General features: G+C 43.6%; 2 protein-coding genes across 2 annotated transcripts; both read right to left on the reverse strand.

Moving 5' to 3' along the window:
- Positions 1–9,519: 9,519 nt before the first annotated feature.
- LOC138120168 (myosin-1B-like) lies at positions 9,520–24,653 on the reverse strand. The gene is made up of 38 exons (XM_069032637.1): positions 24,450–24,653; positions 24,218–24,361; positions 23,970–24,126; positions 23,359–23,386; positions 23,146–23,260; positions 22,968–23,060; positions 21,804–21,867; positions 21,613–21,711; positions 21,416–21,519; positions 21,197–21,335; positions 20,830–20,948; positions 20,581–20,730; positions 19,460–19,630; positions 18,214–18,520; positions 18,047–18,129; positions 17,493–17,580; positions 17,282–17,399; positions 16,947–17,070; positions 16,731–16,867; positions 16,373–16,628; positions 15,647–15,889; positions 15,365–15,541; positions 15,134–15,279; positions 14,956–15,046; positions 14,478–14,867; positions 14,235–14,361; positions 13,880–13,998; positions 13,412–13,608; positions 12,810–12,993; positions 12,558–12,723; positions 12,260–12,384; positions 11,765–12,073; positions 11,409–11,612; positions 11,034–11,159; positions 10,769–10,939; positions 10,577–10,681; positions 10,339–10,434; positions 9,520–9,932 (listed from the first exon to the last, which is right to left on the reverse strand). Exons 1-38 carry the CDS (start codon positions 24,651–24,653, stop codon positions 9,777–9,779), a joined length of 5,832 nt encoding a protein of 1,943 aa, XP_068888738.1. The 3' UTR covers positions 9,520–9,776.
- Positions 24,654–37,449: 12,796 nt separating this feature from the next.
- LOC138120166 (myosin-1B-like) lies at positions 37,450–54,994 on the reverse strand. Its single transcript, XM_069032635.1, has 39 exons — positions 54,945–54,994; positions 53,177–53,417; positions 52,949–53,092; positions 52,701–52,857; positions 52,357–52,384; positions 52,144–52,258; positions 51,956–52,048; positions 50,931–50,994; positions 50,665–50,763; positions 50,459–50,562; positions 50,245–50,383; positions 49,487–49,605; positions 49,238–49,387; positions 48,357–48,527; positions 47,343–47,652; positions 47,164–47,243; positions 46,578–46,665; positions 46,367–46,484; positions 46,086–46,209; positions 45,870–46,006; positions 45,512–45,767; positions 44,316–44,558; positions 43,953–44,129; positions 43,722–43,867; positions 43,544–43,634; positions 43,066–43,455; positions 42,697–42,823; positions 42,480–42,598; positions 42,015–42,211; positions 41,472–41,655; positions 41,220–41,385; positions 40,922–41,046; positions 40,427–40,735; positions 39,487–39,690; positions 39,010–39,135; positions 38,745–38,915; positions 38,553–38,657; positions 38,315–38,410; positions 37,450–37,730 (listed from the first exon to the last, which is right to left on the reverse strand). Exons 2-39 carry the CDS (start codon positions 53,378–53,380, stop codon positions 37,575–37,577), a joined length of 5,832 nt encoding a protein of 1,943 aa, XP_068888736.1. The 5' UTR covers positions 53,381–53,417; positions 54,945–54,994; the 3' UTR covers positions 37,450–37,574.
- Positions 54,995–70,650: the final 15,656 nt, after the last annotated feature.

Raw genomic sequence — 70,650 nt, forward strand, 5'->3', positions numbered from 1 at the left:
CTCTGTGTGAATGTGTAAGTGGACTAGTTTTTCCTCAGAGAACTATAGACACTGTTAACTGTGGCCAGATTCACTCCCTTTTTTTCTGTTTCGTCTTCACAATTCTCACATAAGTATTTGAAACAGCATTCATAGCTCTCTCTGAGAAGAAAAGTGATTCCTGTGTGTCACAGAGTAAATGTTTTCCTCTTCTTTGGTGATAAAATTGCTCCAGAGAGAGTGATTTCTTCATTTCTGCTTTTGCATTGGGAGGTGAAATTATTTCCTCCTTTGGTAGTAGAAATGTGGCTGTGGAACTGCAGAAGAAGGGTCCTTGTATCCTGTTGGACTAACCCCTACCTGTGTAACACAACAGGAGGGAGGTATCCTCTGTGGCATCACATTTCCACAGGGAACCAGGATCATCATGTGTTTGGCTCGTGAGAAGTGTTTGCAGCATCATCTCTGTTCTCTGAGTCTTCAATATCAGGAGTCTCCACAGGAGCTAACTCAGAAAAAAATTGGAGGAAAGTTGTAGACTGCATATCTGAATGTCACGGAAGATTTCACTTAGCAACCTATTTCATGCTCAAATGAGTTCTATCCTCCTTCTGTTCAGCCAGGAATGATACATCAGTGCCAGAGAAAACAGCATGTGCTCCCTGGTCACAGAAGTATTGCAGAAAAGGGAGTTGTGTTATTGGGAACTTGACAATGTCCCACAGAGACTGGACAACACTGGGCAGTGGTTGTCAGTGACTTGCATTTAGCTCCAGGGAGGGTTCTGGGCTTCACAGAGTTGGCTCTGGACAAAGCAGCAGTTCCTTCCTGTCCTCACCTGAGATGTCCATGCAGCAATCCTGCCAGTGGCAAAGGGCAGTTAACATGCCCAGGAAGCAATCCTCTTATGCAATGGCTGCTTGGATTGTTTGGGAGCAGGTTGTGGCATGGCATCTATTAATCTGCATAACAAGGACGTTTGGCTTCCACATCATGCAAAGCATTCAGGATGCTTCCAGCACAGGCAGTGTGTTAGGAGGGAGGTATGCAAGGAGTTCAGAGCAAGGACACGGCACGGGCTGGGTGCTGACACTAGCACAGCTTTGTCCTCTCAGAAAGGAAAAGGGAAATTAATGGTTTGGCCATTAAGACTGAAAGAAGAAAATGATGGAAATGTGTTTCTTGAACTGTGATGGTCAAATTGCAGATGATGAGAGAAGCATTTTTAGGCTATGTAACTGTGCAGGAGAGCGTGTGTTTGTGTGAGAGTTTGTGTCTCTGTGGAAATGAACAGGGGTTCTCACACAGACCTGCATTTTCTATTGCCTTGAACCAAATGCTCTGCCATTTCTTCTGGCAGAAAATGTCCCAAATAGACAAGCCTGATTTGCCTGTGGCAAAAGGCTTTTACTGATAGTTCTCTGAGCGCATATTGGGCTGGACACTTTGATCACAAAGCCACCATTCTGGTGGTTTCTCTCCCTTTTATTTTGATCTATTTGCTTTCCATCAAGCTTCCTTCCTGTCAGCACTGAGCAAATAACACGTGTGGCTAATACAGAAAAGAAATAGGGAGGCTGATGCCTTCCCAGCCAGGTCAGCCAGAGGAGCTTGCTAAGTATGTTTGTCATTCACTTGTTGTCTCAGACACTGCCAGAATATTTTGAGCAGCAAAGGCCCCTGCAGCCCTGCTAGCTGAAGGGCATCAGCTGGCAGATTGGCTGTCTGGTGGGAAGCCCTCCTTTCCCCATCTCCCAGTGCTCAGTGCCTGACTGTTTTCCACCTTAACACCGGTTTCCACGCAGGATTTGTTCCTGAGGTTTTCTTGTCAGATAACAAGGCTGAGTCTGGCACTGTGACAGAGACAAGACTGCCACAGACCCAAGTCCAGGTCCAACCAAGCAGTGAGGCTGAGCAAGAATTCCTAGAAGGCAGAGGCACATGGAGAACACATATGCAACACATATGTACATATATACACAGCTGGCCACATACCAGCACAGGTGAACACACTGAGCACTCCCACAAATACCAAGGGCACAAGAGACCTCACCTCGTTCCCCGTGGGCAGTTCAGGATGAGGTTCCAGTAGAGTCAGTGTAGATGCTCCTAGCTACCAAGGGAACCTTCTGGTACCTGGGCACACTCTGTGTGCCCAAGACCTGTCCCTGGATCGCAGTCTCCTCAGGCCACATGGTGTGTTCCTCATGACTTGTACAAAGGCAGCTCTGAGAGGTGTTAGATATCTGAAGGAAGCAGAGGACTTTCCCACTTCTTCAGATAACCTGTGTTTGATTACCTACTGCCATTGTACAAAGCAAGGTTTGCCTGCATTTTTTATGGATATAACTTTTATAAATTTTAGGGTGTGGTTCAACGTTTTCTTTCTGTTAACAAAAAATGCCTTTTTTTTTCTTTTTTCTTTTTTGTGCTGCAAAATCCTATCTTCCCAAGCTCCTGAATTATGTCTTGTTGAAACATGCAGAAACCTGCAGCCCGTGATTTTTCCAGAACTGTTTGTATGTCTGGGCTCCAACAGCTCCACTTCTCTGATGACAGTAAGTCTTTTGCAGTTGTCACCAGATTTGCCATTGTTCTGGTCTTGCCTTTCTAGAGCAGAAGACAAGTGTGCTGCTGCTTAACTGTACTGCATGATGGATCAGTTGCTGTCACTCATATGGATAAAACTCTTCCACTGGCATTGTTCAGCAAGGGCTAAATGGCTGGATAATGAAAAGGAGAGGATGAACTGGGGTTACATATTCCTTCCCTTGCGTTGGACTTGACTTCAGTGCACAGATTCCTGATGGAGGACCCCTTCCTGCCTTTTGGAGACAGGGTTCATTTTTGGTGTGTATGGACATCTGACTTGTGCCTGATCCCAAAAATACTATGACATTGCTCATTTCCTCGGTTCAGAAAAGCAATTGGGCCACTTTGACCCTGTTCCATTCCCACATCTGTGAGATAGAAATTAGAGCCATGTCTGTATGGGAATCACAATGGATTTTCTCTCCCAAATCTTTTGTGATGTTGTCTGGTTGCAGAAATTGTATAGCAAATCTGTGCTGTGGCTGCACTGTGCCCAGTCTTGGTGTTGGAAAGTCAGAAAGGAGCTGCATGCCTATGCTGCTCTGCAGCCCAGAGACTGTTCTACTACCATTAATTTCTGTTACATTTCATTTCATAAAGAGTCTTACTCACTATTCTTGTTTTATTTACATGTTTTCTTTCTGAAATTCTTTCTTACTGTACTCCACGGTTTGGGTCTCTGTCTTTTTGTTTTTCAGTTTCTTTCTCTCTGGGCTACTTACACCTACATCCCTTGTGAGGTTGTTCTGCTGGGAACCCATTCCTGCCAATCATTCCCATGGGCTAATCAGGATGGAATCCCTGATAATGTTAGCACCATTGATTTGAAGGTATTTGAAGCTGGTCCACACCCAACATTTTGATTATTTCTGATAATGTTTGCAAGGGGGTTTAGTAACAATATTGGTTAAGCAAATTCTTACCTCAAACTTCTTCCCTCCTGTGTAGAGAAAGACAGATATTTCTGATACTGTACCTGAACTGAATAAAGGAACAGACAAAGTTAAAAGTAACTATGCCAAAAAGAGGGCGTCTCATAGTCTCTCATGTCTCTTCCTCTTTGAATTTTCTTCACAAATGATCTGCCTACATTGAATCCTACTGTCCTAGGAAAGATCTCAGGCCTGGGATGAAAGTAAGTGTTGTGGACAGACCTTTCTCATCTAAATAGAGAAATGAGCTACCATCGACAGAAAATCCTGTTTTCCTTGATAACATTTTATCTATCTTCTCAGATTTAATTGAGCACAGCTCTGCACTGGAGTGGTTCTGGCCTCAACCAGAGAGCTGGCAGTAAGCTAATGTTGCTGCTACTGAATTTCTCTGCTCCAGCCTGAGCTCTGAAGTACCCAGCATTGATAATGATGCCTTTTTGTGCACACTTTGGTTTTAGTCTACAAAAGCTGTGTTAGTATTTGCAGCATGTTTTCTTCCTTATTTAGCAGTGTTTATTGATACGTAAATCACAAGTGCTGCGATATATTCTCAAATTCATTCCTGAGTTCCTCTTAAAGCCTGATATTTTATTTGCAATTTCCATTTCCCTGGCATTGATTTGAGCACTGTTTATACGCACAAGAAAGTAATTCAGTTTCTTCAGATTTTAATTCCTTTAGCAGTATTGGATGAGTACCCTCTATTCTTGGTGCATTACTATTCTTCTATTTATTCCAAAACCTATTGTTAAAAAAAGTGGGAATATTCCTAATTGCTCTCTAGTGAAAAATCAGCTTTTCTGCACAGGTCTGTGCTCTTTTTATAGCCTGATCATCTGTTGGATTTTTGGATGCTCTTGAAATCTTCATTGCAACCAAAAAACTCACAAGTAACTCCCATGGGATTTTTGGTAATCTAGAGCTAGCTCCTCAAACAGCTTTAATTTAAAAATCGTTTTTCTCTTAATCACATTGATAAAAATTACCCTTGGTGCAGCACTGTTGCTGTTACAGCATGTCTCTGAATGATCAACAATAGAACCAATATGCCTTCAGACTGCCATTGCTAATCTTATCACGGAAGCAATTTTATTCCCCTGCTATGAACAGTATTTTTTCTTCTTTATAGTCAGGTGTACCAGATGTGAATCTTGTCAGATAAAAGACTAAACTGTGATTCAGAAGTAATGAAAAGTACCAAGATCTCCAGGAAAAAAAAAAAAAGGGGGAAAAAAATGAAGAAAAGGGGGTCATAGCTCACAAATCTATGGATTATTCAGTCCAACACTTTATTCAAGAAACATTCTCCATGAGATTTGCAGCTTGCCTGTGCTGTTGTCAGCCATGCTCTCAGTATGACAGGGCATGCTGGAGGCATCAATGCACTCTATGGACCCCTGATGAGCTCTCTGATAGGGAATGCTCAGCTCCTGCTGCAGCAGCATTTCTGCTGCCCTCTGTGTAAAACGAGAGCTGCCAGGAATGTTAGCACCAAAGAAACAGAATTGCTGAAACACTGATCATTCAGAGCAAGGCTTCTCATCCCAACACTTCCCAGTGTTAAGATGCAGCTGGGCACTGGACTCTGGAGATGGTAGGACACACTTTCCTTAACCTAACATCCCTTTCTCCTGTTGACTAATGAAGTGCATGGATTTGGTGAAATGCATGCTTCCCTGATGGAAGTGTCTAGTCCAAAGTGGTGTCGTAGTGCTATGTAGTTCAAAAATTCCATATGAGGCAAGTGTGGAAGGGTTAACTGGTTTTTGAGTAAAACAGGTTGATGAACAGAACTACCAGAATCTTAAAAATATTCAGGGGGAGAGATCCAGAATAGGTACAGGGAAATTTTGGCCATGGCAAAGGTAAGCTAGCATTTCTGGGGCTAGAACCAACTTGTGAAGACTGCCCTGTCCCATGCACCAAAGCATGGAGGGGCTTTGAAGATCCTTCTGCCTCCTAATTGTACTCTCTTGAGACTGCTTCAAGGTTAATTTTTTCAATGCATTTATGGTATAGCTAAATGGTATAGCATAATATGCCACGTAAGTATGTACAATGCTTCACACTTCTGTATTTCAGAAGAGAAAGAAGGAAGAGAGAAACTGCAACTCCAAAGATTTCTTAGCATCACTTGACTGTGAAGTGGAGCAGAAGGTAAAAATATAATACCTGGGCAGGTGCTGAGTGAATATCAAAGTTGCACAGTTACTTAGGCTCCTCCTGTGTTTCCAGGAAGCATCCATGGAAGAGATCTGGAGAGCGGGTCCTGGATGAGGACATGACCTTCAGGATGCCCTTTCCATCACTCACCAAAGCAGCTGAGGAGCTCCTGTTACAGAACAGGTGTGTGGGGTGAGAGGGCTGGGTGGTGTCTGGGTGGAACAGTCAAGAAGAAAGACAACAGGTGGTAGAAGGAATTGAAGGTGGAGAAGGATTTGGATCAAAAGGAAATCAGGGTTACTAAAACAGTGCAATTTTGAAAAAATGACTGCTCCTCCTAGAAAACATGTCTGAGAACTTGTTGAGCAGTTGAAATCACTGACAGATAACAGGTATCATAAGGGCACTTGTTTTTGATAACCTTGCTTTTGAATGCCATGATTTGAAGAAACACGCATATCATCCTTGTCTGAGATGTGGCTGTACTCTTCTGAAGAATTGTCACGTGTTACTTATGATCTAAAAACCAGTTTTAACACCTCCTGCCACAGAGTAAGATTCAGGCATTTACATACAGAGCTATAGTGTGTTATGTTGTATTACATTTTTCATGCCTGTTTCCCCCTCAATTCCACAAGGGCTCATTCACAATCTCAAATCACTCCTAGGAAAACCAGATTTTTCTCTGTGTTAATTCTAAGCATCTCCATGTTTGATTTGAATAGTCTGTATTGCAATGTGGAGGCATAGGCATAGTCCATTCTTCATTAAAGCCACATTTTTTGGTTACCCCAGGCAGGTGTCCTTCAGGATGGGACAAACATTAAAAAGTGTTTTGGAATACCAAAAGAGGAAGAAATTATGAAAATTTCCAAGAGCATTTAGGGATGGGAAAACTTCCTGCCTAGCTTAAATTCTAATACCCTGTGCACTGACTTGTGTGTCTGCCATGAAGACCATCACATTTAGATTCTGTGTCTAGAAGTATTACCAGCTTGCAAAGTAGTCACATGTCATGCAAAGCCCGAAGTGTGAACCCATCCTCTCCGCTCTCCAACAAGTGTCCCACATTCTACTCATCCTTCCCAGTTCCCACAAGCACTTCTGCTTTCCCAAGCTGCCCCCCTTCAGTGTTTTCAGCCTTTTCTTTTAACATCACTGCTCACAAGGCCTTGGGATGTGAGGAGGCACCAGACACAACCTGCCTGCCCCTCTCACAGGGCCAGGACAAAGCAGAGATTCAGAGAACAGATCTGTTTCTCAAGGCACTCTCTTACTCTTCTTAGCAAGGCACCCATTGTAGGGTATTTGGCTTGATATGGGTGGGTGGACAGTGCACAAGAGCAGTTATCAAAAGCAGCAGAATTAAATCTAGGGTCAGGTACCAACAGCCAAATGATGTTACACTGTTTGCTCTCTTCCTTTATCGTCCTTCCCTCCACCTCTAGCTTCTGCCTCTTTCTCCCCTCCTCTTCATGAATTTTCTTGCTCCCCATCTCAGTATTTTTTTCTCCATTTTTCTTTCTTTCTAATCTTTCTCAGTCTCTTCTTTTCCCTTCCTCTCTTTTCTCTGGTGTTTTCTGTGTTTCACTGTCTTTCTCCATTTCTTTATTTCAGTATCTACCCAACCCACATGTCCTCTGCTGTTCCTCTCTCTCTCCCTCTCCCTCTGCCTCTCCTGCTCCACCTGCCTCTACCTCCTTTGCCTCTCTCTTCCTTTCTCTCTTTCACTCCCTGGCCCCCTTCTGCTCTGCCATTGGGGAAGGAAGTGCCTTCTGGTCGAGGCAACGTAGCTGTGGGCTGAGAGCAGAGACAATGAGTACTTGGAGAACTGGAAAGCTGAATTGTTGGCAAGAAGCCTCTGTGAGGAACCTGTGCCTCCAGGTCAGAAGTACTTTCTCCATGTCTTAGTGCCTCTCAAAGTGCTGATGCTTTTGTGCCTGGGAGACACAGTCTTCCACGCCCAAGCTGTTGAAGGTCAGAGAACTCCATAGTCCACATGGGGCAGCAGCTCTAGTGGAGCTCATCAGCTGCATCTATTTTAAACCTTCTCTTAGAGATGTTCCCTTCGGCCAGTTATGGGCATTTGTATCAGCACATTTCAGATCACAAGCAGTCTGACTCCAGAAATAGTGTGCCAATGCAAAATGACTCCTGTCCTCCAGCTAAGGCAGCAAATCAAAAGTCAGGAGAAACTGGTTTTCCTTACTTGTCCCTTTAATATTCTGCTCTGATTCCAAAAAGCCTCCAGCCATGCTCTTTCCAGGATGGCTGGTGGCAAGGCCAGGTCAGCACAGTGCAGTGGCTGTGATTTCTCTCCCTTTCCCACCTGTGCAGTTTGAATTCTGGCCCAAGGTGTTGTCTCTTAAGGAACCTGCAATGTTACCTTTCATCAGTTGAGCATGGATTTAGGAACAAATGCCAGACCATAATTTCTGACGGGTGGGAGAGGAGCCCCAACAGTTCCACGTGCTTCAAGTGCATCACGATTCTTCCCCAGTCAGACCAGCTTGTTCATTTTGGAGAGTGATTGCAATATTGTCCAAAGGGAAGAAGGATTTTTGGCATTGAAATATGGTCCTCAAAGTTGTTGTGATAATTACTAGTCTGTCAGCAGGTTTAAAAAGGTACCCAAGGTTTCTTTTCCTTGTTGCCCTGATATCGCTGGCACTGATGAAATTTTCACAGCTTCACACATAGAGATGATGTCTCTGAGGAGCATCACTTACAATGAAACAGGAGTCAACACGGGGCGTCATCTTTTCCTTAAATATATTTAGCTGCTGCCTAGCAAACTACTTCCATATTTAGTTATAACATGGGAGGATTCCATGGATGTAAACCTCAGTGTGTTTGGGAAGAGGAGGACCTCCCAATCCTGAATGCTGTTCCTGCAAACACACTGCCTGCTGTGGTCAGTGCAAAAGGCTGTGCAATATCTCCAGCTCGCTTTCCCAGATGTTTCACAGCTTTTTGAAGTACTTGCTGTAAATGCAGAGGTGTAGACCTAGCCAGGAACCTTGAGGGACCTGTAAGAGTTCCTGTAGTCAAAGCCAAGTCTCATTTACCATTCCCCACACCTGCCTGTAGAATCTTCCCTCAGCAGCTACCTGAGGTGCCAGGGTCTAGTGAATGGCTGCTCTGTATGTTAAGCTGCACTGCTGCTTCCTGTGGAGGTTGCCTCCAGACACCCATTCCAGACAAAGGAAGCTCTAATGTGAGTGTCATTGTGATCTCCCAGTGGGCACGATCTCTTTGCTTCAGGGTGGAGGTACCTGCGTTCTCCAGACTCGCCACCTGCTCAGGCTGCACGGTCCCCACTGGGACAGGGTCAAGAATGGCTGGGGTTGGGAAACATCCTTGCTGCCTTGCCTTTCCTCATGGTCAGCTTTTCCTCATTTTTGTCCTGCTCATGCATTATGTTCATCAGTGTTACCCCACGTGGGATGAAAAAAAAGCCAGGGCTTGTCAGCTCCTTTTTTCCACCCAGTGATCAGTTCCCTTATACAAAAGAGCTCATTTGCATTGCTGCAAAAGGAAGACAGGAAGCACTGTTTGGCAGAGTGGAAATACCATGTTTGGTGCTTCTCTGTATTCTCACGGTGTCAGACTAGGAGATTTCTTTATGGCACCATGTTAACAGAGTTGCTCTCAATTCCAGTGTTAGAAAATAAAGATGGTTCCTTTTGATATGTATGCTTGTAAGCTTGTAAAACATAGGTTTACAATTTCTCTTCTCATAGAACATTATTTATTTAATATTTATTTATTCTAACTTTAAAACACAACTCCATTGCTGGGAAACACTGTAATGCAGCGTAAAAAATATTGTTTGCCCTCATGCCTATTACTGTAGTTGGAGTACTGGAGTTTCTGAATCTTACTCCAGAAAATTCAGAAGTTTACTCCTGAATATTAATTGTTTGAACACAATCAACACTTCAATAACTGCAGAACTAAAATGTGACTACTGCTTTGTATACAAAGGCATCTACGGTCTTTAGTGTTTAGACATTGACAAATTTATAAAGACTCATTGCAGAAGGAAGTGACAGAGGGTTCACATTTTGTGCTGCCCTCAGGCCACTTTGCTGCCTAATGACATCCTCACTCTTCCTCTCCTATCTTCTTGCTGTGAAACTCCCGGCTCTTCACTCGGAGCTTGTTGACCTGGGACTCTGCAATGTCAGCCCGCTCCTCGGCTTCCTCCAGCTCGTGCTGGATCTTGCGGAACTTGGACAGGTTGACATTGGACAGCTCCTCCTGTGTGGGGAGAGGGAGTCAGGGGCCAGGAGCCCAGGGCAGGGGTTTTGTTCCTGCTGCACCTCAGCCTTATGGGGCTGCAAATCTCCATCCCCCTCCCACCACTGCTCACACATCAGCCTCACACAGAGCTCCTCATCCTCCCTTTTCAGGACCCTACTGGGACAAGCTTCACCAGGACTGTGTCACACATGAGGAGAAATTTCTCACCCCTTGGATTTGTCATTTCTGTACTTATTCTCCCACTTGTTAGCTGCTCAAGTACCGAGGGAGTATATCTGGATAACAAAGTCCCCCTCCTCAACTGGTGATTTTTGAAATTTTCCAAATTTCTGATACTCCTCTCCTGGACACCTGTGTGACACCCACAGAAAGAGATGTTTTTATTTCCCAGAGCAATACTTACAGCCTCCTCAGCTTGTCTTTTGTAGGATTTCACTTTCATTTGCAGCTTGTCCACCAGATCCTGGAGCCTGAGGACATTCTTCCTGTCTTCCTCAGACTAAAGTGGTTGGCAAAGGGGAAAGAGAGTCAATTCTTGGTCCTACATCACACAGGATTAACAACTGCCCTTGGGGATGGTGTGTGCAAAATGTGGCTTGCTGTGAGCAAACCCTGCCAGAGCAGGAGAGCTCCTGCCTTACCTGGTAGGTCAGTTCCTTCACCCTCCGCTCGTACTTGCGCACGCCCTTCACGGCTTCAGCGCTGCGCTTCTGCTCAGCATCAACCTCCCCTTCCAGCTCCCGCACCTGCAAGGACAAGCCCATCCCTGCAGCTTCCCTGGCAATGTCTCTCCAAGGACAGCCTCACTCACCCCCAGCCCCAGCCCTACACACCCTGGCCTCCAGCTTCTGGATCTGCTTCTTCCCTCCCTTCAGTGCCAGCTGCTCGGCCTCTTCCAGACGGTGCTGCAGGTCCTTCACCGTCTGGTCCAGGTTCTTCTTCATCCTCTCCAGGTGGGCACTGGTGTCCTGCTCCTTCTTCAGCTCTTCTGCCATCATGGCCGCCTGATCAGAGCAAAGCGGCAAAGCCATTTTGGGGCTGCAGATATTTGGGGGACAGGACATTCACCATCAGCAATGCCAGGAATGCCCAACTCACATCTGTGATGGCCTTCTTGGCCTTCTCCTCAGCATTGCGGGCTTCCTGGATGGTATCCTCCATTTCACCCTGGATTTGGGCAATGTCTGTTTCCAGCTTCTTCTTGGTGTTGATCAAGCTGGTGTTCTGTTGAAGGAAAAAAGTGTATTTTTTTCTCCAGTTGCTTCATATCATATTTAGAAAAATCAAATTACCTATTTTTATTTATGGTTTTGTTACAGTTTTATATGAAGAATACAAATAACTGATAAATGGCAATGGTAGACTGCTGAAGACTAATTGTTATGCTACAATTAAAAAAGGAAAAGAGACCTACTGGTAATTTCAATTCTCTAAATACTGTAGGTGTTATATGTCTTCAGTTCTAGAACCTACCTGAGTGTGGAGGAGCTGCACACGTTCAGTGGCATCCAGAAGCTCCTGCTCAGCCAATTTCCTCGACCGCTCCGTCTGCTCCAGGGCTGCCCGCAGCTCCTCAACTTCAGCCTGCAGCAGGTTTGCCCTGCGCTCCACCATGGCCACCTGCTCCTTCAGGTCATCCTGAGTCCTGAGAGCATCATCCAGATGGATCTGAGTGTCCTGGAAGGAGAGACAAGACAGATTGGGAGGCATATTTTTCCTATTTTCTTATTTTCCATTTTTCATATTAATATAGAAAAGATAGAACTGTCGAAGAGGAATATTTGTAGCTGTGTCAGAAACCAGTGAACACCTGGTATGTAATGCCATACCTTGAGCACTGCCTGGGTGTTTCTCAGGTTCTTCTGTGCCTCTGCAGCCATGCGGTTGGCATGGCTCAGCTGGATCTCCATTTCATTCAGGTCTCCCTCCATCTTCTTCTTCAGCCTCAGGGCTTCATTCCTGCTCCTGATCTCAGCATCCAGCGTGCTCTGCATGGACTCCACAATTCTGAGGTGGTTTCTCTTCATCTGGTCAATCTCCTCATCTTTCTCTGCTATCTTCCTGTCGATCTCAGACTTCACTTGGTTGAGCTCAAGCTGCAGGCGCAGGATCTTCCCCTCCTCATGTTCCAGGGAGGCCTGGCCAAGTGGACACAAACATTGATAACATTGATAAACCCTCTCCTTGCATTCTAGAGAATGACAGAATATTTCCAGAGATCTCAGCTCTCTGCACTCCCCAGCAGGAACACAGGGGAACCCAGGCCTTTTGAGCCCTATTTCCTCATTTATTTACTGCAGACACCACTGATTATGGTCACATACCTCAGCCTCTTCCAGAGCAGCCTGGATTTCAGATTTCTCCTGCTCAATCTGCTTCTTGACTTTCTCCAGCTCATGAATTGCCTTTCCTCCCTCAGCAATCTGCTCCGTGAGGTCGGAAATCTCCTCTGCAAGGAAGGGTGAAAAGCGGCATGGTCAGACACAGAGCTGAATGGCGAAAGGCTCTGGCGCATGAAGGTGCCAGGCACGTTCTTATCCCTGCAGGCCCAAACCTGTTAAATGTGGCAGATAGACAAGCTAGTGAGAAAGCCCAGTGAGGAGCAGAGGGCCAGGGACTTACGCTGCAGGTTCTTGTTCTCCCGCTTCATTGTTTCCAGGTGGTCCAAGGACTCCTCATAGGCATTCTTCATCTTGAACAGCTCCGTGCTGAGAGAGCGCGACTCCTTCTGCGAGGCCTCCAGCTCAGCCTGCGTTTCCTCATACTTCTGCTTCCATTCTGCCAGGATCTGAAGAGAAACCAAGTGTGAGTAGGGATGTGGCAGTGATGGGGGAATGCTCTGGCCAGGAGTCCTGGTGCTGGAGGCCAAAAGACCTTGTCAAAGTTCCTCTGCTTCTTATCCAGAGCAGCGCAGGCAGCATTGGATCTCTCCACGTCAATCATCAGGTCCTCCACTTCATTCTGCAGCCTCTGCTTTGTCTTTTCCAGGGAGGCACATTTGGCATTGACAGCCTCAACATGTTCCTCTGCATCTTGCAGGCGCTGTGCCAGCTTCTTCCTGTGTTAAACATCTCTCATGGTTTAAAAGAAAAGGGGAAGTTTTGGCAGGTGGTTGATGGGCTTTTCACAACAGGATTTTTTACAAGTTCAGTTGTAAGTGCAGCTCACAGTCAGCAAGCAATGCAATTCTGTGATGTTTTTCTCAAGAGCATGGCAAGCCATTTCACAGTCTGTGATCCTCTTCCATTCCTCTTCCATTTTTCTACATACTATATTTTTTCTCTCTGCCATTCCCTGTCTTCTACATGCTTGCCTGTGATTTTTTTCCCACGGCACATGCATTACAGAATTTATTTGCTATTCTCATTTCACCCCACCCCCAACCAGAACACTGACTTCCTCCTGACAATGTTACAGTGGTCTCCAAGAATTTCTGGTCATAATGTCTGCTAGCCTTCTCCACTTCCCCCACGTACTTGGCCTCCTCGAGCTCCTCCGTGCGCTGAATCGCGTCCGTCTCGTATTTGGTTCTCCACTGGGCCACTTCGCTGTTGGCCTTGGACAGGGCGCGCTGCAGCTCCCCCTTGGCCTCCTGCTCCTCCTCATATTGTTCCCGGAGCAAGTCACAGTCGTGGCGAGCGGACTGCAGGGCGTGGGCCAGGGCGTTCTTGGCCTGCAGCATCAAGAGTATTGGGTCATGGAAAAGAAATATTGCAGGAAATCTGACTGAATATTAATTGGACACTGGATTATGCTTCTATGCAAATAGACAACCATACATTCAATGAGGAAAGAAGCTGGGACTGACAAAAGGAATAGTGGATAAACAAAGTTAGCATGATAAGACTTGCACCAAATTTCATGAGTGATTTTTTTTCCCTGTCTCATCATGGTGGTTCAGTAGTCACATAAGTGTCTGAAGCACCTCTGATAGGAGGAATCACCTTTATCTCTTCCTCTAAATGCCTCTTGAGTTCCTCAATCTGTTGGGTGAAAGCCTGTTTGCCCCTTGACAGCTGAGAAATCAAAGCATCCTTCTCCTCCACCTGGCGTGAATATTCACCTGAGAAAATTTGCAGATACACAACAGTTTTAATGCCATTGATGGTGATACTGCAAACATTTGGAGATGTAAAACCAGATAGTTCACAGTCCATGCTGAAATTTATGAACCCATTTCAAGGACTTGACAGTAGATGTGACACAAAGTGTGTTGGACAGACCATGTACCCAGAAGAATGATTTTTGCATTAACTCTGAGACATTTTTGATCTGCACATGTAGATGTGTGTGTCTCACCTGACTCTGTCTGCAGGCGAGCTCTTTGAGCATTGAGGTCGTTGATCATGCGCTGATGCTCTTCTTCCTTGGTCTTAATCTCACTCAGCTGATCTTCCAGTGTGCGGCACATCTTCTCCAGATTTGCCTGTGTTTCAGCATATGGAAAGTGATGAATGAACCGTTCACTCTCTAGAGAAGGCCAGATGCAAGAAGTTGTGTTGTATTCCTCTGGGTCAACGAGCCTATAAAAATTTTGTGTACCTTAGATTTGGAGACAGACTCCATGTTGCTGGCCAAGTCATCAATCTCCATCTTCAGCTCACTCTTCTCCTTCTCCAGCTTCTGCTTCACACGTTGCAGGTTGTCGATCTGCTCCCCCAGCTCCGCGGTGCTGTCCGCGTGCTTCTTGCGCAGGGCGGCAGCCGTGGCTTCGTGCTGCAGCGTGGCCTCTTCCAGGTCACGGCGCATCTTCTGGAATTCTGCCTCACGCTTCTTGTTCATATCGATCTGAGCTGCTGTCGCCCCTCCTGCTTCTTCCAGGCGCTCGCTGATCTCCTCCAGCTCCCTCGACAGGTCAGCCCGATGCTTCTCTGCTTTAGCGCGAGAGGTTCGCTCTGCCTCAATCTCCTCCTCCAGCTCCTCAATACGGGCCTGGAGAACAGCAGGGACCCTTCACACCCGTGCCCTCCTCCTGCCTGAGCGGAGCCTGAGCAAGGGAGGGGAAGGAACAGAGACTTGCCTGCAGCTCCTTGATCTTCTTCTGAAGTTGCATGCCCAGGGCTTGTTCATCCTCAGTTTTGCTCTGGATCTGGCTGATTTCAAAGTCTTTCCTTTGGGCAAAGTGAACCGTGTTAGAGCTCAAAGAAAAAACACAAGTGCTCCAGCCCAGCACTCAGGTGTCCCACAGCCACACTTACTTCTTCAGTTTCTCCTCCAGCTGCTGCTTATCATTCTCCAAATCCATGATGCTGTCCTGGGCCAGCTTCAGGTCTCCTTCCAGTTTCCTCTTAGCTCTCTCCAGGTCCATGCGCAGCTTCTTCTCTTGCTCCAGGGACCCTTCCAGCTAAACACAACAAGACCATCAGTGCTCTCCCAGCCAGGTCGGACTCCATACCTGTGCTGTTCCTGCTCTATGTCTGTGTGCTTACATCGTCCACTTGCTGCTCCAGCTTGATCTTGGCTTTGGTCAGTGTATTGACTTTGTCTTCTTCTGCCTGCAGGTCATCCAGGGTTTGCTGATGGGCCTCTTGGAGGGCTTTCTTCTCTTTTGTCAGCTTGGCGATGGTCTCGTCCAGGGCTGCCATCTCCTCAGTCAGGTTTTTCACCTTTGAGAAGAAGGGAGGAAGTGTAAATAAAGGAAGTAGATATAGGAGTCCTGTAATAGCACAGGGCTCTTTTCTGGAGTGCGAGTGACAGGTTCTACCTCATACCTTGTTTTCGGTGGCGTGTTTTTCCTTCTCCACCTTGGCCAGTGTTAGCTCAAGGTCATCAATATCTTTCTTCAGCTCTGAACATTCATCTTCCAGTTTCCTCTTCTTGGCTGTCAGCTCAGCATTAATTTCCTCTTCATCCTCAGCCCTTTCAGTCACCTCCTTAATTTTGGCTTCCAGCTGAATTTTGGTTTTGATGAGCTGGTCACACCTTTCCTCAGCATCAGCCAAGGCATCTGCTTCCTGGTGGGGAGACAAAGATTCTGTTTCTTAATACTGTTTGAAAGTTTGTCTTCTTTATCTATTGGTCTATCCATTCAAATAACTTTACAATGCTGTCAGGTTTTCTGCCTGGGAAATAAATCTGCAAGTTCTCAGTTTTGAATAGGTCTCAAATTTTTTGTTTGTTTTCTTTTGTTTTTTACTCTTTCAAAAATATCTGTCAGAATTTGTAGTTGTGAGAATATTAAATGAAGTAGGCTGCTCAGGTACAATCCTGTCCTGGCTATCTGTAGATGCTGTCTTAGAACGCAGGAGCCCTGACACCCACTTGAAGTTCCTTGCTTCTTGTATTAGCTGTCAGAGAGCTCGTCATGCTACTGTAGGACACTACTTTCTCAGGCTCATGTCCAATATAATGGACATCTGTTCACAGAAGGTCTGTCTGACCTTCTGCCTGTATGTATATGTGCTTTTTCTGAGTGGGAAATAAACGGTGATACTTACAGCCTGCACTTGGAGCTGCAGGTCATTTTTCTCCTTCATTAGAGATGCCATTTTCTCCTCCAGCTCCTTCCGCTTTGCCTCAGACTTTGCAAGCTCTTCCTTGGTTTTCTCAAACTCCTCCTTCATGTTGGCCATCTCCTTCTCAGACTCTGCACTCTTCAGCAAGGGCTTGATCTTGAAGAACAGCTTCATCCATGGCCAGTGTTTGACATTCATGAATGCACGGATGTTGTACTGGATGCAGAAGATGGATTCCCTGAGGCATAATTAAAACATACAATGAATATTCACAATCTGACAAGTTGTCAGCACTTTCCCATGAGCAGAGTGACTTTAACTGAAGAAGAGGAATTTGTACCTCCTCTCCACCATTCTCCGGTACTCCACCCTCATCAGGAAGCCCCTGCACATGGCCTGGGTGCGGGTGATGAGCTGTGCCAGCTTCTCATCCCTCATCTCCTCCAGGAGCCCTATTAGCCCAGCTTTGAAGAACACCTTGAGAGAGGGAATGTTGCAGCACATCACTGTCAGGTAGAGCAAAGCCCAGGGACTCAGTGAATGGAGAAGTGTGTACCTTGGTGTGTCCAAATTTGTACTGGGTGTGGTCCACATCGATTGACCCAAGGAGCTTCTCAGAAGCCTTCTTGCTATCGATGAACTGTCCCTCGGGGATGGCACTGGCATTAAGCACCTTGTACCTGTGGAATTAGAGGAAATAGGAATGAAGACAATGTCAAGTCATGAGATTATTCTGTTTACTGAAACCAAGAGCAGCATTTGCAGCAGAATTAGGCAGAGGAAGTTGGAATTTCATTCCTCTGTACTCAGAGACCCTGGTAAAGCTCAGTTGTGTGATGGACAGCAGTTGGTAAGGACACCTGACTTACCTCTTCATTTCCCAGCTCTCACCTCTGTTTGAAGTCAGCGTAGAGGACTCTGCTGGGGAACCCTTTCCTGCAAATCCTGATCCCTTCCAGCACGCCGTTACAGCGCAGCTGGTGAAGCACCAGCTCGTGCTCCATGGCACCTGGCAGTGCAGAGCACAAATGAATGGCACAGGTTGCAGTGCAGAGGGGAATGGATGCATCAGAGCAAGGCTCTTTCTGCTGGAGCATCTTACCAGGTGTTTTAGTCTCATTGGGGATGATACAGCGCACAAAATGGGGGTGAGTGCTCCGCAGATTGGTCATCAGCTTATTGAGATTCTCCTGTGGGATCGTGACATAGTGCATGTTTATAAGAATCTTGGAAAAAATAACCCTTTGCATTCTTTCAATTTAACATGAAAGACCCATCAATGGAGATGCACTGAGCTGAAAATTGTCATCTGAGAATACCTCTATCAATTGCTCAATCCCCTAGGATTCTAAACATTAAACATCACCTTGTAGGATAAGAAAAAACTTACCATCAACCCAATGAAGGATAGAAAGTGGGCACTTTTAATGAGAAAAGTTATGTTCATATTAATTGTAAGTTTAGGTTCTTGCAGTGCTATTTTTCATTCCATAAGATTTTTGTTTTCAATGGTGGTCTAAGTAGAAGTTATTTGTATTTACAATATTTTTTTGATTGGTTGGTTGGTTGGGGTTTTTTGCTTTTTTTCTGTGTCTGAGCCAGCTAAAAATGCAGAATAATTCTCTGCATATATGAAAAGATTAGGCGTTTACATACCCGGAAAAGAGCTGAGACAGTCTGGAAAGAAGAACCCTTCTTCTTGCCTCCCTTCTTGCCGCCACCACCACCACCACTAGCCTCTGATAAAATAAAGATAATGAAACATCTGTTGCTTTGGGGACCAATCACTGTGCATCAAAGTGATGACATTTCAGACAACCGACCTGCCTCTCCTCCAGCAGAGGCAAAGAGTAAAGCCAGGGTCTTCACAGATGATTTCTGGTACAGCCCAATGACAGTTTCATTCAGAGGGTCCTTGTTCTTCTCCAGCCAGCCAGAGATGTTGTAGTCCACTGTGCCAGCATAGTGCACCAGGGAGAAGTGGGCCTCAGTCTTGCCTTTGCCAGGCTTGGGCTTCTGGAAGTTGTTGGACTTGCCCAGGTGCTGGTCATAGAGCTTGTTCTTGAAAGAGGTGTCAGTTGCCTTGGGGAACATGCACTCCTCTTCCAGGATGGAGAAGATGCCCATGGGCTGGGAGAAGCAGCAAAAAATAGCACTAATAAAATACAGATCTGCTGCCAGAAGGGGACTGCAGTAAGGTACAGGAAACTGAAAAATTGGTTGAATTTTTGGATCAAAAATGGATTAAATCACTGTTAACTTTTGCATTTCCCCTTCTAGACAAAATACAAATTTGTCTCTGACACTAATGTGTTTAATGACTGATACTGTCACATTAATCACACAAAATTATCTAAATAATTTTGAAACTGAGGAGTTGAAAGGTGATCTGTTTTTTTCATTATACGAAGTAATTTGTACAGTTGAAGATGTCTTACTAAAATTGACCTTAGTGCAACTGATCAACAGGTCTTTCAGCTACTTCCTGAAATCTTATTTTTTGAAGATATATCTCTGTCTTTCCATTCCTATACAAGAGGAGGTCACACAAAACAATGTCTTCCCATAGTGTTCTTGTTGATTGCAGTTCACCCAGTACTTTTTTTCTTTATGCACCTATTATTTTATTAGAAATTATATTTCAGAAATCCCAGCGTTAAAATTGAAATGCTAATACTGAAATTGTGTCTGGATTTCTGAAAAGATATTTTTCATCTTGGTGGACTAAAAAACTCACCTCCAGAGAATCCTTTTCATGTAATTATGTGTGATTACATCAGTGCTTTTATTGCCAAAAGAAAAATTGCAGTTTATTTTTAAAAAATGCATACCAGTGTAGTTAATGGATAACCTAAAGCACTTCATTTGTAGCCTAATCACAAAGGTTCTCAGAACTTTCTTTCATAATACATACAATACTGAGATGGTAATTTTTGAATAGCCAGGAACATAAACAGATAATAACAGGTAGGTTTGTGAAACATTAGTGCAAGAAAAAGTAAGCCTAAAGAAAAATTCTGAAATTCTGTCATGAAACTGATAACAAAATCCTAAATGTAATCAACATACCTTCTCAATGAGCTCAATGCAGGCAGCCAGGTCCATCCCAAAGTCAATGAATGTCCATTCAATTCCCTCCTTCTTGTACTCCTCCTGCTCCAGCACGAACATGTGGTGGTTGAAGAACTGTTGCAGTTTCTCATTGGTGAAGTTGATGCACAGCTGCTCCAGGCTGTTGAACTGCTCAGTGCAAAGACAAGATTTACTCATTTTCACGATGAAGAACTGCCTGTATAGCTTTCTCCTTCACACTCAGAATCCCATCTCAGAATCCTACGCAGGGATGCCCAATTAGGACAAATATGTTTTTAATGTTAAAACATTCAATTAACTGTTTTTAGAGGTTTTTTATTTGATTATGGGGGATTTTTTTTGGCTTTTTTTTACCCTTTGCTACTTTAATGATGTTTAAATATGTGATTTATTTTTAAGTCAAATTTCCTATTTCTTTGTTAGTCTTATCAAGGTTCATTAGATCACTCCTTTCTCTTAATTTATGTAAATTTTTCTATTGCTCTTATAAAAACATTAAACATTCTCAGTGTTTGCCAGCCCTGGATTGGACACAGATACCCTCTTTAAATATCTATAGAACTTCCCAGTCTTAATTAGATCAGCCAATGTACTCTTCCTGTTGGAATCACCCTTTGGCTCTTAAGAAGAAAAGTATATATATATATATATATAGGTCTCATTTTCCAAAGCCTTGGTTAACTTTTGTGTAGACTTAAGTCTACCTTTCTCTTCCTACACTGTGTAATATTGTACCTTGGGTATTTATGTGCTATTTGTCTGTGGATTTTTTTAAATATAAAGTTCAAATTATTGAAAAAACATTTGTTCTAATTATGTAAAAGGCAGATGCTTCTTCCTTGTGTATCATATAAAGATATTATATAAAGATCCATTGAAGCTCATGGATTGGCCTGAGGAAAAAGCCCTGACATATACAAGGAAGGAAAATATTTCCAGAAAATAACAAATAAATATTTTTCAAAAAATACATTACTAATTTGAAATTACAAGCACGTGTCATGTTAAAAAAAAAAAACAAACCACCATAAATCTCCATTTTCTCTTGACACCTCATTGCCTTGACAAGATTTGACTATGATTTCTGTGCTCCTTACATCAAAGATCTCAAAGCCAGCAATGTCCAGGACACCAATGAAGTACTGCCTGGGCTGCTTCGTATCCAGCTGTTCATTGATACGAACAACCATCCACAGGAACATCTTCTCATAGACAGCCTTTGCCAGGGCACCCACTGCATTGTATACCTAAAGCAAAGAAGAGTGGAGCAGAAGAAATACAATATCCAGAGCAAACAGGAAGTTATTCAAGTCAGAGGCTCCCAGTCACCAGCTGGTTGTTGTTACCTGCTGCACAGTCTGGCCCTTGGTCACATATTCATTCCCCACCTTGACTCGGGGGTAGCAGAGGGCCTTGAGCAGGTCTGCTGAGTTCAGACCCATCAGGTAGGCAGCCTTGTCAGCAACTGAACACAAAGAGAGGGGGAGAAAGTGACAGAGGAGAAGTGATAATTGAAAGTGGATATCCTCTAAAATGTGGCTGTTGGTCTCAGCACTGACATTTTTTGACATCTTGAAGGGAAATTCAGAAGCATGAACGGTCTGGAAGCTGAGATTTATGTTTTTGTGAAAGTAAATGGAAGCAAAATACATGATTGCCAACTGCCAGCTATATACCTGTTTCTGTTATTGGGTGTTCTATACAGTTTAATACCTTCTGTGCCATCAGGCTCTGCCTGCTCCTCACGCTGCTTCTGCTTGAACTTCAGGTTCCCATAGTGCATGACAGCCCCTGTCAGCTTGTAGATGGCTGTTTTCTCATCTGGAGTGAAGCCCAGGATGTCAATGGCACTCTGGCAACAGAATCAGCCAAATAAACCTCTGGACCATTACCAGGAAGTTTCACCACACCAATATGCTCTGTCACACTTACATCTGTAGCCAACAGCTCCTCCTGGTCGTTAATGCTGGGAACAGTGATCTCGCCTTGGCTCACGAATTGGTAGTCATATGGGTTGGTGGTGATGAGAAGCATGTCTGTAAAGAGGAATAGGACGTATCTGGGTGTGAGAATGAAGATAAATGTTAAATACTTTCAGATTTTATCAAACAATTCATAATACTTCCTACCAATTAGCTCTGGCTTCTTGTTGGACGTGATCTGATAAAAGATGTGGTAGCTTCTTTCCGCCTTGAGCTGGAAAGTGACTCTGGACTTCTCCAGCAGATCTGGCAAGGATGGTAGGACAGAGTCAAGCCTAAGAAAGAACACTGAGGTGGAAAGGGAGGAAGGAATGGGATCAGGTCAGGTGGTCTCTTACATGTTTCAATGTCAGCAGAAGCCAGTTTGCCTGTGGCCCCAAAGTGGATTCTGATGAATTTGCCCTTTTAGAGAGGAAAGAAAAAAAGGCATTTTGAAATTTCACCATGACTGTAAGCATGTGACCTTACATGCTCCACAGAGGATAGGCTTCAAACTTAGAAGTTGTTTCACTTTTATTTTTTCTTTAACAAAGCACAAAAGGTCAAAAAACAAATTCTGGAAGTTCTCTATACTGCCAATAATAGTGGATAAATCTGAGCTGTATTATCCACTACTATTTAATGGATAACCATGAATGCACATGAATGAGAAGACCACTAATAAAGCACTTTATTGGGTCACTTATGTTGCAATTCAAACACATGGATATAGTGAAAGCCGTTTTCTAATCAGAAAGCATGCTGTGAAGGCAGATTTTGGTGGTGTAAAAGTGAAATGAGGATTTTTGGTCTTGCGTTAAATAGAAGTCAGCTGTTACTGTCTGAGTTGTAGAGATAGAGGCAACGCACCCAAAACAAGGAGCTTTAGGCTGAGACTGTGGATTGGTATTGTGATTTTTCAAAGCCAGGCACAGTTAATCTAACAGATCTTATGAATGGCTTTTTGCATTAAAATGATCAAAAGAACATGCCATAGAGTAGTTTGTTTTCTGGTAGGATGTATTGAAGGCACCCATGTCCCTACCCCTTTCTAAACAGCTTGTATCAATGTCTGAACAGTCAGATTAATAGACCTGCACAGTTTTGTGTCTAGAACCCAGAGATCCATATTTTTGCTGGTCTGATGAATGCCAGCCAAATTTCCATCCCGCAATTTCTATCCTCTATGCCCCATCTTTCCTTTCTTCTATATCACATCAATTTCTACAAAATTGTGTCTTCAGTCTGTATGACAGACACTAAGAATATGTGTATATATACTTATAGATATGTAATTATATAGATATTAAAACATATTTAAATTATCCCCCTTTGTATGCTGTATTGTACTTCTAAAGATGTACTTTTAATTAGATAGTCTAGTTAAATTTTAATTGGCAAAAATATGGGGAAAATATTAGTTTAATGAATACAGTCATCTGACTTTGACACTTCAGAAGTGACAGCATGTTCTGACATCCTTGTTCCCATATAAATGACAACTTCTCTAATCAAAAACTTACAAAGCGTGAGGAGTTGTCGTTCCTCACAGTCTTGGCGTTTCCAAAGGCCTCCAGCAGTGGGTTGGCGCTGATGATTTGATCCTCAAGCGTTCCCTGCAGGGAGAGAATTATTCAGTGACTGTGTTTAGTTGACAGGGCAATGACAGGCCACGAGTTCAGTCTGTTCTTCCCAACTCACCTGCATTTTGCCTGATGACTTCTCTTCCTTCTTCTTGTCCCCACTGGCTGCAATTGTTGCAAAGTACTGGATGACACGCTTTGTGTTCACAGTCTTCCCGGCACCGGATTCTCCGCTGTCAGAGCCAAGAGAGAAGCAGAGGGTGCGTGGTCAGGCAGGAGGTCCCCTGGCACCGGGCAGCCCCGCAGGGACCCGCGCAGGGGCTGTACGTACGTGATCAGGATGGACTGGTTCTCCCGATCTGTGAACGAGGCAGAAACAAACAGACATTGTAAATAAAAATGCAAGAAGACTGAAAATAAATTCAGTGAATGTAGGTTATAACATTACAGATATAATTATATACCTTGTTACAGCCAGTCCATTTGGCTTATCACTCTTCCTGACACACTAACTCTCTGTGGTAACTATACTTCCCTTTTAGAACTATTAACGTGAAAAAATCCTGTTTAAGTTAGCAGTAATTAATGCTATGGCTGAAATAAAACCCTAATGATGTGCTAAGAAAATATCACCGTATTTATCAGGATAACTCTGTGAACACTTTTAAAATGTCTTTCTGAAGGGATCACCCTGACAACACTCACTTAAGTAGCATGCATTTAAAAGAAAGAAACAAACAAAATGTCAAAATACATCACTGAGTGCAGAGGAGTCTTTAATTTAAAACAGTAGAAACAATGCTATGAAGATAGCAAAACCACAATAGATGTGTGTGTCAGAACCGAGAAAGCTTTGAAAAAGTCTCATCACATTGCTGAGACAGAGCATCCCTTCAGAGAATGCAATGGTCCAATGCCTCTGAGACAGACTGAGCCACTCACCAGTCAGCATGAACTGATAGGCGTTGTCAGAGATGGAGAAGATGTGTGGAGGGGCCTCCTGGCGCTTCTTGCCTCGGTAGGCCAACACCACCTCCGGGTTGTACACCGGCAGCCACTTGTAGGGGTTGACGGTGACGCAGAAGAGACCCGAGTAGGTCTGCAAGGAAGGGACACAGCACGTTGGCTTCCCCTGAGCCTGGCCCAGCACTTCCTGCCGCTGCCCAAAGGAAGCTGCTGCTGCCACTTACGTAGATCATCCAGGCTGCGTAACGCTCTTTGAGGTTGTACAGCACAGCGGGTTCGTGGAGGTGGGTCATCATGGCCATGTCCTCGATTTTATCGTACTTGGGAGGGTTCATGGAGAAGATTTGATCTTCCTTCACGGTCAGAGTCTGCCAAGAAAACAAAAGATCCACATATGTTAGTGAAAAACTCAGAGTGGAGATCAAATGTTGTCCTTCAGCCTTGTTTTTGACTCACCTCTCCCCCTTCAGTCTTGACAGTGACTTTGCCCGATTCTCTGCTTGTGACTGTCCCTTTCACAAAGGATTCCTTTGCATGTACCACAAAGACAGATGACTTGGCATCAAAAGGTTTGTTCTGGGCTTCAATTCTCTCCTTCTCTGACTTTCGGAGGTAAGGAGCCGCCTCCCCAAAGACGGCCATCTCGGCATCTGACGACATGGCTACGCTCTATGGTGATGCTTGCCAGAGCAGAGAGCACTGTTGAAGAGCAGATATGTTACCCAAATGAGTCAATATTTTCTGTTGTCACACAGTTTATTGATAGACCTTAACCGTGTAATAGAATGCGTGATCTGGGAAGAATCTTGAGTAGTTCTTTGCTTCACCTTCCTGTGCAACCAGGGCAAATGTTGGATGCAGGTTCCCACGGCTTCTTCCAGGGAAGTTTTTATTATGTTAAAGAATGGATGTTTCTCAGTCCCTTTGCATCCCAGTTTAATGTCTGAGGACCCTGATGGTGTTTTTCCCCTGTTTATTACCTAACCAAAATTCCTGTGGCTGAAACCTGTGGTTTTTATCCCTCAGCCTTTCACTCTGCCCATCTGAGAAGAGTTTGACTCTTTCTATGATATACTCACCTCCTTTTTGTTGAAGATAACAATAAGATAACCACTTTTTAATTTCATCCCCAGTGCAGATAAACCTCACCATTGCAGCCTCTTCTCATACATAATTTTCTCCTACTTATCTTGAAAGATCTCCACTAGATTCATTCCCAAATGCCACTGTCTTGTCACCAGAAAGCACCAAACTGAACATAGTGCTCCAGATATGGCAGCTGACTGCAGGGAAAGAATCACTTGTCTTTACCTGCTGGCTATGCTGTTACGAGTTTCTGACAACGTGCTGTTGACCTTTCTTCTCCCAAAGGCACACTGTGACACTTGCACATGAATGCAGGACCCTTTTCTGAAAAGTTGTTTCCAGACAAAATGAAATACAACATATCCTGTTGCATGGGGCTGTTCTTTCTTACATGCAGGATTTTAAATTGCCTTTACTAAAATTTAAGAGTTTCTTGTCAGTTTCAGGATGAAGGCTTTTGAGGATCTTCTCCAGGGTAACTTTGCTCTGTAGCATAATTGTAAGTCTGTTTATTGTCATCTACAGCTCCTGAGGATGCATTCCATGCATCATTTGGGTTGCTAATGGTCCAGAAGGTGTTCTGAAGCCTATCTAGAGCATGATATCTTTTGCTGATGCTCTGAATCATTCACTAGAGTTGTTTGCTTCTCATCCCAAATGATTTAAGTAGTATGTAAGCAACTGGCATGAAGGACACATAATTCATCAGGTTAAAATACTGCACAACCAGCTATTTCTTCTTATGTTAATTGTTTGTGGAAATAACTATAGGCAAAGCTAGAAACCTTAGTTCAAGAATTTATAAATCAAAGCCAGAGATCTAAATGCAGTACTGGATTTCCAAAGAAATACCACATAATAGAAAGTATCTGAATTCCTAGGAAGTCTGACCAACAGGCAGCTTGATAAGATGCCATGTCATAACTTTTAGTTAGCTAAATAACAAAAATGTTAACAAACATTTGTGGCTACTCCTAGTAGCGTGCAGATCCTCCATTTTACTCAGTTCTCTTTCATAGGAATAGAAGCAGTACCTCCCCCTTTTTGTTGTTTGGTTAGTTGGATTGCTATTTTTGCATTTTTACTGAGTTTACTAGTAGGAGGCCTACGTGCAAATTATAACCTTGGGGTACCGTTTGGAAAGTATTTTCATATACATTTATTGGCCAGTTTCATATGCAACAATACTTATAATTTATTACAAGTCTGTAAGATTTTGCAACAGTGTGTTCTGTTGGCTAGCTCTGTCTGTCTGGACTTTGTGCCAGAACAGATCATTTACCTCACTGTTCCATAATTAAACATAAGGAATCCCCAAGAAACATTTCCTGGCATTACATAGTGGCTAGTGTCTTCAAGCACAGCCACGTAGGAGATCTAGTTAGCTGTGAGCAGCCTGCCCAACCATCAGCATGCTTTATTTGTCATAGCAGAGCAGCAGCCAGGAACATATGGGCATACAGCAATTGCCTACAGAATTTTACAGTAATTTGTCACCATGAAGAAATCTGTTCTACAGAAATCTCCCACCTTTTTCTGTCCCTTAAATGCGAGTAAACGAGGCTCTTACCTCTTATGCTATGAGAAGATGCCTTGCAGGCTGGAAGGTGATTGGTGCTGTAAAGCAGAAACGGCAGATCTCTTGTTATTGCTGCACAGAATTCCACAGGCAGGTTGCAAAGTGAAAATACCATCATGCTTTATCGTACAGATTTCAAATCCTTGCAGGTACATGTACGTACATCAGGACAGCAGGGCTGAAGTGGGACTGCAGGGACACTGTCCCTTTCTGCCAAACACAGACATGCACTTACCATGAAGTTTCCTCTGCAGACAGAACAGCCCAGATTCAAGGTCTCTTTTATAGGGTCTGGTCAGTGCATGCTGCAGATGCCTCCTCTGTCTTTGGGCAAAGCATTTTTGGCAAACCTTGTTTTTGGCAAAGCATTGTCTGGCAAACTGAATGTACTGAAAGCTGGAAAGTGATGTTACTAGATATAATTAGAAAATTTTGGTCTCTTCCTAGCTATGTGAATAAATCGCCTATAAATAATATGAGAAGATTCCTAAGGAGGGAAATACAGCTAATGATGACCAGAGGAATGAGGGTAACCACCAACAACTGTAAGGCCATGGATGCTCCATGAATCTGAGCTAAAGGGAGGAAGGGACAACCATTCACTGGGCAAGCACAGTGACATTTGGATGCATAGTTCAACTTTTTCTGAGGACATCATACATCTGATGACAGTCATCCTTTCACAGAGCTCTCTACTTACAGATCTTGGATGTGATACGTGGATTTCACTGTTGTCTGCATTGCTTACCTTACTCAGATGATTATATATTACTCTGTTTCACTTTTTATGGTTGTAACAAAATATAGCACAATATCTCAGGGAGAACAGCCACCTCGAACCTTTCTAAGTGCTCTTTCAGTTGTATTCTGTCTCTGGATATAAATATAAAATAACATACATTTGTATATCTTCCAATATTCTGGAAGTCCTGAGTTTAGAGATTTATAGAAGGATCCATGAGTGGGTTCAAGAGTCTAGATTGTTGTTCTTTGATGTAATCAATTAAAGACCAGTTTTAGTTTTAGGCATCCAAAGACTTCTCTGACAATTATAATTATATCTTAAATGAATTAATTGAAAAATTCTCTGCTTTGGTGATATTTAGTTCCTTGTCAATCCTTATTTCTTCCCAAAATAGAAAAAAAATAACAGTACATTTCCAAATAACATGGCAGATAGCAGTAACCCATCTTAATTCATGTATGGAAATCACTATTTAGTTCTAATCAGCTTTGACATCATCCTCCATAATTTCTAGTGCAATCTTCCTTCTCCCAAGATCTGATGCCATGAAGTGTTAATACTGCACCAACAGAGTGCAGTACAGAGTGCAGAACAGTGCCCATCACTGTATTTGATAGGCAGGGTTGCTTTTCCTTCATATATTACTTTGTACTCATCAATATTATTTTTCCAGTGTAACTATCACAAATTTCTCTCACAGCTATTCTCAGTTTACTTTTCCTCACCAAGAATAATTTTTTTGTCATCAAGGACATTCTTGAGATACCTAGACATGCTTTTTTCAAGGCCAGAAGTATTTAGTCCTCAGATGACAGAGCTCTAACATGTAAGACTCAGACATGTGAAACTCTATACGAAATGGCAGGTACTTTTACTGTTTGCCTTTATTAAGGCACATGGTCAGGATGAAGTAATAATTCAGGTAAATATTTTAGGAGGACTGAAGGGATGAAAAAGGAGGTCCTAGCAAAACTCAAGACACAAAAAGGCAGCATACAGAGAGTAGAAGCACGGACAAGTAATTGGGGAGGAACCTAGGAGACACTGTCTTAGCAACCAGGGATGAGGTTAGGGAAGTAAAAGCCTAAATGGGATTGAATCTTACAGTCATAGAATGGTTTGGGTTGGAAGGAACCTTAAAGGTCGTCTTGTTCCAACCCCCCTGCCATGGGAAGGGATTCCACCCCATTAGATGAGATTGCTCAGGGCCCTGTCCAACCTGGGCTTGAACACTTTCATGTATGGAGCATTCAGTTTCTGTGGGCAACTTGTGTCAGAGCCTCACCACACTCTGAGTAAAGAATTTCTTCCTAATATCTAATCTAAAACTGTCTTTTAGTTAAAAACTGTTCTCCCTTGTCCAATCATTATCTGGCTGTGTAAAAAAGTCACTCTCCCTCTTTTCTATAAGCTCCCTTTAAGCACTAGAAGTCTGCAATGAAGTCTCCCCCAGGCTTTCTCCATGCTCAAGGAGAAGGAAAATGTGGGGGCAATGCTGAATTGGGTTGGAGCCCTGGTGGCACATGACATGGAAAGGTCTGAGATACTTAATAGTTGTAATAAGACCTTCAGGAAACGTAGGGCACTGAGAGCAGGAAGAAAGTCTGGAACAAGGCCTTGATGGTAGAGGAACAGGTCAAGGAGTACTTCAGCAAACTGGACACACAAAAGTCCATGGGCCTTGAAGGGATACACTCACAAGTTCTGAGGGGATTGGCTGGTGTCACTATGAGGTCACTCTTGATAATCTTTAGTCTATCATGGTGATTAGCAGAAGTGCCTGAAGGCTGCAGGAAAGCAAATGGCACTCTCCTGCCTTCAAGGCGAGCAACAAAGAGGGTTCAGGGAACCACACACCAGTCAGCCTCACCTGGTTCGTTGGGAAGGTGTTGGAGCAACTGATCCTAGAAACCATTTCCCAGCACCTGGAGGACAAGAAATCATCATGGGTATTCATCATGGCTTCACCAAGGGAAAGTCATGCTTGATCAGCCTCATCACCTTCCATGATGAAGTGACTGGCTTGGTAGATGAGAGTGGACATTGTTAACCTTGACTTTGGGAAAGCCTTGGACAAAAAGCAGAAGAGGCCTTGGTCCTGTGTAAGCCCTGCACAGCAACTCTGTATTATCAACCCTGAGTTCAGCACAAACCCAAAATGTAGCCCCATACCAGCCACTCTGAAGAAAATTAACTCAACCTTAACCAAAACCAGCACACTCTCCATTGGATAAACGTAGGTATTGCCAAAATAACTGTGACAGTATACTGAGTGGAAAAAGGAGATCTCGTTGTTCCTGTTCTTCCCGCTGCTCTTCATTTTTATTGAATCCTGGAAGGGAGGTGTTGGAGAAAAGTGAGATGTCCTACTGAATTGTGGAAATGTCTCAAGAATGCTTGTCTCTGATCTTGTGAAACTCCCCCTGGCACTTTTGAGTCCTCATGGTTGTCCGTCTTATAGGGATGTGTTGGGGATACACTTGGTGTGTGTTTCTTGGGGTGCAGCTAGAGTGGAGCTGCGGGTTGAGCTCTGGAGGAGCAGGAGCTCGAGCCCAAGGCAAGAGGCTGTGAACTGCAAACCCTTTGCACAACCAAGGGCTGGGGCACCTGTGGCCCAGCCAGGTGAGGGACACTCAGAGACATGGCAGGAGGTGATGACTCCAGATTTTTCCACCCTTAGACTGTGAGGGGATAAAAGGTCTCCTTTGTTTGGGGTCTGTCCTCAGAGGCACTAGCTCAAGCTAGTTACTGCACCACGATTACATTATTTTAAGGATCTGGACATCTGAGACTCAATGTTGGGAAACCTGGGGTAGTGCTGGTGAGAAAACCTGGTGTGACTGTGAGAGGGTGTGAGTGCAGCTGTGAAGGGGCCTTGGTTCCAGCTCAGGTGGTGGGACAGTGACTGTTAGAGTGGCTCCTGGATGGCTGGACATGGGAGTTTCTTTAATAAATGCTTTAATAAATGAACATAAGACTATCTGTCTCAAGATCTTCCTAGTTCAGGATCTTGTCTCTGACACTTGCCAAGAGGGGGTTCCCAGTTAGAATATGTAAACACAAAATGCATGGAGTGATCTTGCTGAGAATGCTCCCACACCCTCTCTGATGTGTTGCTTAGAGATTTTCTGAGTCAGTGGCAATGTCTTCGTATTTTACATCTAAACCTAATTTTTATACTATGAATTTGTCCATTTCCTAGCATCACATAGATGTACACCAGAGGGACATGCACATCACTTTGGTGCAAAACTTAATGTATTCCATAGTTTTGTGACTGGTTAAACAAAGAATAAGAAAAAATGAAAAGCACAGTTCTACACTTTCAGCATGGTAAAGAACAGAGAGATTTGACTGAGATGTAGACATAGGGTTATATCCAGTGTCATACTGAGATGGACACTTTGATCATAAAGCCACCATTCTGGTGGCTCCTCTCCCTTTTATTTTGATCTATTTGCTTTCCTTCAAGCTTCCTCCCTGTCAGCACTGAGCAAATAACACATATGGCTAATACAGAAAAGAAATAGGGAGGTTGATGCCTTCCCAGCCAGGTCAGCCAGCGGAACTTGCTAAGTATGTTTGTCATCACTTGTTGTCTCAGACACTGCCAGAATATTTTGAGCAGCAAAGGCCCCTGCAGCCCTGCTAGCTGAAGGGTATCAGCTGGCAGACAGGCTGTCTGGTGGGAAGCACTCCTTTCCCTACCTCCCAGTGCTCAGTGCCTGACTGTTTTCCACCTTAACAGCAATTTTTCTGCTGGGTTTGTTCCAGATCCTGGCTGTTCTGATCCAGCTACATCAGGAATGCCACAGCTCCTTTGCCTGGACAGTCCTATCTGAAGAAGGTGACAGGTTAGTCTGTCTTGGCTTGCCTTTGACAAACTGCCTTTCATCCACTTTTCCTTGCAGTGTGGACTCTGTTGCAGGTCTTGCTGAAGGTCACAGCCCTCTGGACAGTCATTCCTTCCCCAGACTTTGTCATTCCCAGTCCTTACTCTAGTCCACACATGGTGTGTGCATGGTGTATGAAGGCAGGTCTGGAAATCCCTCCTGAAGGGGAACTGAGCAGGTATGGTCCCAGTAGAACAGAAGTTCTCCCCAGCTTGTCATCTGCTCCCACCGAATGTTGAACTCTGGTCTCGTCTCTGTAATGGCCACATGAGCACTGCATGGCAGGCACTCCACAATGAGCTTTCAGTGGGTGCAACACTAGAATCTCAGGATTCACAGAGGCATTCAGGGCTGGCATGACTGGGGGGGGAATCTTCTCTAGACTCACTGAGAATTCCTTGCCATTCTGGATCATTTAGTCAGTCTGTTATAAATTTCAACCAGAATAGTGTTCAGATAGAACAGGGGATATAGGTAAACTTCAGCTTTTTTGACTGCAGGCAGGCAGAGAAATTTGCCTACAGGCAGGCAGATGAAAGGACCTGTCTTTGTTACCATGGAAGTTTACTTGTATTTTTGATAGAGGGCTTTCACTACATGTGCCTGAGCCTTTGACTTCCTAAATATAATTCCCAGTCCCAAGAAAACTCCACAAAGTAGAATGTGATTAATCTTAAAAGTTGTCAGGGATCAGTGAACAGTAATGCTCTGTTTTGATGGTAAGCAGATGCTTTGTCATGCCAGAGGGAGGACCATGCATGTGTGTATAAGTTAGAGGCTGATGTCTTGTGTGGTGGAGGGATTACAGTGTTTAGTGTGAAGGTGTCCCGAAGGAAGATGAAGAAAGTTCCCCCCCATTTTCCCCACAGTCCCTGCTTTGTGAGGAGGAGCTGCAGGAGCCTCACAGCACTTGGTGGACTTTTCTTCCAGGAATTCACTGCGGAGATGGTTTCTCCTTTTTTTCCTGAGCTTTCCAAAAGTTCACAGGTAACACAGACAAACCTACCACTGCTTCCATTTCAGTTTTATACTACCTCAAATTACCTGATACACCAGATAATTTATTCAAAAACCTTCCCCATGGGACCTGCAGCTTGCTGGTGCTGTTGTCAGCCATGCTGTCATATGAACAGGGCACGCTGGAGGCATCAGTGCACCCTGTGGACCCTGATTAACTGTCTGGCAGGGAATATTCACAGTCTGCTGCAGCAGCATTTCTGCTGCCTCTGTGTAAAACGAGAGCTCCCAGGAATGTTAGCACATGCTGAAAAGAAATTCTGATGCTCTGATCTGCTAGAGCAAAACTTCTCATCCCTACCCTTCTGCTAAGACGTAGCTGAGTACTGGACCATTGTAATGGTAAGGACATACTTTGTATATAAAAACCAGTAAGAATCAGATCAGACTAAAGTAAAGTGTATTTCTTGTAGGCTGTTTGTGTGCCATACTGTGGCTGACATGATGGCCCAACAAAGAAACATGGTTTGGAGATCTATTAGGTATCCCTAATCCATGCTGGTGCAGGGAACAAAAAAAAATAGTGAGAAGCATGAACTGACCTCGAAGAAAGTTGCTAATTTTCATAAGTAATGACAGCCTTGAATGCATCCTCTGGGATGAAAAGCAGTTCAGGATGTTCACTGCACAGGCTGAGAGATGAGAGCTAAAATCCATGGAAGTAGAGCATAAGCTCCAGGATAATGCTGCTGGTGAGATTTGGGGGGGGGCAGTTATTTGGGTGGGGTTTTTTCAGGGCAGAGGCTGGGTTTTTTCATTTGTTAATTTGTATGAATTGGTGGCTTTTCTCTCTTCAAGTTCTGTCCCACTATTCTTAGTGGTTGCTATGCTTGTGATCTTGCTTCAGTTCATGGAAATCAAAGTGGTTTCTTTTCCCGATATGGACTGTTGTGAGTTACGTTTCTGTAAAGGTGATGTCATCCTTTTTCAGTGTGGACTCCAAGTGGCTTCCTGAAAAGCTGCAGTGACAGATTATCTGCAGTTAAGGGGAAGGTGTCATTTCACTGAGCAGAGGAAGGTAAAAACTGTGACCTGGAATGTCAGGATAAACAGTTCTTGAAAGTGCATCAGAGTTCTCCTAATCATTCTCCTTCTACCAGTACAGCAAACATGAGAGGATGACATCTGAGCAGTGATCTAAATAATATAAGAGTGATAAAGAAGATACTTTTTTCACCACCTTCTGGAGCTTCAGTTATATAGAAGAAGAGTAGGATGGAAAAACTGAGAAGCCAATGGGAAGAAGATTAGTGTCTGGAAATATCTGTTGGAAAGTGAAGTAGAAATGACAGAAATCAGTGTTCAAAGTTCAGTATTAGAAGGAAAAAAAGAACAGCTTGTCCTGAGAGAAGAAAAGTAAGGATGATGAGGTATGGCTCACATATAATAGAAACTCAAACACCTTGGTATGGAAGTATTTCAGCTTCATTTTCAAGCCAGAATCTTTTGAGGCTATGAAGGGAAATTAGACAGACATTGCATCACTTTTGCTGCAGCCTTCTTTATAAAAAATCTCAAAAAATCATAGAATTGCAGAACAACCCAGGTTGGAAGGGACCTCAATTGATCATCTGGCTCAGACTTTCATGGGAAAGGGAGTCTAAGTGAGATTATCTAGCAGAGATTATCCTCCAGAGAGGAGGTACAGATGCCACAGTCCCTCCCAAGTGAGTTTCCTGCATCCTTTTGTTCTTACCACACCTCTGCCCAATGCAGCCGCTATTCTGCCACTGGGAACAGCAACTACTTGCACCATGCCCTTGGTGCTTGGAGAGGGCTGATGTAACTTCCAAACACTCTCTCAAGATGATCAAAAGCAGTAGAGTTAAGACCAGGATCAGGTACCAACAGCCAAATGATGTTAAACTGTTTGCTCTCTTCCTTTCTCCCTCCCTCCCTCCCTCCCTTCCTTCCTTCCTTCCTTCCTTCCTTGCTTCCTTCCTTCCTTCCTTCCTTCCTTCCTTCCTTCCTTCCTTCCTTCCTTCCTTCCACCTCTAGCTTCTGTCTCTTTCTCCCCTCCTCTTATGAATTTTCTTGCTCCCCATCTCAGTATTTTTTTCTCCATTTTTCTTTCTTTCTAATCTTTCTCAGTCTCTTCTTTTCCCTTCCTCTCTTTTCTCTGGTGTTTTCTGTGTTTCACTGTCTTTCTCCATTTCTTTATTTCAGTATCTACCCAACCCACATGTCCTCTGCTGTTCCTCTCTCTCTCCCTCTCCCTCTGCCTCTCCTGCTCCACCTGCCTCTACCTCCTTTGCCTCTCTCTTCCTTTCTCTCTTTCACTCCCTGGCCCCCTTCTGCTCTGCCACTGGGGAAGGAAGTGCCTTCTGGTCGAGGCAACGTAGCTGTGGGCTGAGAGCAGAGACAATGAGTACTTGGAGAACTGGAAAGCTGAATTGTTGGCAAGAAGCCTCTGTGAGGAACCTGTGCCTCCAGGTCAGAAGTACTTTCTCCATGTCTTAGTGCCTCTCAAAGTGCTGATGCTTTTGTGCCTGGGAGACACAGTCTTCCACGCCCAAGCTGTTGAAGGTCAGAGAACTCCATAGTCCACATGGGGCAGCAGCTCTAGTGGAGCTCATCAGCTGCATCTATTTTAAACCTTCTCTTAGAGATGTTCCCTTCGGCCAGTTATGGGCATTTGTATCAGCACATTTCAGATCACAAGCAGTCTGACTCCAGAAATAGTGTGCCAATGCAAAATGACTCCTGTCCTCCAGCTAAGGCAGCAAATCAAAAGTCAGGAGAAACTGGTTTTCCTTACTTGTCCCTTTAATATTCTGCTCTGATTCCAAAAAGCCTCCAGCCATGCTCTTTCCAGGATGGCTGGTGGCAAGGCCAGGTCAGCACAGTGCACTGGCTGTGATTTCTCTCCCTTTCCCACCTGTGCAGTTTGAATTCTGGCCCAAGGTGTTGTCTCTTAAGGAACCTGCAGTGTTACCTTTCATCAGTTGAGCATGGGTTTAGGAACAAATGCTCAGGCCATGATTTCTTACAGGTGGGAGAGGAGCCCCAACAGTTCCACGTGCTTCAAGTGCATCACGATTCTTCCCCAGTCAGACCAGCTTGTTCATTTTGGAGAGTGATTGCACTATTGTCCAAAGGGAAGAAGGATTTTTGGCATTGAAATATGGTCCCCAAAGTTGTTGTGATAATTACTAGTCCATCATCAAGTTTAAAGAGGTACAGATGGAGCTGGAAATACTTCTCCGTGTTTTTACTGAGCCACAGTTGCAATACACTAACTTATGAATTAAGTTTTTGGGATTCTTTGTTTGTTTGTTTGTTTAAAGAAATATGTGCTTTAGAACAAACAAAATTCTCTTGCTTCCTTTCAAGGTGTGTCAGGTAAGAATTTGTCTAGAAAGAAAGAACCCCACCTATCTCTTGGGAGCATACTGTGGGAAGGGGAAAGGAGAGGAGTAATTTCCCTTCTTTCTTACCCTGATATCGCTGGCACTGATGAAATTTTCACAGCTTCACACATAGAGATGATGTCTCTGAGGAGCATCACTTACAATGAAACAGGAGTCAACACGGGGCATCATCTTTTCTTTAAATGTATTTAGCTGCTGCCTAGCAAACTACTCCCATATTTAGTTATAACATGGGAGGATTCCATGGATGTAAACCTCAGTGTGTTTGGGAAGAGGAGGACCTCCCAATCCTGAATGCTGTTGCTGCAAACACACTGCCTGCTGTGGTCAGTGCAAAAGGCTTCCTTCCTGCTCTCTTCTTACTATCTCCTTTCCAAAACCTCCAGTTCCCTTCCCCAGCAGTTTCACATCTCCTTAAAGCACTCCCCATAAATAAAAGGGTGTAGACCTAGCCACGAACCTTGAGGGACCCACAAATGTTCCTGTAGCATGATAGAGCCAAGTCTCCTTTACAATGGTAAAATGAAAAACGCTGTCTGCATGTGGAATCTGCCCTTGGCAGCTATGCAATGTGCCTGGGTCCAGTACTGCCACGAAGGTGGCTCCCTCTGTTAAAAACTACTTCTTGCCTTGCAGGAAACAGCCTGCCATCTGTTTAAGAATTCAGACTTGTACACCTTGTGTAGATGTCTTGTTTCTTCTCTGTCCAGCCCAAATACATTTGGTATCTACATTCCACTTCTCCAGTGCTGCAAGAGTCAGAGAGGTAGGACAGAGTTTGTTATTATTACCTATGGATTTTTATCTCTGTAAAGTGTTGGATTTTATGGTTTCTTTCAAGTTGTAATGTTCTCAGTATTATTCCCACTTGAAGATTTATCTTGCATGATGAAAACCAGCTCCTTTAGCTTTTTGCATTTGTACATAACTCTTAATTGTTCCTTAGCACAAAAGCTCATATATTCCAGTACTGGAAAGCACTATACAGTACTGCAGCTGTTCCCAGCTTGTTCTGGTGGCTCTACATGTTACACTGCTTGGGGTTTGTCCTCTTGTTTGACTTCTACTAAGCTGTTCATTAAGTTCAATTTCATTAACAACCAGAGTATATTGTATTAATATTGGCAATTCTGTCTCACAGAGGAAGTAAGTCACTGCAATATCCTCTTAACCAAATAATATATTATTTGTTTTTCTTTAGAACTGATTGTTAACACCTTATTCATGAAGTTATTAACAAGGCTGTATGATCTTTAAATTTGCTCAGTAACAAGCAACACTCTAGAGTTTCTGGCCTTCACTTGCCTTGTTCGAAGGCAGCACATCAATCCTTGTGTAAGTTCCTCCATAAGGACTCAGAGACATCCAGATTCTTTTGGGACTACAGATGTTTTTCTTTGGGGCAACTTGCCTCTAAATACCACTTCCCAAGTGATAATGGGACCATCAAAGAGAACCTCTGCGTACTGTACCGATGTAGAAAGAGAACTCACAAAGGCAAAAGCATTTTTGCTATGCCAGGACAGAAAAGGTACTTGTCCTGCCTTTGTCCTGATCCTCTCTCAGTCTGGAAATCAAATTAGACTTATTCTCTCCTTGGTCATGGAGTAAGACACAGTAGAGAAAAACTGGAGGTGGGATAAGTAAAGGTCTACTGCTACCCAAGGGTTAAAATGAAACTAAATATTTCATTTGAAAACGCCCCAAACTTGTATAACTGCAGAATTGAATTCCAACAACCAGAATCAGTGATTTTGCTGTGTAAGCGAAGAAATCTATTTTCTTTATTCTCTACATATTGACACGGTTATAAACACTTTTGCAGAAGGAAGTGACAGAGGGTTCACATTGTGTGCAGCCCTCAGGTCACTTTGCTGCCTAATGACATCCTCACTCTTCCTCTCCTATCTTCTTGCCATGAAACTCCCGACTCTTCGCTCGGAGCTTGTTGACCTGGGACTCTGCAATGTCAGCCCGCTCCTCGGCTTCCTCCAGCTCGTGCTGGATCTTGCGGAACTTGGACAGGTTGACATTGGACAGCTCCTCCTGTGTGGGGAGAGGGAGTCAGGGGCCAGGAGCCCAGGGCAGGGGTTTTGTTCCTGCTGCACCTCAGCCTTATGGGGCTGCAAATCTCCATCCCCCTCCCACCACTGCTCACACATCAGCCTCACACAGAGCTCCTCATCCTCCCTTTTCAGGACCCTACTGGGACAAGCTTCACCAGGACTGTGTCACACATGAGGAGAAATTTCACCCCTTGGATTGTCATTTCTGTACTTATTCTATGACTACTTGCCTGTGTGACTTACAGGGTTGGGAAGACCCTGAAGCCTTCTGCTGCTGATTATTAGCACAGATTCAGGAACTTGCCAGTCAGTGGGTGTGGCCCCACGATGGTTTACTCTGGCCTCCTGTGTGAAACAGGCTGCAGAACTTCCCTTAATGAATGTCCCTGACTGAAGCGTGCCCAGAACTCACCAAGGCCTCAGGACACGATACCAAAACACTGTGGCCAAGGCTGTTGTGTCTCGGGAGTTTCTTTCATACCCTCTCCTGGTACTCAGCCTCATTCAATGTGTGTCCTGCCTCAATGGAATGTGGCCTTTGCTCATTCTCCAAGCAATACTTACAGCCTCCTCAGCTTGTCTCTTGTAGGATTTCACTTTCATTTGCAGCTTGTCTACCAGATCCTGCAGCCTGAGAATATTCTTCCTGTCTTCCTCAGACTAAAGTGGTTGGCAAAGAGGAAAGAGAGTCAATTCTTGGTCCTACATCACACCGGATTAACAATCGCCCTTGGGGATGGTGTGTGCAAAATGTGGCTTGCTGTGAGCAAACCCTGCCAGAGCAGGAGAGCTCCTGCCTTACCTGGTAGGTCAGTTCCTTCACCCTCCGCTCGTACTTGCGCACGCCCTTCACGGCTTCAGCGCTGCGCTTCTGCTCAGCATCAACCTCCCCTTCCAGCTCCCGCACCTGCAAGGACAAGCCCATCCCTGCAGCTTCCCTGGCAATGTCTCTCCAAGGACAGCCTCACTCACCCCCAGCCCCAGCCCTACACACCCTGGCCTCCAGCTTCTGGATCTGCTTCTTCCCTCCCTTCAGTGCCAGCTGCTCGGCCTCTTCCAGACGGTGCTGCAGGTCCTTCACCGTCTGGTCCAGGTTCTTCTTCATCCTCTCCAGGTGGGCACTGGTGTCCTGCTCCTTCTTCAGCTCTTCTGCCATCATGGCCGCCTGATCAGAGCAAAGCGGCAAAGCCATTTTGGGGCTGCAGATATTTGGGGGACAGGACATTCACCATCAGCAATGTCAGGAATGTCCAGCTCACATCTGTGATGGCCTTCTTGGCCTTCTCCTCAGCATTGCGGGCTTCCTGGATGGTATCCTCCATTTCACCCTGGATTTGGGCAATGTCTGTTTCCAGCTTCTTCTTGGTGTTGATCAAGCTGGTGTTCTGTTGAACAATAAAATTTTGTGCAGTTATTTCCAAAAGGGAAAAATTATTTACGAAATTTACTACTTCAATGTAAAGTTATCCTCTAAATATCTAATATCAGCATCTTCCTGACTTATCTTGTCAGGTCAAACACAGTCAGATAGCAGACAATTATTGAAATTTGAAGAAGCTCTTCTCACTGCTTATGCAATCTTACTCATTTTGCTGTAATCCGTTTCTTTGTAGAAGTGTAATAATTCTGGCTCAGATAAAGTATCTTATTACAAGAGTTGACTTAAGAATTTACACAGAAGAAAATCTGTAAAGGAAGAAAAAGGCCCATGAGATTTTGAATCTCATGAATCTAACCTGAGTGTGGAGGAGCTGCACACGTTCAGTGGCATCCAGAAGCTCCTGCTCAGCCAATTTCCTCGACCGCTCCGTCTGCTCCAGGGCTGCCCGCAGCTCCTCAACTTCAGCCTGCAGCAGGTTTGCCCTGCGCTCCACCATGGCCACCTGCTCCTTCAGGTCCTCCTGTGTCCTGAGAGCATCATCCAGATGGATCTGAGTGTCCTTTAAGAGAATAAAGAGAAATTATAAGGCGAAGAATAAAGAGAAATTGTAAGACGACACAGCACTTGCACAATGGCAATTGCCACCAGTGCAATAATTATTATGCCAGTATAATATATGTAATTATAGCTTCATATTTGTATGTAGACTTATTGCCAGTCTACGCACTGTATCTCAGAAAGTCAGCAGAAGATTTATTCATGGGGATCTGGGACAGCTGAAGAGTAAGGTCAAGTCCATGAATTTTAGGAGAGTGGACTTTCAGCTTTTCAAGGAATTACCGAGGGGAACCCCCTAAAGAAACTGTCCTCAAGAATAAAGAAGCCAAAAAAGAGTTAAGAACAATTTGTTTTAGAGCACAAGAACACTCAATTCATATGTGTAAGCAATCAGGCAAGAGAGACAGGAGATCAGCATGGCTGAGCAAGGACCTTCAGGTCAAACAGACGTGTAAGAAGGAAATGCATAGGTGTTAGAACAAGGGCCAGATATCCTAGGAAGAATAGAGACATGCTGCCTGGATGTGTGGGGATAGGATTATGAAAGCCAAGGCAGAGCTGGAGCTGAATTCCTGTTTTATTAAGTTTTTGCATGGCCTCACATTGACTATTGTGTGCAGTTCTGGGCTCTTCAATTAAGGATGGTTACTAAGGGACTGGAAAGCATCTAGAGGATAGCAGCAAAGCCAGTATTGGACAAATTAAACCCCTAAGTGCACATCCTTATCTTAACATACCTTGAGCACTCCCTGTGTATTTCTCAGGTTCTTCTGTGCCTCTGCAGCCACACGGTTGGCATGGCTCAGCTGGATCTCCATTTCATTCAGGTCTCCCTCCATCTTCTTCTTCAGCCTCAGGGCTTCATTCCTGCTCCTGATCTCAGCATCCAGAGTACTCTGCATGGACTCCACAATTCTGAGGTGGTTTCTCTTCATCTGGTCAATCTCCTCATCTTTCTCTGCTATCTTCCTGTCGATCTCAGACTTCACTTGGTTGAGCTCAAGCTGCAGGCGCAGGATCTTCCCCTCCTCATGTTCCAGGGAGGCCTGGCCAAGGGGACACAAACATTGATAACATTGATAAACCCTCTCCTTGCATTCTAGAGAATGACAGAATATTTCCAGAGATCTCAGCTCTCTGCACTCCCCAGCCAGAATACAGGGGACCCCAGGCCTTTTGAGCCCTATTTCCTCATTTATTTACTGCAGACACCACTGATTATGGTCACATACCTCAGCCTCCTCCAGAGCTGCCTGGATTTCCGATTTCTCCTGCTCAACCTGCTTCTTGACTTTCTCCAGCTCATGAATCGCCTTTCCTTGCTCAGCAATCTGCTCCGTGAGGTCGGAAATCTCCTCTGCAAGGAAGGGTGAAAAGCGGCATGGTCAGACACAGAGCTGAATGGCGAAAGGCTCTGGCGCATGAAGGTGCCAGGCACGTTCTTATCCCTGCAGGCCCAGACCTGTTAAGTGTGGTAGATAGACAAGCTAGTGAGAAAGCCCAGTGAGGAGCAGAGGGCCAGGGACTTACGCTGCAGGTTCTTGTTCTCCCGCTTCATTGTTTCCAGGTGGTCCAAGGACTCCTCATAGGCATTCTTCATCTTGAACAGCTCCGTGCTGAGAGAGCGCGACTCCTTCTGCGAGGCCTCCAGCTCAGCCTGCGTTTCCTCATACTTCTGCTTCCATTCTGCCAGGATCTGAAGAGAAACCAAGTGTGAGTAGGGATGTGGCAGTGATGGGGGAATGCTCTGGCCAGGAGTCCTGGTGCTGGAGGCCAAAAGACCTTGTCAAAGTTCTTCTGCTTCTTATCCAGAGCAGCGCAGGCAGCATTGGATCTCTCCACGTCAATCATCAGGTCCTCCACTTCATTCTGCAGCCTCTGCTTTGTCTTTTCCAGGGAGGCACATTTGGCATTGACAGCCTCAACATGTTCCTCTGCATCCTGCAGGCGCTGTGCCAGCTTCTTCCTGGGAGGAGAGAAGCACAGTGCCACGTTAGGGCTTGGAAGAGCATTGGTTCTATATTGTCATGAGGGCAGCTGGTGACTTCCAGGGTTTTGAATGGAACACTTTTCACAGATACAAAAGGATCTATCATTTGCTGGGTCCTATCACCTTTTAGGCCTGTCTTAGCTCTTCTAGCCCTGAAGCCTCTATTTTCTCTTCCAATCTACACTTCTTCTCTCCCTCCCTTTCTCCCTTTTTTTACAAAGACAGTACATCCCTGCCTTCATCCCACTTTAGTCCTAACCCATTTTCAGAGATTCCAATTTCTGTTGACCACTTTCCATCTTCTCCCATCATTTGCCATCCTGCTTCCCACGTACTTGGCCTCCTCGAGCTCCTCCGTGCGCTGAATCGCGTCCGTCTCGTATTTGGTTCTCCACTGGGCCACTTCGCTGTTGGCCTTGGACAGGGCGCGCTGTAGCTCCCCCTTGGCCTCCTGCTCCTCCTCATATTGTTCCCGGAGCAAGTCACAGTCGTGGCGAGCGGACTGCAGGGCGTGGGCCAGGGCGTTCTTGGCCTACATAGAGAGTGGGATTGGGTCAAGAAATTAAAATATCCCAGGAAATCTCTCCCATTGAATTAATTTAACACTACAAATATGACTGCTTGAAGAGTGTTTGCAATGAAGGACAGATGTAAGCCTGGAGGACAAAATCCATTAATCACACTTGCTGCAGAAACAAGTTTCCCCCCAGGATGGCTTGTGCTAAACAGAGCCTGTCCCCCCTAGGCAGTGTGAAGCTACAAGTGTTTTGAGTGGCCAGTGCAAAGAAATTAGGAATAACCTTAATTTCTTCCTCTAGGTGCCTTTTGAGTTCCTCGATCTGCTGGGTGAAAGCCTGTTTTCCTCTTGACAGCTGAGAAATCAGGGCATCTTTCTCATCTACCTGGCGTGAATATTCACCTGGGGAAGTACACAAATAGAAGACATTCTAATTGTCATTTATGATCCAAACAAGCTGGTTTAGGAGTCATGCCAAAACATATAGGAGTCTCTCTCACCTGCTTCTGTCTGCAGACGAGCTCTTTGAGCATTGAGGTCATTGATCATGCGCTGATGCTCTTCTTCCTTGGTCTTAATCTCACTCAGCTGATCTTCCAGTGTGCGGCACATCTTCTCCAGATTTGCCTGTGGAGACCACAGAGAATGAAAGAAGATTAGTATCTAGATGCCTTCATATTCTGAACAGCAGGATTCTAACCAGAAAAAGGTGAACAGACTTGATAGCTATAGACTGTTCCTTGGAGCTAGAAGGTCGGAAACAAGTTCCATACAGAGACGAAGAGTTAGATAGTAACCTGGCCATAATTCTAAAGGATATACTTCAACATTATTTATTTTCATGTTGTTTTCAGTATATTTTTCCATACCTTAGCCTTGGAGACAGACTCCATGTTGCTGGCCAAGTCATCAATCTCCATCTTCATCTCACTCTTCTCCTTCTCCAGCTTCTGCTTCACGCGTTGCAGGTTGTCGATCTGCTCCCCCAGCTCCGCGGTGCTGTCCGCGTGCTTCTTGCGCAGGGCGGCAGCCGTGGCTTCGTGCTGCAGCGTGGCCTCTTCCAGGTCACGGCGCATCTTCTGGAATTCTGCCTCACGCTTCTTGTTCATCTCAATCTGAGCTGCTGTCGCCCCTCCTGCTTCTTCCAGGCGCTCGCTGATCTCCTCCAGCTCCCTCGACAGGTCAGCCCGATGCTTCTCTGCTTTAGCGCGAGAGGTTCGCTCTGCCTCAATCTCCTCCTCCAGCTCCTCAATACGGGCCTGGAGAACAGCAGGGACCCTTCACACCCGTGCCCTCCTCCTGCCTGAGCTGAGCCTGAGCAAGGGAGGGGAAGGAACAGAGACTTGCCTGCAGCTCCTTGATCTTCTTCTGAAGTTGCACTCCCAGGGCTTGTTCATCCTCAGTTTTGCTCTGGATCTGGCTGATTTCAAAGTCTTTCCTTTGGGCAAAGTGAACCATGTTAGAGATCAAAGAAAAAACACAAGTGCTCCAGCCCAGCACTCAGGTGTCCCACAGCCACACTTACTTCTTCAGTTTCTCCTCCAGCTGCTGCTTATCATTCTCCAAATCCATGATGCTGTCCTGGGCCAGCTTCAGGTCTCCTTCCAGTTTCCTCTTAGCTCTCTCCAGGTCCATGCGCAGCTTCTTCTCTTGCTCCAGGGACCCTTCCAGCTAAACACAACAAGACCATCAGTGCTCTCCCAGCCAGGTCGGACTCCATACCTGTGCTGTTCCTGCTCTATGTCTGTGTGCTTACATCGTCCACTTGCTGCTCCAGCTTGATCTTGGCCTTGGTCAGTGTATTGACTTTGTCTTCTTCTGCCTGCAGGTCATCCAGGGTTTGCTGATGGGCCTCTTGGAGGGCTTTCTTCTCTTTTGTCAGCTTCACAATAGTCTCATCCAGGGCTGCCATCTCCTCAGTCAGGTTTTTCACCTACAAATAAAATGTTTCAAAATTTGGTAGAAAATATTTTCACTGGTTCTGTGTTTCATTTTTCCCTTGGATGCTCAGAGAAGTCCAGCTCAAGATTTTGCAAAGCCAAAATGTTGTATTGTAGTGGCCTCTTACTCTGCCAGTCTGTAATGTCCTGACCCTTTACATGACTGCCAATGTGTGTACCTTGTTTTCGGTGGCATGTTTTTCCTTCTCCACCTTGGCCAGTGTTAGCTCAAGGTCATCAATATCTTTCTTCAGCTCTGAACATTCATCCTCCAGTTTCCTCTTCTTGGCTGTCAGCTCAGCATTAATTTCTTCTTCATCCTCAGCCCTTTCAGTCACCTCCTTGACTTTGGCTTCCAGCTGGATTTTGGTTTTGATGAGCTGGTCACACCTTTCCTCAGCATCAGCCAAAGCATCAGCTTCCTGGTGGGACAATACAGGAAAGATTATTTCATGCTGAAGGAACCGATGTGAATTAGTAAGACTTTCATGATTACTTTTGGAGAAAAAGATGCCATGCAATTACATTATAAACTACAAATCTAGAATAAGTTTTTAGTTAGTTTTCTTCTTGTCTGACCCTTTGCATCATTAATACAGCTCTGTTTAGCTACATTTCATGTCACCTTATTTATTCTGGGCATATCAGAAAGTCTCTTAGATTTTATTGATGTTTTCTTTTCTCCTGTAGAAAGTGATTGCATATTATAATATGCTAAATTCAAATTTATGTGGAAGTGTTGAGAAATGTAAATAACTTTACCACCACGAAAATATTTGAAACTCCCATTAGTAGCTTTATACTCAGCCAGTGCTGGCAGTGGACAATAGAATAAGATTAATCTTTCCTGAAAATAGACATTTCAACTCAAGTGTATTGACAGAATGTTTTTTATGGTTCTGGGAGGCCGAATGGCATTGGAGACAAACATATGGAGATGGTGCTTGTGTTGTAAGTTTTAATGGGCATCTGTGTCTTCTGGGAGCAATAGGTACAGGAGCTGATGTGAGATGTGCTATGAGAAATGGTAATCAGCTCTTCATTTTGAAAACTAAGTTAAGGCAGAGTAATAGGTCAATCAAACTCCTGTATCTGCTCCACTAGATACACTACAGTGACTATAATAACGCTTTATGCCATGGACCCACATGGACACATGTAGGTATTAAGACTAAAAACTCATTCCTTAATCTAAACTCCAGCTTGCAGTAGTGAAAATGAGTGGGGAAAGAACGTGGCCTTAATTTCACCTTTAGTTACATGGTATTCAGCTTAAAATATTTTAGAAAGCTTAGTACGTCATTTGAGAGTCCTGTATTAGGAAAGAAGAGTTAGATCTTATTTCTTCATAAAAGTATAGAAAAATGTTACTTACAGCCTGCACTTGGAGCTGCAGGTCATTTTTCTCCTTCATTAGAGATGCCATTTTCTCCTCCAGCTCCTTCCGCTTTGCCTCAGACTTTGCAAGCTCTTCTTTGGTTTTCTCAAACTCCTCCTTCATGTTGGCCATCTCCTTCTCAGACTCTGCACTCTTCAGCAAGGGCTTGATCTTGAAGAACAGCTTCATCCATGGCCAGTGTTTGACATTCATGAATGCACGGATGTTGTACTGGATGCAGAAGATGGATTCCCTGAGGCATAATTAAAACATACAATGAATATTCACAATCTGACAAGTTGTCAACACTTTCCCATGAGCAGAGTGACTTTAACTGAAGAAGAGGAATTTGTACCTCCTCTCCACCATTCTCTGGTACTCCACCCTCATCAGGAAGCCCCTGCACCTGGCCTGGGTGCGGGTGATGAGCTGTGCCAGCTTCTCATCCCTCATCTCCTCCAGGAGTCCCAGCAGCCCAGCTTTGAAGAACACCTTGGGAGAGGGAATGTTGCAGCACATCACTGTCAGGTAGAGCAAAGCCCAGGGACTCAGTGAATGGAGAAGTGTGTACCTTGGTGTGTCCAAATTTGTACTGGGTGTGGTCCACATCAATTGACCCAAGGAGCTTCTCAGAAGCCTTCTTGCTATCGATGAACTGTCCCTCGGGGATGGCACTGGCATTAAGCACCTTGTACCTGTGGAATTAGAGGAAGATAGGACTACTTTTTTCCAGGCAACACACAGTAGCCATTAAACTCCACCAGCTCTTTTTAAAATTAGAGCAGAGCCTTAATGGACCCATGAATGAACCAACATTGTTTTTAGTGATGCTGACAAGCACAGTGCTCTCACCTCTGTTTGAAGTCAGCGTAGAGGACTCTGCTGGGGAACCCTTTCCTGCAAATCCTGATCCCTTCCAGCACGCCGTTACAGCGCAGCTGGTGAAGCACCAGCTCGTGCTCCATGGCACCTGGCAGTGCAGAGCACAAATGAATGGCACAGGTTGCAGTGCAGAGGGGAATGGATGCATCAGAGCAAGGCTCTTTCTGCTGGAGCATCTTACCAGGTGTTTTAGTCTCATTGGGGATGATACAGCGCACAAAATGGGGGTGAGTGCTCCGCAGATTGGTCATCAGCTTGTTGAGATTCTCCTGTGGGATCGTGACATAGAAGCTTAGATGAAAGAAATTTACTTCTGCATACTTTGTACCTAGATGCCAAGGAACTAATATAATAAATCTTAGGAGATAGAAACTTTCAAATTCAAAGTTTAGATTTAATCAAACCTTCTATATACTTGAAAAGTATTCTCATTAAAAAAATGTTTAAAATTCTTCCCCTTATTTTGGAGGAAGTGAAACACTACTCCATAAATATTTTAACACAAGCCTTTTTGGGACAAATATCTATATTACATGACAGATTCTGAAAAATATTTTTCACAAAAACAGTGACTGAACTTTTATAAGAAATTCAGAGAGCCAAATGAACACTGAATCCTAAATTTGAACGGAAAATCACAATGAAAGGCCCTTTATACTTACTATTGCTTCTTTAGAAACCAATGCCAAAAGATGAACCTGAATGTATTTAGCTCAGTTTTGACACTATGTTCATGTCACTTTACAGACAATGAATCCATACTTTACCCGGAAAAGAGCTGAGACTGTCTGGAAAGAAGAACCCTTCTTCTTGCCACCCTTCTTTCCACCACCACCACCACTAGCCTCTTAAAAAAAAAAAAAAAAGGAGTTTTTCAATATGACCTTTTTTTTTGCTGCATCTTTATATATCACAAATGTTGAAAAAGAAAATATAGGAAAATAACCTGCTTCTGCTCCACCATAAGAAGCAAAAAGTAAAGCCAGGGTCTTCACAGATGATTTCTGGTACAGCCCAATGACAGTTTCATTCAGAGGGTCCTTGTTCTTCTCCAGCCAGCCAGTGATGTTGTAGTCCACTGTGCCAGCATAGTGCACCAGGGAGAAGTGGGCCTCAGCCTTGCCTTTGGCAGGCTTGGGCTTCTGGAAGTTGCTGGACTTGCCCAGGTGCTGGTCATAGAGCTTGTTCTTGAAAGAGGTGTCAGTTGCCTTGGGGAACATGCACTCCTCTTCCAGGATGGAGAAGATGCCCATGGGCTGGAAGATAATTCAATAAACAAGAGAAAATGCCTATAGAATAACGTGATTATAGCTTGGTCTCAAAGGGAATGTAGTAAAAGACAGGAAGCTGAAAAACAAACTTTGCCATGAAGAAAATTTATTTCTAAAAAGTGAGTTTAAAAGATTCACCTGCTTGATTCACACTTTGGCATAGTGATTCAGGAACGTTTTTTATGCCGAAGACCATGTTAAAGTTCAGGAGGAGAAAGAATATATTTAAAAGTATTTTTCACAATTGTGTCCATTGCATATTTACTTCTGGTTTTGAATTTTCAATCAGTACACTAAATTATATGGAACTACAAGAAATCTCAATTTCTTTCTCTCAGAGGTCAGGCACTGTACTTACTTTGCTGTGAACCTTAAAGAAAAAATGTGTTTTCCAGATAACTTTATTCCAGAGCCCTAAAAAAATGTTTTCATTTTAATTTGGGAACTGCCCTATGTTTTTGAAGATAATATCCTTTAACCAAGTAAATGGAGATACCTTTCATGCAGAGAACGTGTGAGAATTACTTCTATAGTTTTCTGTGGACTTTGTAATATCTATAATGAAAAATTAGCAATAGTACAGCTCAAGACTTATTTCTACAACTAAAACTGAATACAAGAAACTAACCTTGGGAAATTTAAAACAATGGATTCTTGAAAATGGAAGACATCTTGAATTAAAAACATACCTTCTCAATGAGCTCAATGCAGGCAGCCAGGTCCATGCCAAAGTCAATGAATGTCCATTCAATTCCCTCCTTCTTGTACTCCTCCTGCTCCAGCACGAACATGTGGTGGTTGAAGAACTGTTGCAGTTTCTCATTGGTGAAGTTGATGCACAGCTGCTCCAGGCTGTTGAACTGCTCAGTGGAAAAGAACCACAACAACCAAGCCTCATCAGTATGCCCAGTTCTTCATCATTCTCCTCCACCCTTTATAAATCTCCCCAGTTAAAACACAACTGTATTATCAGGACCACACCATAACAGAGCCTATATACAGCTCCTGGAAGAAATAACTACATAATGAAAATGAGGGGTTTTTATGGAGCAGATTTTCCTAGTGAATCTCCTAAAATTAATAAAATACTTGGGCATTTTTTTATTCAGGAAAAAAGATGAGTGCATGCTCTTGTCTTCAAATTGAAAACACTTGATATCTCTGATAAAACACATAACTATTAATTCCTTTGTTCCTTAAACAATTTGAACATCTTTAACTCATTACATATTTGCCAATGCATCTCCTAGTTCTGCTCCAGAGCTCTTTTATAAATTTATTGTAATTATTTTAGGTTATTTTATCCTTACCATTAGCTTAAACAGTTGTAATATTACAACATATAAAATTCTATTTGCTGCTTCTACACAAACAACATGACTCCGTGCTTGTACTGATGGAGCTTTTGAGGATTTTGCTCTCTGCTATAAAAGAAAATGACAGGGTTTTTTTCTGCATAAACTCACAAATGACTAGCGTGTTAAACCTTCAGAGGAATATTACTTGCAAGTCCTCTGATATAACAATCCTTCCCTGCAAGAGAAATCCTCAAACCTGAAATCTTACTTACATCAAAGATCTCAAAGCCAGCAATGTCCAGGACACCAATGAAGTACTGCCTGGGCTGCTTCGTATCCAGCTGTTCATTGATACGAACAACCATCCACAGGAACATCTTCTCATAGACAGCCTTTGCCAGGGCACCCACTGCATTGTATACCTAAACCAAAGAAGAGTGGAGCAGAAGAAATACAATATCCAGAGCCAATAGGAAGTTATTCAAGTCAGAGGCTCCCAGTCACCAGCTGGTTGTTGTTACCTGCTGCACAGTCTGGCCCTTGGTCACGTATTCATTCCCCACCTTGACTCGGGGGTAGCAGAGGGCCTTGAGCAGGTCTGCTGAGTTCAGACCCATCAGGTAGGCAGCCTTGTCAGCAACTAAGTACAAGGAAAAGAAGATAGAAAAATTAAGACTAGTAAGACATGCAGCACTTTGAGTGATGAAGCCTTTCCAAAACAGCTGCAATATTGAATGTCCTCGTTATCAAATTTTGCTTACTGGATCTCAGAGGAACCATAACATAGTTATTCAAACAAAATCATCTTTGTGTTGAATGTTTCACAGAGGCATACATTTAAATGCTATTTGTGTCTCTAAAAATCTTCACAGAAACATCTAGAAACAATGTATTTACTGAAAATTAATCCTGGAATTCATTAGTAATTTTGCCCTAAAAAGTGACTTATGAAGTGGAAGTTCTGTAACTGAATATAATGCCTTTATTTTCTTTAAATATCAAGCAGAGACTTTTTTTTAAAAAAAATCTTTTCTTTCTCAGTGGGTCTAAACACTGAGCAAGCTATGCTAATTCAGAATGGTAACTCAGGAGAGATTTATGGGCGCATATGCAATTGGTAGTGCAGATAATGATTAGGCAGTAATTGAAAAAAGAGTGCATTTTGGATGGCAGTTTCATATCTATGTACTATCTCACCCAAACACATTTCTACTCCATCTTCCACACATTAAATTATTACTGCCACTTCTAACAGGTGAGTCAAAGATTTTGCTGATACCTTCTGTGCCATCAGGCTCTGCCTGCTCCTCACGCTGCTTCTGCTTGAACTTCAGGTTCCCATAGTGCATGACAGCCCCTGTCAGCTTGTAGATGGCTGTTTTCTCATCAGCTGTAAAGCCCAGGATGTCAATGGCACTCTGAAATAGGAGCAGTAAAATAAAAGATTTGCCTGGGAGATCACAATAGCTACAATACTCTGAGTTTTTACTTACATCTGTAGCCATCAGCTCCTCCTGGTCGTTAATGCTGGCAACAGTGATCTCGCCTTGACTCACGAATTGGTAGTCATATGGGTTGGTGGTGATGAGGAGCATGTCTGAAAATAAGAATATGGGTTGTGTAGGCTTAGTTTAGTCAAGCAAGTAATAGTGTGAGCTGATACTCAACAATCTTCCTCCAAGTTAGTAATTCTTCCTACCAATTAGCTCCGGCTTCTTGTTGGACATGATCTGATAAAAGATGTGGTAGCTCCTTTCCGCCTTGAGCTGGAAAGTGACTCTGGACTTCTCCAGCAGATCTGGAGGGAAAATTTAGTTAGAAACAAGAAGAAACAGAAAAAAAAAAAAAGTAGAGAGAAGATGGAAAGAAAAACAGGGATGGCAGGATAGATGGTGGGGTGAAAATATGTTGTATGGATAGACAGGGGAATGGAGAGATTGTGAACTGCTCAGGAAAGTGTCTTACATGTTTCGATATCTGCAGAAGCCAGTTTTCCTGTGGCACCAAAATGAATTCTGATGAATTTGCCCTTTAAAGGAATAAAAGTGTCTTAAGATTTACATCATAAAAAGTATATTTGAAATGAAGAATTTTGCCATTTATTCCACTGGGCACAAGATTTCTACCTAGAGACATTTTCTTAAAATCAGCTGCATTTCCACCACTGACATAAAGTTGTCTTTTTCATTTTTGACCAGTGGCACAACTGTATTTTATGTATGCTGAATGTACAAATGTAAAGGAATGTGTGGAATTCATTAGACAAATTATCCTAACTATATCCGGCACACAGAGAGCAGTTACCTAATGATACAGAAATAGCAATTTAAGTAGTTCACCTGTTTAAACCTGCATTGCAACCTAATAAACTATTTCTGGTTAATTAAATCTGAAATATAGCAAATATATTATGCAATTAAAAATATCTCTTCCCACCCCTTCTTTCCTTCCTATCTTTCTTTCTTCCTTTTTTTCTCTTTCTCTCTTTTTCTTTTCCTTCCTTCCTTCCTTCCTTCCTTCCTTCCTTCCTTCCTTCCTTCCTTCCTTCCTTCCTTCCTTCCTTCCTTCCTTCCTTCCTTCCTTCCTTCCTTCCTTCCTTCCTTCCTTCCTTCCTTCCTTCCTCTACATATCTTATTCTTTCTTTCTTTCTTTCCCATCTCTCTTAGCCTCATTCCCTTTCTTCCTGGCACTCTCTCTCTTAGAAAATGAATAGAAATGTAAGTAAACATAAAGAGAGCTATTTTTTTTCACAGCAATATATTATAGGAGAAAGACCATGAGATCTGTTATTTTAATTTGCATTTTAATGTAAAACAGAATTAATTTTTTGTGTTTTGAAATCTGGAGATTTATCTTTAGGATAAGTGGCAAAGTCATGGTAAGAAAATTCAGTTTTACTCTCGAAAACAGGATGGCTGAACAAGGAACAGAATGGCCGGCATAAACTCCTGTTTACTGTGTTTCAGGAATTATTTTGTTAAGCAACTCACAAAGCGTGAGGAGTTGTCGTTCCTCACGGTCTTGGCATTTCCAAAGGCCTCCAGCAGTGGGTTGGCACTGATGATTTGATCCTCAAGCGTTCCCTGCAGGGAGAGAATTACTGCTAGTTATCCTTTCCAAAAATCCTGACAGGAATGATGAAAGCATTGATCCCAACAATTAGTGTCTACTAATTTACCTGCATTTTGCCTGATGTCTGCTCCTCCTTCTTCTTGTCCCCACTGGCTGCAATTGTTGCAAAGTACTGGATGACACGCTTTGTGTTCACAGTCTTCCCGGCACCGGATTCTCCGCTGCCAGAGCCAAGAGAGAAGCAGAGGGTGCGTGGTCAGGCAGGAGGTCCCCTGGCACCGGGCAGCCCCGCAGGGACCCGCGCAGGGGCTGTACGTACGTGATCAGGATGGACTGGTTCTCCCGATCTGTGAACGAGGCAGAAATACAGCACTTAAAACTCAATGAACAACAGAGAAAGAATGAAACATAGTCAGGTAAGTTTAATGTTTTGCCTGATGTCAGCTTGACTTAACCAAACAAACCTCCAAAGCACATCACTGAGTGCAGAAGAGTCTTTCATTTGAAACAGTAGAAACAATGCTATGAAGATAGCAAAACCACAATAGATGTGTGTGTCAGAGCCGAGAAAGCTTTGAAAAAGTCTCATCACATTGCTGAGACAGAGCATCTCTTCAGAGAATGCAATGGTCCAATGCCTCTGAGACAGACTGAGCCACTCACCAGTCAGCATGAACTGATAGGCGTTGTCAGAGATGGAGAAGATGTGTGGAGGGGCCTCCTGGCGCTTCTTGCCTCGGTAGGCCAACACCACCTCCGGGTTGTACACCGGCAGCCACTTGTAGGGGTTGACGGTGACGCAGAAGAGACCCGAGTAGGTCTGCAAGGAAGGGACACAGCACGTTGGCTTCCCCTGAGCCTGGCCCAGCACTTCCTGCCGCTGCCCAAAGGAAGCTGCTGCTGCCACTTACGTAGATCATCCAGGCTGCGTAACGCTCTTTGAGGTTGTACAGCACAGCGGGTTCGTGGAGGTGGGTCATCATGGCCATGTCCTCGATTTTATCATACTTGGGAGGGTTCATGGAGAAGATTTGATCATCCTTCACGGTCAGGGTCTGTCAGAGGGAGAAGGATATACGTGTCAGCTAAGAATCCAGAGCAGGGATAAATGTTGTCCTTCAGTCTTGCTTTTGACTCACCTCTCCCCCTTCAGTCTTGACAGTGACTTTGCCCGATTCCCTGCTTGTGATTGTCCCTTTCACAAAGGATTCTTTGGGATGAGCCACAAAGACAGATGTCTTGGCATCAAAAGGTTTGTTCTGGGCCTCAATTCTCTCCTTCTCTGACTTTCGGAGGTAAGGAGCTGCCTCCCCAAAGACGGCCATCTCGGAATCCGAAGACATGGCTGCACTTTATGGAGGAGCTTGTCAGCAGAGAACACTATGGAAGAGCAGATATGTTGCTCCAATTTGCCAAAAAGTAAGCACTTGTTAGTAGAAGAAAAGATGTGGAGAAAAAAGAAACTATGTTAATACTACTTGTAGCCTTTTGGAAGGAATGGTGAATTTTTGCATTAGTGCAATTCAATATTTATGGAAAATGTGAAAATTGTATTTTGGGAGACTATTTGGCTTATACTGAAACCACATTTAAATAATCAAGAGAAATTTAGGATTCCACTATTCAGGCACTGTACTGTGGAATTAAGAACCTCAAAAATCCTTTCAACTGCTTAGGCACTCTTAAAATTAATTTGAAATTATGATAATGCACATTCCTCACAATTGGTACTAATTCACAAAGCTCAGAATGTTCATACTCCACTGGCTGAATTGCATACTGAAAACTCAAACTTCTTAATGACTCAGTTTCGGTCTTTAAAACTTTTGTATAATTGTATTAATAATACATTTTTCTCCAATGTTATTAAGTGCTTGAATCCAGGCATAAATTGCAACATGACTGTCAAAACAAGATTAATGCTGCTTCAAACCACACTGAGATAGCTCCTTTTCTACTACTTTCTTTTGCTTTTTAAAAATTAGTAGAATTTTAGAGAAAAACAAGTTCAAAGATTCAAAGCTCAAATGAACTATTTAAAAATAAAAAATTTTAAAGTCTGTATTAATTTCTCTGAAATATTTTTTATTCCCCCTGCCCTGAGGAAAAAAAACTCAAACAGTGGGCAGCTTAGGGAAACATTTAAATATCTCTTTCTGTATAGACTTAGGTACCTGATATTTACACAACATTTAGGTACCTGATATTAACACAGCATTTAATCTTGTGTTCATTGGTACTAACATGAGAAAATATAACATATATTCCTTTTTTTTTGTCTCTGGAGGAACAGGTATATGTCTTCCAGAGGAAGAGGGCTGAATCTTCCATTTCTTGTGAGGTAGAGAACAAGCAGAGCAGGGAACAAAGGGGAGCACTGCCTTTTACAGAAGTGACAATCAGAGCTTTGTTGCTTAAATTACAGCTCTTCCTGCTCTTTAGTGATTCCATGGCAAATTTTGGACAAAATATCACATTAATCCACATATTCTGAGACAAAATGCTGGATTTTGCAGTTTTCCTACTGTGTTCCTGGTTCAGTTATATAGCTGCAACAGCAATGCTGGGAAGGCAGTACACCTCACTCCCTGTTAGGTGAGTTAAGCAGAAGTGAAGAATGTCCCCATGGGGATTTTCTGGCCTGCCATGAGTAGTCAGAGATTTCAAACACAGCTCCTTAAAGAATGGACCAGATGACCTTATGAGATCCCTTACAACCTGGACTGTTCTATGATTCAATGATTCACTTAAAAACCTTACCAACCTTCAGCACCCCACCACTTTATACTGTGACTACAGTGGGCTTGAGAATATACAGTCAAACAGTGACCATTCACTCAGCTCTACAGACACCCCACCCAGAAGGATCTGTCTCTGTCCCTAAGAATCAGTAAATCAGGTTCTTACCTCTCGTGACACCAGATGTGTGGCTTGTGGGCTGGCAGCTGGGCAGTACTGTAAAACAGAAATGGCAGTTCCCAAATTGCTGCTGCACAGAAATCAAGAGTGAAAACATGCAGGTGCCTTGAAAACTGATTTATAGTGGAGTCCCCTCCTGGACAGGAGCACCAGAGGCAGCAGGAATGTTGTGGCACATGAGGCTGCCATCCCCTTCCTGCCAGCCTGCAGACCCCCTGCTCTTACCTTGGAGCTTTCTGTGGAGCCAGGGCAGACGTGTTGCAGGGACGTTTTATACGAGCTCGTCTGCAGATGCTACAGATGCCTACTCTTTCTTCGGTCAAAAATATTTTGGCAAACCCTCTTTGGCTAAGCATTGTCTGGCAAACTGAACTAAGGGCATAATTGTCATTTGACATGACTAGATATAATTAGAAAATTTTGATGTCTTAGTGGCTATATGAATACATCTCCTATAAATAATGTGACAAGGGTGTTAAGGAGAGAATCTGGACTAGTCAAAGCACTTAAAGAACTTGGATTCAGGACTTATGGATTCTATTGCTGGATTTCCCACCGACTCACTGCACGACCTGGGATGGATTGCTTGGTATGTCTGTGCTGCAGCTATCCCAGCTGTGCAATGGGAATGTCAGCTTTTATCTTTCCCTTGTGATGGTGTGAAACTTGTAAGAAATGCCTAAGAGGAATACATTAGACAAGCCACTAAGAGGGAAGTAAGTATTACTAAAAGCATTTGGCGGATGTGCTGGTAAGATTCTGAAAGCAGAGGAATAATCTGGTGTGATAATGCTGGTGCCTGAGAGTCACAGACAGGCCAAGATAGTATAAGGGACAAAGATTTGGTCACAGAAATAAGAGGCTGGGGTGTAGCTGAACTACTGGGCTGAGTCTCAGAGAGAGATGTGAGGTCAGTTCAGGTACATGAAGAACAGTATATGTACACTCGTGCAGATGTACCCATCTTTACACTTGAGATTGCAAAAGAAGTGGGAGATTCTCCCAGAAGGGTTATTATAAGCCTGTGCATGAACCTGTGCTAAGGGGAGTGTCATAAGATGTGCTGGGATTTCTGCTGTGTAGATCAGTGCAGCTTAATAACAAATGTTGCTTTCATTTCTTGATGATGTTTTAATTAATCAGAAATATTGGCAGTTCAGGACAGGACTTCAGTTGTTTCTTATGTCTTTTTTTCCAAGTCTGACCTGTCAATCTGTACCATAAATAAAAGAAATCCTTGAGGTAAAGATTTGGGCCTGTAGAAATCGATGCCATTTGAATATTCACACCCCTTTCAACAAGGAATGGTTATGGGTCATTACAGAGTCTACATATCAACAGTTTCCTTAAATTCCTGCAGAAATTTCTGCTCCTGCAGAATTTAAAAGCCCTTCACCAACACAGAGCTCACACATCCAAATGACAGCATCGGTATAGAGACTTGCAGCCTTCAGTTTATCCTTGTTTCCATTTCTGCTAACATGAACAAACCATGGACTCAGCTGAATGCCTGTCTCCTATCTGTCAAACTCACCAACAGGAAAAAAACAAAGACCCCTTCAGCCCTTCCCACCTGCAGGGATACCTTCCACTATCCCAGGTTGCTCCAAGCCCCATCCAACCTGGTCTTGAACACTTTCAGGGATGGGGCAGCCACAGCTGTTCTGGGAAACCTGTGCCAGGGCCTCAGCACCTCATAAGGAAGAATGTCTTCCTAATATCTAATTTAAACCTACTCCCTGTCAGTGGGAAGCCATTCCCTCTTGTCCTTGTCACAAGTCCCTCTCCAGCTTACTTCCAGCCCCTTTTTGGCTGGAAGATTGTTAGGTCTCCCTGGAGCCTTCTCTTTTCCAGGCTGAGCACCTCCATCTGTCTCAGCCTGTCTCCAGAGCAGAGGATGCTCTCAGAGTATCTTCATGGCCTTCTCTGGATTCTCTCCATCAGGTCCATGTTGTTCTTATGTTGGGGGCGTCAGAGCTGAATATGGTGTTCCAGGTGGGTCTCACCTGAGTGAGGCAGAGGGGCAGAAACCCTCCCTCCCTGCTGCCCACACTGGGGGATCAGCTCAGCTGCCAGGACACATGGCAGGGACATGCTGAGCTTCTCATCCAGTAACACCCCTAAATCCTTCTCCTGAGGGCTGTTCTCAATCCATTCTCCACCCAGCCTGTACTCGTGCTTGGGATTGCCCAGACACACGTGCAGGACCTTACACTTGGCCATACTGGTGTGTGAATTTCATGAGGTTCACATGGGACCATCTCTTCGAGCTCTCCAGGTCCCTCTGGGGAACATAACCAGAGGTGTTTAATATCTCTTTAGCCAACAGGAGCAGTGGGATCAGGGGCATCCTCAGCAAGTTTGCTGATGACACCAAACCACATGGTGAAGGTGCCATGCTGGAGAGAGGAGATCCCTGAAAAGTCCAAAGTCTGCTCTCCTGAAGTCCAGGGCAGCGAGTTTGTTGTGTCCCTTCCTTGCTGCCCCAAGGATCTCTAACTCCACCATTTCATGGTCACTGCAGTCAAAGCTGATCTTGAGCCTCACGTTCCCCACCAGCCCCTCTTTGTTGGTGAGAACAAGGTCCAACACATTCCTTCTCCTTATTGGCTCCTCTAACACTTGAAGAAGGAAATAATCTTCACAAGAAAGTCCTGGACCAGTCAGAGTGGTTCTAAAGGAGGGCTGAGAACGGCAACACCCCTCGTATGAAAAAACGCTGAGGTACTTCATAGAATCATAGAATCATTAAGGTTGGAAAAGGCCTCCAAGAGCAGAGAATCCAACCTTTGACAAAATTCCACCACACTTGATAAACCATAGCACTAAGTGCCATGTCCAGTCATTGGGGTTGTTCAGCCTGGAGATGAGAAAGGTTCAAGGACACCTTCGTGAGGCCTTTCAATACTTAAAGCGGGTTTATAAGAAAGACAAAGCAAGAAATTTAAAGGGCAAGAAGCACTGGTTTTAAGCTGAAAAAACTTAGATTTCAAATAGATATAAGGCAGAAATATTTCATGATGAATGTGGAAAGACACTGGGATGGGTTTCCCAGAGAAGTAACAGATGTGCCACTACTGGAAGTTGGATTTGATTGAGGCTCTGACCAGTATCCCTGAGCTCTTCTCTGAGTAGCTGCTGTTGCCTTTCTGTTAAGTCCTGCTCTCAGTGGCATGTAGCAAGTCTGTCCTATGCAGTGCTGTCAGGCTGGGACCTAAGGTAGCTTCTCGCATGTGAGTCAGGCTGTGAGAAAGAAGAACTCCTTCCTTGCTCCCTCATGTCCTCTTAGTAGCTGCAAATCCTTCAAGATTTATTTAGTCAAAGGCCAAGTGAGTTTGGTCAGTGCTCCCAGGAGGGCAAAACTGTTGCCTGTGTTATATAGCTATATTGCATGTTATTGTGCTTTATAGCTTTCCACGGCTATATAGCAGAATATATCCATATATACTGTTTGTGAAAAAATTTGTGAAGGACTTTGTGAAATTATTGCAGTAAAGATGAATGAAAGATATGCCCAATTCCCAATTTTACTTAAGGAAAAAATACAGTACTGTGTACATTTCAATATAACAGCTATAACTATGGTACACAACAGTCCTACAATATCCAAATGTAAGTATATATGGATATTCAGATCTTAATTCTTACTGCTTTAGAGCTTTTCTGTACATGAGCAACATACTGTTTGCCAGTATATTTCACAGTCCTAAACTCAGGTGATGCCCTTTGTCATTACAAATAAGGTTACAGAGCTTTTCTGTCTTTTCAAATATTCTGAGTATTTTTGTCTTTTTACTGAATTGTGTTTTCAGGTTCAAATTATAGGCAGTTTTTCTTGCTATGATTGTTTTATGTCGTCCAATGACAATGCAAAAAAATTCAAAATACATAATGATGAAGAACTTTTGTCTAGCTAAGTATCCTCACTCAATTTCTACATGTTGAGTGAAATCAATTTAGAGAGAGTAGTAACTACTAAAATCTGATGATGTGTATGTGCACTCAGGCATAATGTCAAATTCAGGTAATTTTCAGTGTACAGAGAGAAGAATAGAATTATCTATGCTCTACCAGGGAAGCTGAGGAAAATGCCCATGTACTGAGCTCCTCTAAAATATGATAAAATATATGTCATGAAAGAAACTGTCCTGCTGCCTTTTCCACAAGCCACATGATCTAGTGCAGCACTGACCTGTCTTCTCAATGTGACCTTCAAGGGAGCCTTTCAGGGCTCCTTTTAGGTTACAGCAACAGCTGAGGAAAGAAGTCGCTGATTCCCACTGCTGCCAGGACTTAATGGAAACTCAGCAGGGGATGGCTGGAGAAATTAATTTCTTCTTATGTGTTGTCTCTGATATTAATGTCTGCTGCTCTTTGCCCACCATTTGCAGGGTGATATATACTTGAACCCTTTTACTTGTCCCTCTCAAGTCTCTTTCCATGTACAAGCACAGAGGGAAATAACATCATGCTGAACTAGCACAGCAAAAGTTTGCAGTGCTGCAGTATTTGCTTCACAAGATACAGGATCCAAGGTAATGGAGATGATCACAACAGGATATGTTAATAAAACTGAAATTCTTCAGCATATTTATTCCTGGCCTAGCTCTGGTCCTACTCAACAGCAGCTAATTTTTTTTCACCCACACAAGTATAGTTGGGGCAGTACTATGTGTATTGAAGAACAAGGTCTTACATTTGAGTTAATTCAGAAAATTCAGAATTCAGTGGAGAATTAGAAGCATCTGGTGTTCTGGTGACAGCATGCTCTGTCCACCTGAGTAGCAAGGAAAGTCATAGTTCCCAAAGATGTACCCTATGTCAGAAACCGTGCCATCTCAGTAGGCAGTGCCATAAACATGCTCCTGCAATGCCAGCATCTCACCAGGAATGGGAAGTTCTATTTCTTTCAAAAGGAGGTGATAATTTAGAGACAGTTTAATTAATAGCTTGAGAGCACTTCAGCCTCATGTCTTGTAGGAAACATTCAGCTCTCTGATGAACTCCAGGACAGATTAAACTCCAACAATCTGTAACTAGAGGTATTTCATTATGAAATGAGCTTTAAAGAATGATGGTTTCAATATCAGAACAAAGAAGCAGCATAATTAAATAGCTGGAATGAAAAGCTGAATTTACGGGTCAGATTTATCTTATTCAACACTGCATGATTGACAGATGCTAAAGTCATCATCCATTCTCTACAAGCTTCAACAGACCAGGAAGACTAAAGGTATGGGCAGGCAGCATATATATCCATTCACTCTAAGCATGATAGAGGGAAAAGGCAGTACTCCGAGTTTTTCTAACTACCCCATAATTGCAGTGCAAACAACTAGAAAAACTTTCAATATAAAAAGACATTTGAATGTCTTAGTCGTTTTGGTGGACTGTCATTAGTCCTTGCAAATCTGGTCATCTTGGTCTAAAAAATCCCAGCTGACAATTCCTAGTGCCATCTCACAGTATGTTTTCTGTTCCAGAAGAAGTCCCTTGCTGACATTAAATTCTATATGCTGTAAAAATAAAAATGAACGTGTTAAAATATTTATTTTTTAATTTGACAGGTGTCTTCTACCTTCATTTAAATAAGAATATACAAAAGAGACAATTCTTTAGCTGATATTTTAGTACTCTGCTGTAAAACACCTCATTCATTGGAAGAAAGAGCTACAGGCCAACTGAAAAATGTTGTCAGTTTTTGACATTTTGACTAAAAACCAACAACTATAAAGGAAGAGAATCTAGATGAAAAATGTAGGTGATTTACATATCTTGCTTGAAAATGTATTGATAAAATCATTCCAAAACAGCATGGTGCCATGAATGACTTGGATGTATGTCAGAAGTTTGGCAGATGATAGAACCAATGATATTAGCACAGTGTTGCATAAGTCTTCCAAGAGAAGATTTGTATATTAGCAGAAGCTTTGCAGGGACTTAATCAGTATTGTCAGTAGTGTCTTGAACTAGGAAAACACACAAAGACAATAGGAGCACAGGTAAGAAACACTGAAGAGTAATTTAGCTGAAAAAGTTGAACTAAGGCATATGAAAACAATAGCCTCAAAAACGTTTAGGTAATCTTTGACAAAATATTGGTGTGTTGGTTTTAGTTTGTTTTTTTTCCAACCTCAGCTCCTCGTTCATGGGCTAAGAATTTCAGGAAGTAATCTCAATTAATAATATCAAGGCAAACAGACTAAACATTACATTCAACTTTCAGGGCAAAATGGGAAAACAAAAGTAATTTGGACTATGTTTATAGAGGTCAAAGATGGAGATAAATATGAGAAGAACATCATGGAAAATCAATGGATATCCAAGGTTTTTGTGTCATTGAAACTATCAGTACTGATAGCACTTCTTTAATTTCCTGCAGAGGAATCAGAGAATCAATTATAGAATGGATTCAGTTGGAAAGGGCCTGAAAGAGCTGCGGGCAGAGACACCTTCCACTATCCCAGGTTGCTCCAAGCCCTGTCCAACCTGGCCTTTGGCATTTAAAGGGATGGGGCAGCCCCAGATTCTCTGGGCAACCTGTGCCAGGACCTCTCCACACTCACAGGGAAGAATTTCTCTCTAATACCTAATATAAAACTCTTCTCTTTCAGTTTAAATCCATTACCCCTTGTCCTATAACTTGGCATGGTGAAATCAAAGGACGTTTTTAAGCAGCCTATTCTCAAGTGTCCTTCTTCTGTAAGAAGCCAAAATTGAAAAGACTCATGTCCAGACTCTTGTTCAGACTCTTGCCCTCTCACAAGAGCATACCCTGATGAATCTGAGGTATTCATCCTTTGTGGCAGCTTTATCTTCTTTCACAAAGCTGAGTTTTCTCCCACTGATGATTAATTCAATTTACTGGCACGTTGGCCTGTAAGCTTCTTGAAAGAATCCAAAGTCCTCAATTCTATTAGTTGTCTGCTGCAAGTTCACAGACATCGGTAAATTACGCTGGAGAGAAGTCTGTTTCATGCTGCCTTTCCTAGCACCCTGCCTTGTGCCAGGGAATGTTTGCAGACAGGGGAAGCCAATCACTTATACTGATAAATCATTAGCACATTTCTAGTCAAGCTTTTGACCTGTGCCAGCAAAACATCTCCTAAACAGATTTGAAGGCGTAACTGGACAGCTGGCATTTTCTGGGACCCTTCCCAATACAGTCTGCATCCAGTCTCACCATTCTTGATACAGAAATAGTTTACTTCTACAAGCATAAACAGTTCCCTGCCAATTGGCCTAAGTTCCTGGACATGTTTAATTTATTAGTGTAGCTGGAGTGTTACTCTGGAAAGATTTGGAGGAGCAACAGTGGTATCAGTCCTTGGGAAAGGAAGGGCCTGCTGGAAGAAGCAACAATATCTTGTTGAAAAAAGGGAATTAAAATTGATTGTACCTCTATTAACTTTCTGCCAATGCTTCCATCTCTTCTGGGCTGGACTCCACTGCAGCTGAATGCAAAACACAGCAGAGTCAAAAGAGAAGAGGCAGAATGAGGGTGGACTCCAGCTACAGGCTGTCCTGCACAGTAGCAAGGAGGGGGCAAAGATCTGCAGTGCTGACATTCCCGTGGAAGAGGGAGGATTTTATTGTGCTGAAAATAGATCCTTCTCGAGATGGAGACGGGGCAGCTGCCTCACTCTCTGCCAACCCTTAACCATGGCTTCCCTTCCCCCGTGTTCTGGGACTGGCTGTGAATTCAGGAGCAAGAATCACAGCAAGGCAGCAGAGTCAAGTGAGAAGGTGGAGGCATCTCAAGATTACTAGTCTGTATCCCATCAGGAAACCATCCTGAAGCCCCCATCCATGTTTTTTTCTTGGTATCATTCAGCTCACAAACTAGAAACTTGACTTTAGTGTGAGGATGAGGAGACAGTGGTGGAAATAACTCATGATATGAAATACCTTGCTAAACATCTCCAGGCTCTGTTTTCATAGTATATCTTGCAAGTGTCTCATTTGGAAGCTGAGGATGGGCTGGGCAAATGGGTGGTTGTGATCTTTAAGAATTGTCTAAACTGTCTCAACTGGTCAATCAGCAGCTAATTAGTAGCTGGCTGGCAGTTGTTAATGAGAGCAATACCCCTGTGGTTCACGAGACCCTTATTTTTTAAAATCTCCATCAAAGCTCTTTGAGTGAGTCACAGATTGCACCTTTGGCAAATTTGCCAATAACGTTAAGGGATTCAAGTGACAGAAATTTAATCTGTCTGCAACTTTGAACAAAGAGGGCTTGTCAGGTAAAGCTTACTGCAGTTAACTGAGTTTTTCTCCTTCCTAAGGCCAGTTTTGGTGATTCAGACTGTTCTCAGCCATTGCAAATGCAATCTTTTGTGCACTTCCAGCGACATATAATTCCCAGCTCATTCAGATTTTCTTCCTGTTGCCCTTGCATTCAGATTTCTTCTGCTTATAGCTGTGGTAGCAATCCTGTGCCTCAGTGAATGTGGAGAGTCCCGGTTTTTAACATGCCAGTGACAGTCTTACCTATCTAATGGAAGTTGGAGCCAGGTGATAAGAAAACAGACTCCACAGATAGCCATGCCCAACCATGTTCTTGAGCTACTGTAGTCCCAGCTAGGCAAGGCAGGGATGATTCATGGTATCAAGCAAGCCCAAAGCCTCTCTCAGCTGGGAATTCAAGCTCTAACAAGTAGAGAGGAAAAACTGTCTTTATATATTTCACTATTTCCTATATGTGTTCATAAAATGAAGCCTTTCAAGAGAGCCACAGTATCAGTATCAGTTGTTGCTCAAAGCCAGCAAAGAGCTCTAATTAAAGAAGCTAATAGGAAGTCCCAGGGTGAAAGAGCAACGGGAGGTATGATGTCACTTTTTAATTGGCAGAGTTCTTGAAATAACTCTTCTGAGAAATAGGGAGCACCACAAGCCTTGTGGGAGAAGCCTGTACTACTCATGAAATCCCTTGCATCTAAAGCGAGTCACAGGTGTACCAAGTTAGCTGTGACTGCTGGGCAATCTGCATTAAAACATGAAAATCTGGATTGTTTGTTGCTGTATTGACAACAGAGATGGTAACTTAATATTGGATCCACATGGGCTGTGTAACACTGCAGTAAATAAAACAACCCCCGTTAGTTCAGAGGTAAGATGAGAGCACAGCAGCAAAGAGTGACTGAAAATAAGAGCTGAGAGCATTAGCAAAAATCATGTGTGCTGTGGGTTTCCCAAACAAGCACAGTGATGTGGAGTGCACCAGTTGTGGTACTTTGGAAACTGTTAGGGAAAACACAGGTGGCTCTGTATAAAGTTCTGGTGGCACCTCTGCTGAAATACTCTGTGCTATCCCAGCATTACACATTCAGAAATTACTGACCCAAGGGAAACAGGGGAATTTGTGAGAGACCACAGTATAGCAAATAAGCTCCTGTGAGGGAGGAGCTTGGAAGGGTTCAACTGAAAGCTCTTGGGCCTTGGCCAGAACCCAAGGGGCACTAGTGAGCCACCCACTTGCTTTTAGGTGGGACAGATCCTTACAAATCCATCCTATAGCATGTTGCCTCCCCAGGCTCTGTCTCATGCACTTTGCAAACTTGACTTGCCAAATTTGAAACCCGCATCAGCCTGGAGCCAGTATCACTGGGCACGGTATCAGCTGCTTTGCCCAGACAAGAAGAGGCCCCAGCTGGCCCTGGCTCCAGCAGCTTTCCATGCACTCCATGAACACACAGAGTGCTTTGCCAGCCAGGTGTGTGCTCTGCCCAGAGCCACAAGCAGTGGCTGTGTCTGGCACTGCCTGTGCTCAGCCTGCTGCCTGTGCAAACAGAGGGCTGTCCTGGCTCCAGAGCAGCAGCACCTGGCCTCCAGGCTCTCCATGGCCTCCTGGCAAGGGGGACATCCCTGCCTGTCTGCTGCCTGTTGGCTTGTTGTGACAGACATGCCAGGACCCAATGGCCAGCCCAGAGCACTGTCCTGGCAGTGGCTCAGCCTCGATGGGGTCTGAGGCTGAAAAGCGCAGGAATGATGAGACAGGCAGATGTGCTGAGGCTTTCCCTGAACACTTCCCCATTCCTCAGGTGCCCCTGGCTCAGGCACATCCCAATCCTGCTGTCTTTGTTCAGTGTGGGATCAGGAGTCTGCACCTGGTTCTGCCCCCGTGCATTTGTCTGGCAGATTTTTGAATGAGTGGAAACCTTCAGTAGCCACTCATTGGTGGTGATGATCTGTGCAGATTAATTACAAGTGTTTTGAGGAATATGTGACACTAAGTTGTCCCCAAAGGATGGTTCTTCTCATAGGGGAAGCACTCTTTGGGCCATGAACGTTCTCTCCTCTATTTTCTGCCACACATGAACCGTAACCTTTTCAGATTTATGATGTGGACATCTGCACTGTCTTGGCCTGAACAATTCTGTCAGCGATACATCCCTAAGGATCCCAGACCAGTTATTTTTGTAGATGGTGGTATCATTGCTCCTTGGAGTTGGGTTTCAGAAACAGGGAGATTGTTTTTCACTGACATCTTAAAATTTGAGGGGGAGATTAGAATTCTCCAGGGAGTAAGTGTGGCATTTGACTCTGTCAGCTGCACAGAGTATATAATCTGTTCCTATAATAAGAACATCAGGATTTATACAATTCAGGACATCATAAATTATGCTAAAATATGGGGGGTCCTCTGAATTCAGGAAACGGAAATGTAAATTCATGGAGAAATGAAAGTACACTCACGTTTGCCCACACACTGTTTATGTTACTCTCATATTTTCTTTTTGTGTCACCCCAGCTGAACTCTTCTTGGGAAGAAACCTCTGCATGAATGCACAGAAGGGGTGAAAACCTTCCTAGGCTGTTGTGCTGAAAAACCTCCTGGAAAGAGATTTTTCCAATGCTGGTTTTCCATGGAGGTGAGAGGACACCTTTTCTCTTTTGGCAGGAGGAATGAGGTGATAGAAATGTCCTCCTTGTCTGGTTTCCTTAGAAGTTCACCTGGAGAGACATCTCCTGTGTGGCATCACAGTTCCTTAGGGAATGTTTTGGGGACATCACAGGTACCCTAATAAATCTCTGCATGAACTCCTCTGTGCTACCCCCCACTGCCCTCCCCCCCATCTTCAGTATCAAAAATTGTGGCAGGCACTAATGCAGCAAAGTTGCCAGGGAATTTCCTGAATTTTCCTGTGGAAGATTTCACACAGCAATGTGCTCTGTGCTTAGATGTGTCCTGCCCTCCCTCGATTGCAGCACAACCGAGTATTTCCCAGAACTTCTGGGAAAAGGAGCTACTGAGTGGGGGTCAGCCTCTTCTGCTGTCATCCGAGTCCCACTGAACAGGGAGGGGTGGGAAAGCCTGGAACCTGCCCACCACAGTCAGCATGGCTCGGTCAGCCCTAGGTCAGAACAGCATGGTCATCTCCCGAGGGACAGGGACAGAAGGAAGGGAAAACTGGGCCAGAGAGGAATCTTAGATGGGGTCCAGTGCAGTGCAGCTGCAGTAACTCACCCTCTCCAAACTGTGAAAGCATCACTGACCCTGTGTCAGTCTGACAGTTTTCCCCTCAGAGAAAATTCTGGCATCACAGAACAACCACCTGGTGTGGTTCTCCCCAGAGCTGTAGGGAAACAGGGCTGCTGATGATGGCTTGCATTCAGCTCAGGGAAAGGTGCTGGGCTTCACACAGTTCTTGCCAGAGCAGCAGTTCCCTCATGTCCTCAGCTGAGATGTGCATGTGGCAGTCCCGAGAGAGCAGTCCTGGCAAAAGGCTTGTTAACATGCCCAGGAAACAATCCACACATGCAATGGCTTCTTGGATTGTCTGGGAAGAGCCTATGGCATGGCATCTACTGGACAGTGGATTATCTGCATAACAAGGAAGTTTGGATTTTGTTTTATGCAGAGCATTCAGGGCTCTTCTGATGCAGGCCAACAAAGTGGCATGTGCAGGAAGAATGTGATTCCCCTCCTAGTGTCAACAGTACAATGTGGCATGAATGAACCCTTTCCTGGCATGGTACTGTATAACCTCCAGTGGGCAGCTTATCCAGAAGAGAAGCCAGATGCGTGACAGAGAGCACAGGAGCACTAATCTCCTGCTAATAACATAGACAAAGAGAAGTAAAAAAAAAGTAATGATGTGATGTAATACACTGATGAACAGTAATCCTGGAAGGAAGCCATCCCATCAGTCATTTTAGAGGAACAGATGTAAAGTCACAACAGTCAGTGCAATTTTCCCACCCCTTGTTATAAATTCAGTATTTACAAGGCACATGGTTCTCCTACAAACAATTCTCCCCCTAAAGGTGAGAAATGTTTGACATGTCATGAAGGCTTTTGTTAAATGACTTCTGTGATTTACAGATTGCTATTCATGAGTGGGCATTTTGGTATATCATTTGTCTAAGGCTATAGTTTGTGCTCTACACATCTGTCTGGATAGAGAAACTTGATAAATACCCCTGTCATTCATTTGCTATTCATGACAAAGCCAAAACTTCTTGAGCAGAAGTACATTGGAACTCCTGGAAGTCCATCTGGCACCAAAAAGAAGGTTGAGCCTTATATTAAAAGCAAAACTGCTGTCACTTGGAAACAAGAATGATAGGAACAGAGAAACACCCAGCCTGTAACAATCAACCTAACTTACAGTCAATTTTGTAATGTCATCAGGTCACAAATTATTGCCAATGAAAACCAAAAGAGGGATGGAAAAAAATTTATTATATGGTGACCAGAATTTTATGGCATCTTCCAGGTCTTAATTTCTATAAAATTTATTTGTTTACTGCTAAAATTCTCAAAAGATGGCTATATAGGTGTTTGAGGATCAGGAATGTACCTCTAATACTCAAAATGAATTAGCAAATGGACTCTTTGCATTCATTCATTTTGCTCCTAATATTTTCCTTCAGCTTTTTTTTCCTCCTTGTTTCATTTTCTCCTCGGTGGAGTTATATAAATAAATCCATCTTGTATCAGTTTCATCTCCCTAGACTATCTCTTCAATCAGTCACCAAGTGTGACCCATCATCATTCAAGCCAATCTTTTCAAGTCTCTCATCATAAAGGAGTTCATCCATTCTCATGAACATTTCAATAGTTCTGATGGGGTGGAATAAGAGAGACAGGGAGAGAGAGATGTGCAGTATGGACCAGGAGGCAGGAGAAACCAAAAGGCAGTAGAGAGGTGAGTAAAGGGAAAGCTGTTTTCAAGCAGGGGGAGAAAGCATTTACTGCTCAGTAGTAACTCTAATGACCCCCTTGCCCAGAGAGAAGTATTTCTTTCTTCCCAAATCAATCCTTTCAGTACCTGACAGTGACTGACTGAAGTGTTTTCCGACCCACCCAAGACTCAGAGTGTTTCTGCACAGGATATGCCACTTCAGGGGTCAGGCTGGCCTCATGAGAAGGACCATGATCTCACTGCTCTATGCTTCACAGTTCCTTGCATGAAGGTCACACTCAGTCTGCATTTACAAGAGTCGCCTGCTTGTAAAACAGCTCACCCTGCAGTGCCCAGTGAGCACGTACTCTCCCAGGAGCGTCCTAAATACTTTCTGTCCTCCCAGTCCCCACCAGCACCTCTCCTTTCCCTTCCTTTATTGTTTCCATCCAGGTTTTTTGGCACTCCTGCTCAGAAGGACTTGGGGTGTGAGAAGGCACCAGACACAGCCTGCCTGCCCCTCCCGCAGTGCCAGGGGAAAGCAGAGGTTTGGCAAAGGGATCTATTTCCCATGGCATCCATTCAGTGCCCAAAGAGACAGTCATCGAGGTACAGGGCAATGGGCATGAAAATGGGTGGAAAAACACAGAATATACCCAAATCTGGTAGATCTTTTCTTCAGACATTTCCCAGAGATTCAGCTTTGCTCTTTCTTTTGAAATTATACATTTGCCTTTAAAGATTGCAAACCACTACTTATCACTGCTTAAATAATATTTCTTCATAGTTCCTCTTTATTTTGAAAGAACCCAGCAGCATGTGCAAATGGTGAACATTCCCCACAGTGAAAAAAACTGCCACTATCAACCCTTAAATTACATCTCACAAGTCAGATGCTGTTTCTTCTTGGGCATTAGACTATTCAGGGTAAAGCAGTTTCACTAGTTAGTCTAAAAGAAATAAAGTTGCTCAAGAAAAAGTTTCTGTGGAACAGGGATGTGTTCATCCATCTCTGATGACAGGAAAGGGAATGGAGCTCTTATGTTCTAAGAAACACTTGTCACTCTTTCACATCAAGATTATTATGGACTTGGAAGTCTATGCAATAAAAACAAGGTATCAGATGCATCTATTTTAAGCTTTCTCTCAGAGGTGTACATTTATTCCTATTATGGATCCATGTTTTTCCCAAGATCAGTTACCTTTACATCAGCACTTACCAGCTGACAGGCAGCCTGACTCCAGGAATAGTGTCTCACTGCAAAATGATGCCTGTCCTCCATGTATGGCAACAAATCACAAAGTGAGGAGAAATTAATTTTCCATTTCACCTCTATTAATATTCCATTTTGATCCCGATAATCCTCTGTAAGTTACAGGGTGTGTAGTGAAGTTCTGCACAGTGCAACGTGTGGGAATTTTGTGTTGCCCAAATGTACCATTTATAATGGAAAAGCCAACAGATATTTTTAATTTTAAATATTTGCAGAATTTTTCCTATTGAAAAAATTCCACAATATCAGTAGTTTGTGCAAAGCACTGTAAGACAATAACTTAGTAAGAAAGAAAGAAAAACATTTGATATAAAATACATTGTGATTGCTTTTAAATACATATATATCATCCATTCCATATTTTTGGTGACATCATCCAAAGCAAAGAGAATGGATTACTGCTAATTATGAAGTCTATTTGCCCTTCAGCAAACAGACATAGACTTCAACCTTTTTCTACGCTTCAAATGCAATTTTTTAGGGAATTCACAAGAGCAGGTTGTAAATTAAAGTATTCACATTCTGTCCTTCCTTTTACTGTGTTGTGAAAGACTGTGGGATGGCTCCAATCACTTCCAGTCCCTCTGGTGGACACCAGACTGATATCTAGGTACCAAGTATTTTCACTAGTGCCCAATAACCCTTTACTGGGCTGAACTTGTTGTTTCTATAACCTTATGCTAAACAAAATGATATAAAGTCATGGAGTCATAGAATTATGGGGGCCAGGGGATTAGCTGATCCAAACATCTTGCTCAAAGCAAGATCACCTAGAACAAGATGTTCAGCTGGGTTTGGAATATCTCCAAGGACAGATACTACTCAATCTCTCTGAGTAACCCTTTGTAGAGTTTGAACACCCTCACAATCTAAAATATTTATGCCTATGTTTAAGAGGAATTTCTTACATGTAGATTTGTGTCCATTGCCTCTTGTCCTGTCACTGCATAGCATTGAGAAGAGTCTGGCTTTGTCTTCTAAAACCCTGCTGCCCATCAAATATTTACACATATTGACATCATCTCCTTGAGACCTCTTTGTTTTGGGGCCAAACAATCCCTGTTAACTCTGCCTCTCTCCATAGTCAGATGCCCCAGTTCCTTAAACAACCTTGTCATCCTTCACTGGCATTGCTCAAGGATTTCCATCCCTTTTTTGTACTGTGGAGCCTAGAACTGGACACAGCACTCCAGGCATTGCTCATCAGGGCTGTGTGGAGGAGGAAGAGTACTCCACCTCCTCCAAACACTTTTCATTATGAAGCCCAGGATGCTGTTGGCCTTGTGTCTACCA

Source organism: Aphelocoma coerulescens, chromosome 18 (assembly GCF_041296385.1).
Source record: "Aphelocoma coerulescens isolate FSJ_1873_10779 chromosome 18, UR_Acoe_1.0, whole genome shotgun sequence".
Lineage (NCBI taxonomy): Eukaryota > Metazoa > Chordata > Aves > Passeriformes > Corvidae > Aphelocoma > Aphelocoma coerulescens.

What these genes read in the sequence shown, in the direction of transcription:
- LOC138120168 (XM_069032637.1), bottom strand. Translation starts at nt 24,653, where the DNA reads ATGTCGTCAGATGCCGAGATGGCCGTCTTTGGGGAGGCGGCTCCTTAC. An exon ending in AACCAGTCCATCCTGATCAC is followed by an intron (nt 23,261 to 23,358) that starts GTACGTACAGCC and finishes TGGCTCTGACAG; the next exon opens with CGGAGAATCCGGTGCCGGGA. An exon ending in ACAAATTTGGACACACCAAG is followed by an intron (nt 16,868 to 16,946) that starts GTACACACTTCT and finishes CCCTCTCTCAAG; the next exon opens with GTGTTCTTCAAAGCTGGGCT.
- LOC138120166 (XM_069032635.1), bottom strand. Translation starts at nt 53,380, where the DNA reads ATGTCTTCGGATTCCGAGATGGCCGTCTTTGGGGAGGCAGCTCCTTAC. An exon ending in CAGAGAATGGTGGAGAGGAG is followed by an intron (nt 45,768 to 45,869) that starts GTACAAATTCCT and finishes ATTATGCCTCAG; the next exon opens with GGAATCCATCTTCTGCATCC. An exon ending in AACATGCCACCGAAAACAAG is followed by an intron (nt 44,130 to 44,315) that starts GTACACACATTG and finishes TTTTATTTGTAG; the next exon opens with GTGAAAAACCTGACTGAGGA.